General features: G+C 32.7%; 9 protein-coding genes, 2 long non-coding RNA genes and 2 pseudogenes across 24 annotated transcripts; 4 read left to right on the plus strand and 9 right to left on the minus strand.

Annotated features, from left to right (window-relative positions):
• Nucleotides 1–2,613: 2,613 nt before the first annotated feature.
• On the minus strand, nucleotides 2,614–3,654 carry LOC125585238. The gene is made up of 2 exons (XR_007322187.1): nucleotides 3,449–3,654; nucleotides 2,614–2,942 (listed from the first exon to the last, which is right to left on the minus strand). It is a non-coding gene; the product is annotated as an uncharacterized LOC125585238 (long non-coding RNA).
• Nucleotides 3,655–3,753: 99 nt separating this feature from the next.
• Nucleotides 3,754–5,934, plus strand: LOC106446977 (cell division control protein 6 homolog). The gene is made up of 7 exons (XM_048756016.1): nucleotides 3,754–3,812; nucleotides 4,033–4,080; nucleotides 4,587–4,644; nucleotides 4,788–4,868; nucleotides 4,989–5,081; nucleotides 5,363–5,622; nucleotides 5,760–5,934. Exons 1-6 carry the CDS (start codon nucleotides 3,754–3,756, stop codon nucleotides 5,450–5,452), a joined length of 429 nt encoding a protein of 142 aa, XP_048611973.1. The 3' UTR covers nucleotides 5,453–5,622; nucleotides 5,760–5,934.
• Nucleotides 5,935–6,355: 421 nt separating this feature from the next.
• On the minus strand, nucleotides 6,356–7,952 carry LOC106448764 (major pollen allergen Ole e 10). The gene has a single exon (XM_048753948.1). The coding sequence runs from the start codon at nucleotides 7,748–7,750 to the stop codon at nucleotides 7,397–7,399; it is 354 nt and encodes a 117-aa protein (XP_048609905.1). The 5' UTR covers nucleotides 7,751–7,952; the 3' UTR covers nucleotides 6,356–7,396.
• A 236-nt stretch (nucleotides 7,953–8,188) lies between these two features.
• LOC106450057 (probable ATP-dependent RNA helicase ddx17) lies at nucleotides 8,189–11,230 on the plus strand. Of its 6 annotated transcripts, none has more exons than XM_013891714.3 (5): nucleotides 8,189–8,988; nucleotides 9,114–9,141; nucleotides 9,239–9,352; nucleotides 9,659–9,703; nucleotides 9,770–10,059. In XM_013891714.3, exons 1-5 carry the CDS (start codon nucleotides 8,888–8,890, stop codon nucleotides 9,782–9,784), a joined length of 303 nt encoding a protein of 100 aa, XP_013747168.1. In that variant the 5' UTR covers nucleotides 8,189–8,887; the 3' UTR covers nucleotides 9,785–10,059. The 6 variants fall into 6 exon arrangements, with proteins under 6 accessions (XP_013747168.1, XP_048609904.1, XP_013747167.1 ...); XM_048753947.1 differs by lacking the exon at nucleotides 9,114–9,141 and adding an exon at nucleotides 10,849–11,230 and having other exon boundaries at nucleotides 8,466–8,988; nucleotides 9,770–9,924; XM_013891713.3 differs by having other exon boundaries at nucleotides 8,812–8,988; nucleotides 9,659–10,059.
• Nucleotides 11,231–15,694: 4,464 nt separating this feature from the next.
• LOC106448765 lies at nucleotides 15,695–16,669 on the minus strand (annotated as a pseudogene).
• Nucleotides 16,670–20,009: 3,340 nt separating this feature from the next.
• On the minus strand, nucleotides 20,010–22,015 carry LOC106450060 (annotated as a pseudogene).
• A 5,036-nt stretch (nucleotides 22,016–27,051) lies between these two features.
• LOC125585239 (ABC transporter G family member 31) lies at nucleotides 27,052–33,969 on the plus strand. Its single transcript, XM_048753949.1, has 20 exons — nucleotides 27,052–28,204; nucleotides 28,288–28,408; nucleotides 28,491–28,579; nucleotides 28,653–28,737; nucleotides 28,882–29,044; nucleotides 29,119–29,195; nucleotides 29,282–29,426; nucleotides 29,498–29,799; nucleotides 29,916–30,197; nucleotides 30,291–30,607; nucleotides 30,690–30,850; nucleotides 30,920–31,023; nucleotides 31,110–31,266; nucleotides 31,364–31,533; nucleotides 31,608–31,940; nucleotides 32,029–32,319; nucleotides 32,408–32,491; nucleotides 32,569–32,702; nucleotides 32,775–33,429; nucleotides 33,515–33,969. Exons 1-20 carry the CDS (start codon nucleotides 27,852–27,854, stop codon nucleotides 33,779–33,781), a joined length of 4,290 nt encoding a protein of 1,429 aa, XP_048609906.1. The 5' UTR covers nucleotides 27,052–27,851; the 3' UTR covers nucleotides 33,782–33,969.
• A 1,465-nt stretch (nucleotides 33,970–35,434) lies between these two features.
• LOC125585240 (acyl-lipid omega-3 desaturase (cytochrome b5), endoplasmic reticulum-like) lies at nucleotides 35,435–39,345 on the minus strand. The gene is made up of 8 exons (XM_048753950.1): nucleotides 38,856–39,345; nucleotides 38,172–38,261; nucleotides 37,041–37,107; nucleotides 36,546–36,638; nucleotides 36,252–36,437; nucleotides 36,093–36,173; nucleotides 35,870–36,007; nucleotides 35,435–35,776 (listed from the first exon to the last, which is right to left on the minus strand). Exons 1-8 carry the CDS (start codon nucleotides 39,143–39,145, stop codon nucleotides 35,579–35,581), a joined length of 1,143 nt encoding a protein of 380 aa, XP_048609907.1. The 5' UTR covers nucleotides 39,146–39,345; the 3' UTR covers nucleotides 35,435–35,578.
• A 6,538-nt stretch (nucleotides 39,346–45,883) lies between these two features.
• On the minus strand, nucleotides 45,884–47,941 carry LOC106446982 (protein PSY3). The gene is made up of 2 exons (XM_013888820.3): nucleotides 47,690–47,941; nucleotides 45,884–46,220 (listed from the first exon to the last, which is right to left on the minus strand). Exons 1-2 carry the CDS (start codon nucleotides 47,787–47,789, stop codon nucleotides 46,102–46,104), a joined length of 219 nt encoding a protein of 72 aa, XP_013744274.1. The 5' UTR covers nucleotides 47,790–47,941; the 3' UTR covers nucleotides 45,884–46,101.
• Nucleotides 47,942–48,517: 576 nt separating this feature from the next.
• Nucleotides 48,518–49,668, minus strand: LOC106446981 (PHD finger-like domain-containing protein 5A). 2 transcript variants are annotated; one of them, XM_013888818.2, is made up of 2 exons: nucleotides 49,513–49,668; nucleotides 48,518–49,079 (listed from the first exon to the last, which is right to left on the minus strand). In XM_013888818.2, exon 2 carries the CDS (start codon nucleotides 49,059–49,061, stop codon nucleotides 48,729–48,731), a length of 333 nt encoding a protein of 110 aa, XP_013744272.1. In that variant the 5' UTR covers nucleotides 49,062–49,079; nucleotides 49,513–49,668; the 3' UTR covers nucleotides 48,518–48,728. The 2 variants fall into 2 exon arrangements, with proteins under 2 accessions (XP_013744272.1, XP_013744273.1); XM_013888819.3 differs by lacking the exon at nucleotides 49,513–49,668 and adding an exon at nucleotides 49,282–49,413.
• Nucleotides 49,669–50,061: 393 nt separating this feature from the next.
• LOC125585242 lies at nucleotides 50,062–50,961 on the plus strand. The gene has a single exon (XM_048753953.1). The coding sequence runs from the start codon at nucleotides 50,455–50,457 to the stop codon at nucleotides 50,938–50,940; it is 486 nt and encodes a 161-aa protein (XP_048609910.1). The 5' UTR covers nucleotides 50,062–50,454; the 3' UTR covers nucleotides 50,941–50,961.
• Nucleotides 50,962–51,167: 206 nt separating this feature from the next.
• On the minus strand, nucleotides 51,168–54,362 carry LOC125585241. Its single transcript, XM_048753951.1, has 2 exons — nucleotides 51,661–54,362; nucleotides 51,168–51,593 (listed from the first exon to the last, which is right to left on the minus strand). Exons 1-2 carry the CDS (start codon nucleotides 53,143–53,145, stop codon nucleotides 51,285–51,287), a joined length of 1,794 nt encoding a protein of 597 aa, XP_048609908.1. The 5' UTR covers nucleotides 53,146–54,362; the 3' UTR covers nucleotides 51,168–51,284.
• A 2,866-nt stretch (nucleotides 54,363–57,228) lies between these two features.
• LOC106446983 lies at nucleotides 57,229–60,278 on the minus strand. 8 transcript variants are annotated; one of them, XR_001288900.3, is made up of 8 exons: nucleotides 59,266–60,241; nucleotides 58,993–59,128; nucleotides 58,680–58,888; nucleotides 58,467–58,595; nucleotides 58,098–58,243; nucleotides 57,929–58,011; nucleotides 57,718–57,836; nucleotides 57,229–57,463 (listed from the first exon to the last, which is right to left on the minus strand). It is a non-coding gene; the product is annotated as an uncharacterized LOC106446983 (long non-coding RNA). The 8 variants fall into 8 exon arrangements; XR_007322191.1 differs by having other exon boundaries at nucleotides 57,229–57,836; nucleotides 58,467–58,613; nucleotides 59,266–60,269; XR_001288901.3 differs by lacking the exon at nucleotides 58,098–58,243 and having other exon boundaries at nucleotides 59,266–60,244.
• Nucleotides 60,279–68,209: the final 7,931 nt, after the last annotated feature.

Here is a 68,209-nt window from a genome sequence, read left to right on the forward strand (position 1 = left end):
ACCTTAAGCTTAGACACAATCTTAAACAACCTCTATGTCTAGATGAATGTTCATTTACTAACATATCTCAAACATCAAATGTCTTTGGTTGAATAATATGAAAACAATAATTACTAACAAGTCTATTGGCTATCTTTACACCTTTAACAACAAATGTCTTTGGTAAAGTATGTTAAAAGCTTATGAGAATTGTCTCAGGCATTTCATCGAACACCTTTCGGGTGGGAAATGCCTATCGATCAACTTTTGAGTGGCCAACTCAGAAGATGCATTATGAATACTCTACTAGCAAGGAACAAGAATGATCTACACTAAAACATCCTAGAACTAACCTAATCACCCCTGATCTCCCTAACCCATGAATTCAAAAGGTGATTACTCACTAATCTCCATGATTCCTCTTAAACCCATATTGGATTTCAGATTAATCATGTAGAGAAATAGATAAGAAATCAACAAGAACACAAGATGAAAGCAATGAAATCTGAATCAAAAGAAGTTTTACTAGTTGTTCTCCAGAAAAGAGATTGTCCTTTTTTGGTGGCTACCAAAAGGTACTTAAAAACATAGGTTTTGAAAAGTAAAAACGTGCATATGAAATAACCAAAAAGCCCTTGAGAAAACATGAATTCGGCCAAACAAATAGACGCGGAGCGACCTCGGCTCGTCGCTGCGAGAGGTCGCTCCCGGGTCGTTTCTTCGCGAGCGACTTGGCTGTGTCGCTCCGAAGACGTCGCTCCCGGGTCGTTTCTTCGCGAGCGACCTGGCTGTGTCGCTCTGAAGACGTCGCTCCGGGCTTGCTCAGAAACCATAGACGCGAGCGACCTTAGGGTGTCGCTCTAGGAGGTCTCTCCCGGCTTGTTCGTCGCTCTCAAATCGACACAACCCGAGCGACCTCTGAGTGTCGCTGTGGTGAGGTCGCTCTAGGAGCTGGAGCAACTTCACTTTTGCGCTCTAGGAGGTCGCTCCGAAGCGTAAATAGCGAGCGAGTTCATGGCGTCGCTCCGGTAGGTCGCTCCCATGCATTGCTCGTCCAATGATCACCTTAATCACCTCTTTTGAGCTCCAAACGCACCCAAATGTCTCCAAGAACTCCATGTGGTACTCCAATATCTGATAAAGACTCATGTATGCAAAATGCAACCTAAACATTGCTAAATCCTAATCTATATGATCAAAATGCGCATGGGTGAATGGATAAAACAATGTAAATATGCAAGATATCAACCATCTATGGAGATAATCAAAGTGCCATCAAGCTAGCCAATAATTCAGTATTCCATGGAAGGACGAAACACATTGAATTGGAACATCATTTCATAAGAGAGAAGGTGCTTGATGGAACAATTGAAGCATTGGAGGTTCGAAACGAGGACAACATTGCTGATATCTTCACCAAGTCATTACCAAAAGGTCATTTCGAGATACTCCGCTCAAAGCTCGGAATGATGGACAAAATCAAGTTTAAGGGGGAGTATTGAAGTTAAACTTTATTTTGGGCTATCCTTAATTATGGGTTCTAGAATCTCTCTAGAAAAATCATAAAAGATCATCACCTCCTCAAGTGTTCTAGAGATCTCATTTGGATAAGCATTAGTAGAAAAAATCTAGATATTATGGTAGAGAGTTCTAGAGATTAAGATAAGGTTTGTAAGATATTTTGTACTTTTGGAGCCTATAAATAGTTCACTCCTCTCTCATTTGTAAATAATAAGAGAAGTTGAACAAGAAAGTTTTCTTAAAGAAAAAAAAGTGTTCTATTCAAAGTTCTCTAAATCTCTTTGAGAGTTCTTCCATATTATTCTTCATACTTTGAAGTTTTCTTGTTTCTTTCGGGTTCTCGGGTATTACGGTCTTGGGCTAGTGCTAAGCACTATCAAAAATGGTTTCTCTACAGTTCTTATAGCATCCCCAGTGTAAAATTCCATTTTTTCCTCTGAAATGGAGTAAAATATAATATGGAATTAAAATGTTCTAATCATATTTCATTGCTCATTCCATAATAGAATAATGAGCAAACAGAAAAATGGATTACTTTAATAGAGTAAATTCCATTATGCAGTGAGAAATTGAGTAGAATTGGAATATTTTTTACTTTATATTTTATTTTAGAGCGAGAAATAGAATGAGTTTAGAAATGAACTTATGTTTCAGTTTGTTATTTGTTACATGTCTTCGATGATGCAATTCTTCAACGTACTCCTAACGTGTCTTAAATATCTGATTCTTTTTTTTGGTAAGTAAGTATCTGATTCATCAGAAGAAATCTTTTGACAATTGGTTTCCTTTCAATGGAACCAAGGTTGTGAGCAGAAACCATTAAAAACCATACTTATGAAAATGAAACAGTCGACACAGAAAGTATCGAATTCAATCAAAGCTACTTAGTTCACATTTAAAACGTATGTTGTTGGGAATAAATAAATTACAAATTTCAAGATTATCACTGGCATACTCTACAAAAAATAAGTCGGACACATGTGGGATCCACTTAGTTCTATGAAAAATATCTCGTATTATCAGCATGGCTCGTCAGTTAAAGTAATTTGTATTCCGTTATCTAGCTAAATATAAGAAGTAGGTTATTTGTGTTGTCTTTTTGGAAATATACAATTATAAAAAGGTGAAAGTAAGTTGGTTATGAATTATGGAAGTGATGAAAGTAATTGCTAACGGGCAGCGACAAGAATGACCAAAAAATCAAGAAAAATCGGAAAATCAAACACTAAACGTCCGAAAAATGTATGGACGGTAAATAAAACAAATAGAAAATGATATAATGGACGATGGGACAAATAATAAATAATATGTTGGGGCCGGGCCTGAGGTCCATTGCATACTCGTCGTCCGAGAGGTCTGGTCCCTTGGCGGCTTCCTCAGGGACGATGTTGTTTGGTGTCTTGTTTACGTATCGTGATCTTGTTGACGATAAAAGAAACCCACTCCAAACAAAACACACTCTTAATAATAGTTCAAAATCTTGAATATGAATTGCAAAGCAGGAGTGTTACAAAAAAAAGGATTGCAAAGCAGGAAAGGCGATATCACTCATAAAAAAAATACTGAACTACTTAGCTTTTTATTTTGATAAGATGAATCACTTTGTTATTCAATAGGAAAAGGAGAAATATTCCAAAGCCCAACAGTTTGAATTACAAAAATAACTTATTAATTTTACTAGAGTTAGTTTCAATGATACTATATTTTACAATGAAAAATAGAGTGATGAACAAAAAGCTAAACAAATTACTCTATATATAGTACGCTATATTCTACTCTATATTTAGAGTAAATTATATTTTATTCTATTATAGAATAGAAAATAGAATACTATTAAATCATTTTTTACTCTAAAGTTTAAATTCTATTTTAGAGTAAAAAATAAAATAATGTCGAAGATGCCCATATACAAATCTTTTTTTGGGTCAAAATGCAAGTCTTTATTTACCTGAACACAACAATATAGAGCCGAGCTGAAGGGCAAGACTTTTGTACGTGATCGTAGTATGTGACGTCGTCTCGTCCACGCTGCATTGAAGAGTACCTACGCACTAAGATCGTTTTTAGAAAAGAAAGAACGTTTTGATTCGAGGCGGATCCCTTTTCGAAGATGCCCATATACAAATCTTTTTTTGGGTCAAAATGCAAGTCTTTATTTACCTGAACACAACAATATAGAGCCAACAAAATGCATATACAAATTTGAGTGGATGGTGGCTCTTGATAAGATGTTATAGCCAATTTGAGAATCAAATGGAGAGAGACATAACAAAGGCCACCACGCTTATCGCCTCTTATCTTCTTTCTACCTAGTATTTATCAAAATCTGCCTTTCATATTTCATTCTTATGCATATATACAACTGATATTTTGTTGGCTACGTAACATAAGATATATCATCGGTTTATGTGGGTATCCTTTTTCTATAATTTTTTTAATGAACAGGATAGCTGAAAGAAATACCTCCACGCCGTATTTATGTTGATATCTCATACTTGAGCGATTATATATGTGGAAATAAATAAATATAAGTGCATTGACACATCGATCACCTAGGTTTCTATCTTCTAGTGTTCTTCTGTAAGTTATGATTCTTAAATCAACATTTTTGAAATTTCTGATAAGGATCATAAAGGGTGAAATCTTAAGTTCATTCAGTTTTTGTGCATGTAAAATGTGAATAAACTATAAGGTTAAGGTAAGTTTGCAAGAGATTTTATTTTCTTGGTGGAAATTGGCTTTGCATGGAAATTAAAATGATCGTTTTTCTGTCTTTTGTTTTGCCGAGAGAATGAAAAGAATAGATGGTGTCAGATCTATTGCCAATGTCACAAAGAACATTTTTGTTTCAAAGCAGTTGGTGTTCAAGAAATTCTCAGGATTAAACGAGTAGAACCATGTAAATAACAAATTTTAGAACCTAAGCACTAGGTTGATATATGTGATCTAAACTCATACTGAATTTACCTTGATCATAAATTCTTATATATCAACTCTGTTCTTACCGGGATTTCCATATGTTACATTTCAATTAAAAGCCTTGATGCTCAATTTTTTTTTCTTTTTTTCTTTTTGCGTTGTGCCAGAAAGGTAGAAAGTATCAGCTGCATCAGAAGACATGAGAAAGGCTCGATCTGTCTGCCGGTGAATACTATTGAATTGTTATCTCTGAAGTTTCGTAAGAAGAATGATATAGTACACTATCTATAATAATTGTCTATTCTTGAAATCATCACACTGAAGTCGCCAATCCTTTTTTTTTTCTTTTCTTATTGTTCGATATTCAGGAGTGCCTTAGAAATCTTAGAAACAGAATTAAAGGTTCAACAGATCAAGAACCACAAAGTCCAGTTGCAGAGGATCAAGTGGTTAGTATTTTCACTCTCTACTTTACTCGGTCGGTTCATTACTGACTCACGATGTAAATATGTAGGATCCATATAATATGTGGTCTTATATCTTAATTGCTATTATTGATATCTCTACAGGTCAAGAAGATGAATCATATGGTAACTTCATTGGCAAACACCTTTAAATCTCCACTAGTTGACACCATTCAATCTATTCTTCAACACCAGCAAGTAAGTTACATCAACATAAACTTATTGATATCTGGTACTTTTCGTTCTCAAGTCTTAGTATATTTTACAACATGCATATGCAAATCTTTTTTCTTGTTTGCCATTGTGTTCTAAAGTATAGTTCATATATTTTAAAAATATATACTAAGTTTTGGATGACAAATATGAAGTCACAAAGAAACTTAAGACCCATGCTGGTTTATTTCGCGTATGGTTAAGTATACTGAATCTGAAAGTTAGTAGTGGACAGTAATCACATTGCTTCTATTGAAAACTTGCAGATCGTAGTCTGCTCTGCTGCAAAGGCCTTTAGAGAAAGCAAAAAGGACATAAGCATTGCACTATTGCCGAGAATAATATTTATTGAATGAACAATGGACACAAACACATATAACTAAAGACATTGTACATAATATTTTCGTCTCTGTTTTGACAGTTTGATGCAATTAAATAAGTTATACTTGGAAATATGTAAATCTTCGATGATCACTCCAGCTGGAATTGTAGAGTTCAGTAACATTGTACGGTGCTAAACGACCAGGTATTAACTCCTACAAAGAATACTCGATCATCTTCTTCGAAGTGATAACAGTTTTAGAACAACTCTCATGTTTGTGTTTGGTTTATATAATCAAAGATCAAATAGAATCTTGAAAGTGTGCCACTTTAAATTGGCAGAGGGGATTCTAAAGCTCGGGAGGATAAGCTAAAGAGAGTGAGCCTAAGAGTAGGCGATTGAGTTACATCAATTTTTTTTTAATTGTTTTGGTGGTGATGGACAGAGATAAAAGAGTGAGAGCAAGAGAAATAAGTTCCCATTGCAAGTAAATTATATTTGACATCACATCCGTCATTCTCCTGTAAGTCAAAAGTAATGACCAAGCAAGCCAAAATTTTGTAGATATTTAAGAGTGAGATAGCACACATATCTCCATGCCTACCATTGCTATCACAAGGCTGAGGGAGGTTATTACTCTTGGTTATTCACATTGTCACTCTGTGAATAGCACACTTTAAGAACTACGTCGACCCAGAGTAGCTAGTAGCTCTACTGATAAAGTTTTTTTTCTAAGGTAGAGGTGTTAGGTTTGAGTTTCACTAGTTGAGCGAAGAGGACTTAGCAACAGGCTTTTGTCCCTGGCCCAAGAAGTCATGTGCTATTTTAGGATTCAAACCATAACTTCTTGAATTAAAAAAGTATTTTAGTACAGTGTCTCATTCTAGGATGTTAGAAAGGTCTTGGGTTTACAGAAAACTGCAGAAACTGAGGAAGCTAGAACAAAAAAGTTTATCCTTTCATCCAGTTTGAAGTGTATGGGATGGTAAGAGTACTTTACTTTGGTTGATAATTGGCTGGATGTAGGTAAGCTTCTATTTTGGCTTAGCTTTGATGATTTAACAAGTTCTCGAACTCTGTGATTGACAATGGCGGAGCCAAGAAAATATTTTAGAGGAGTCAATTTCATCATATATATATACATATATTACATGGGTCAATTGGTAACATTTCTCAGTTTTCTTTCCAAAATTCAAGTAAACTTTTATGTTTATAAAAATTGACATGGGTCATGTGACCCCCCTACCAAAGAGCTGCTTCATCCACTGGTGATTGATGTATTTTGTTTTCGTTTGAAACAAAAAGTTGAAGGCTTTGTATGTCGATTTTTTTTTTTTTGAAGGCATTTTGTATGTAGATCTTCTGAAGAAGGATTTGGTCTCTGCGATGGTTCTACAGAAGTTGAAACTCTTCCATCAGTAACATACATGTTCAAAAAAGTAGCCTTCTTTTGGTTGTGAGATACTGAGATACTAAGATGTAGGCTATTATCAAGCCCACTCACATTTTAAAAATGTTGGTAAATTTTGGTTTCTTTGAACAATCAAGTTACAGATTCTGATGATGAATATATTGATTCCGGTCTTTTGTATCCAATCGCGTTTGGTTTGACATTTTTTTTTTATTGAAAGGGTTTGGTTTGTCAAGAAAGGTTATGATGCTTACACCAAGTTGGCCCAGCGAAATTTTTAAAAGAAAAAGTTGGTCCAGCGAATTGCAGTGGATAAAGTATCTTGAGTTAGGCATCGTCTATTAATTTGAAAGATACCGAACGATCTATATGGTTGAAAGATACCGAACGATGCCATGCCTTCGATATTTTCGTTATACTTAATTACTTAAACGAAACATTATGAGGACTTATTTTTATAACTATAAAATTGGTAAAAGAAAAACGACATTGGATCTGCCATAACCATACATCCTATCAGGCTATGAGGTATGCCGTGGATCACATATCGAAAACCAACGAAAATACTTAAGCATAGACACAACTACCATAACTAGGGTTTGTAGTAGTCAACATGGCACTGTTTGGGAAAAAGAACTTGCACGCGTAGTCGGTGCGGTCATGGGTTGCGTAATATGCGTTCATCACGTAAGACGCATGGCCTAATGGAGTATTGGGGTTGTAACAGGCTCCGCCTTCTAGGATTGGTCTGCAGTCAACTCCATTAGCGCATGCAAACCCGAGATTTTCTTCTAGCTGTTTCTCTTTCGACGTCGGAGAGGCCACGCACCATTGTGTGGAGCTCGCCAATGGAAGGTGGTGAATCATGATGGAAGATACGAGGATAACAATGAGCGTCGAAAACGGTGACATCTTTGCCATCTCTTCAATATGATATTCAAAGAGATGTTGTAGATATTGATCTATGAGAGTAGTCTGGGCTATGTCTTTATATATATACTGAACCGAATCTATAAATATAAAAGAAAATAATGTTTAATGTTAAGATATCAACCCCATTCAATTTAGATGATTTGAATACAGAAAATCTCTGAACATTCTCTTCGTCGCGTCTGTTATTATTTCTTGGAAATTGAAACTTTTCTACAAAAAAATGGAGAATATATAGAAGAAAATCGAAGAGAGTTTGAATAAACATTTGAAATTTATGTGTATGATAGTCAAAATATTTTAAATTTCAAATGTTTATTCAAACTCTCTTCGATTTTCTTCTATATATTCTCCATTTTTTGTAGAAAAGTTCCAATTTCCAAAAAATAATAACAGACGCGGTGAAGAGAATGTTCGAAGATTTTCTGTATTCGAATCATCTAAATTGAATGGGGTTGAAACATTAAATCGCTAGATAGTCAAAATATTTTAAATACGGTAGAAAAAGATCTCTATAAGTAGAAAATATCACAGAAACTTTGAAGGTTGGTGAAAACACCTCTTCGTAATAAGACTCATCCAAGATAGTTTAATTAGTGCATTTTGATGGATGAAATTATCCAAAATAATAAATGACAAATTTACTTTTATTATAGTAAATATTTAAGTTTAAGTTTAGACAAATAAATAATTATGATATTTGTTCAAAAAGTTGCAAAATCACTCTTTTTGCTAAAATCGTAAAAACTACAATTTTCATCAAAATAACAAAACTACAATTGTCTTTCGTGACAAAAAAAAGAAGCAAAACTACAACTCTACAATTGTCATATGTCGTTTAACTAAGAGAGAATTAGTGAAATATACACGATAATGAGTGAAATTATGGAAATTCACATGATATGGCTTCGAAAATCCAATTTTAACCTTACCACTTGGACACATGCATAGATAGAAGATTGAGAAAGATATTGAAAGTTACTATGGAGTAAGCTTGCTGTTCATTGTAGCTAGGCACTTAGAGCAGGATTAGGATTTAAAAAAAAATAATTAACATAAGGAACGTCTCCTAAGTAGGAGTTAAAAGAACGTGTCTTAGAGGACACGTGTTGTAATTGTGTCGCTCCCATGACAAAAAAAACCGGTGAAGAGTCTTCTGTTTCTCTATCTCTCCCTCTCTGTGTTGCTCCCGATGAAGAAAATAGCTTGCAGCCGACTGGAATTGAAATGTAAAGCTTTGTTGTTTTGTTTTTCTGTTTGAATCTTTCAATTATGTGTTTGCATCCTTCACCCAGATTCTTATAATAAGCTAGGAGAGATGATGATTTCAAAATTTTTTTAATGGTTGTTGCAGGATGTGGAATATTCTCAATTTTGAATTTGTTCGATTGAAAGCTCAAAACTTTGACTTATTGTGTCTGTGGATGACATGATCCGTTAGACTGGATTTTAAAGTTTGTGTCTTTTGTGAATGGGCAGGTGAAGAGAGAGTTAAGAGGCATCGAGGAACAGAGAAAGATGATGAGAAGAGAAGCAGGAGAAGTGAGAAGAAGAAGGAAAAGAAATCTCACAAGCACCACCGATCAAGTACATGTAATAATACTCCTTTAATCCTTTCCTATTATCTGACTTGATTGATGTGTAGTAGCAATAGCATGTGATAGCTAGAACCTTGATGATCTATTGAGTCCAGTTAAATTTTATGCGTCATCAGTGAGCAAGAAAGTATTTTGTTTTGGTTACAGATTAAATGAATCTTTTCATCACATTTCTTTTAGTTAATGTTTTAAGCATGAGCTGTATTCGTTGTCTTTGTTTTTCAGTATGATTTGTGTTTCTTGCGGTTGTTATTGACAAAGAGTTCTTTCATGCTGACATATTGTTTTTTTATCCGATCAGCGAAGAAGTCGAAGGATGATAAGCACAAAAAGAAAGACGCAGAAGGTGACCACATATATGGTGGCTCTTTGATGGAACAGAGAACTTTAAGAATCACATTTGTCTTGGCAGGTGTTGAGATTGTAATTGCTACACCTGGTCGTTTGATTGATATGTTGGAGTGCCAACACACTAAATTGAAGAGGGTGACTTACCTTGCGTTGGATGAGGCTGACAGAATGTTAGACATGGGATTTGAACCACAAATCATAAAGATTGTATCTCAGGTTTGCTTTTACTTCCTCCAAAGCTATCACATATAGCTTTTATACCTGAGCATTTGTATTCTGCTACTAAAAACCTTATGATCTCATTAGACATTGTCATTTATAATTTTTTTTTAAAAAACCCTTAATCGAGTTCTTATATTGGAACACTCAAACTAACGGTCTTTTAACAAAAGTTCTTAACTTAACTTTAATACTTAAATATATTCATTAAGAGACCCTAACGGGGATCCATGGTTAATCATGCTCTTATATCAACTTTATTTATCTCGTTATTTCTCTCGTTCATGTACTTTCTCAGGGTAAGAACTTTATAGGAATGATCCTAGATCATTTATCGAGTATCCCATTTCTAAAGCGTTAAATATGTTGTTATCGATACTTTTAGACGATACAATATAAACATACTTTACTGAGTTACATAACATCAAAAAATAGTTGATATCCTGAATTATTTTGAGTCACAGTTTGATATAATTGTTAGGAAGAATTAGTTTAGTTTTGATGGGATCATATACAATTTGGTATACTAATTGGTGGAGGCTAATATTGAAAGATAATAATCTTATATAACCGAACTATGTATATATTAGTAGACTTAAGTGTGTAAAATTGTTGTTAATGAATAATGAATATTTTTGAGGATGCATATAAAGTTTCTAGTTAACTAATAATGAACAAATATGTTATAAGATACATGTAATGTTTTTTTTTTTTGAATTGATTTTAAATTCATTTAAGAAGAAAACTTTTTTACAGAGGATGCAACATTATTAGAGAGTTTTTGATAACTGAAACAGAGGACAAACATAGTTTATCTTACTGAGAACCATGTTTCCATGGCTTTAGTGTACTTGCAAGCTCCCACGAGACGTAAACTGGAGATACGGTTTCTTACTGCTTTGTCTATGCTTTTGATTAAAGTTGCAGGGCTGTTAGAACTTTCTCCATGCCTTCTGCTGTTCCTTTCCTTCCAAATAGCAGACAGAGTCGACTGAAATACATATCTGATCAAGAACAAACGGGTCGAGTTACTAGTCTGGTCTGATAGAAGCCGAATCACCCCTTCCCATTCATTCGTAAATTGCAGGGCCAATAGCTTAAGAGTGAGACTTTTCCAAACTTCTTCTGAGAATCTGCACTTATAAAATAGGTGGTTGCGAGTTTCAAGTGGCTCAGGGCAGAGACAGCAAGTTGTAGTCGCCGCCGTATTCCAGTTTAAACATCTATCACCCGTGGGAAGTCTGTTCAGAACCGCAATCCAAGCCATAAAGGAGAATCAAGGCGTATTATAAGGGAACCAAATACTTTTGCACCAGTCTACCTTTGCTTGCTCAACACGGAGGAGCTTCCATGTCGCTTTGGAGCTAAATTGTGTTCTGTAGTTGTTTTCCCCTGTTTTCCACATGTATACATCCTCATTCTGATTCAGGCTACGTAGTCGCAGAGTAGTGATCACCTCTTCTATGGCGTTAAACATTCCTTCTCGATGTCTTCTTCGGCAGTGATGACGTAGAGCCTTCTCGACGGTATCGTTGAGTTTAATGCCCAAATCAATCATCCCTCCGCCATTAGTTATGTCAATAAGTCTGCCCAGAGAGGACCATTGGTCAAACCAGAATGATGTCGAAGCTCCATTATTGACGTCCACCTTCTAGAAACGCATCGCAATAGCTCTGTATTTCAATATTTTCTTCCACATCCATGATCCCAAGGAGCTGCTATCTTTGACCGACCAGAAAGAGTTCTTCCGAATCAAGTATCTTTTAATCCATCTCACCCACAGGGATGATTTAGATGACATAATCCTCCAGACCAGCTTTAAACATGATACATCATTCACTTCTTTGATTGATCGTAGGCCCAATCCTCCCTCATCCTTTGGCTTACAACAATCTCTCCATGATACCTTTGCTTTCTTTGTGCTTAACACCGGACCAGACCATAAGAAGGCAGCACATAGACTGTCTATCTCTTGAATGCATTTCTTAGGTAATCTAAATGCAGATATCCAGAAGTTAGTTAGGCTGTGTATCACTGAAGCTATCAACTGTAGTCTCCCGGCAAAGGAGAGAAATCTAGCAGTCCAGGAGCTTATTCGGGACCTGATTTTCTCTATGAGTGGAGCGTAGTCTTGAGCAGTCATTTGTTTCGTCAACAGCGGCAGCCCAAGATAACGGACCGGAAGCTCACCATTAGAGAAAGTGTAATGGCTGAGCATGTCTTGCTTTTCTGTTTCATCTAAACCTGCCAGATAGAGGGTGGACTTTTCCATACTGATATGCAGGCCTGAAGCTTCTGCAAAGCTTTTGAATATATCGAGAATGTCATCCACGGAGCTTCTCCTACCGTCTGATAATATAAGCAGATCATCTGCAAAGCTTAGGTGTGTAAGCTTTAGGTCCTGACAGTATGGATGATTTCCAAATTTCCTCTGAACCGCCGCTCTGTCTAACATTTTAGAGAGAACCTCCATGCATATGACAAATAAATAGGGAGACAGAGCACAACCTTGGCGGAGGCCTCTTTTACTGTTAAAATACTCCGCGAGTTCACCATTTATTTGGACTGAAAAGGAAGCAAGAGAGATGCATTTCTCAATCCAGGTAATGTAGATACATGTAATGTTAGCAGGTAACAAATTTCTTATAATGTATACATTAACGAAGTAATACCAAACCATATAAATTTTGATGGTGTAATAAATTTTGAAATGGTAGTTAACGAATACTCAGTGACTTAGAGAATACACATAATGTTCTCAGCTAACTAATAATGTATAATTGATATCTTAGAAGATACATATAATGTTAGTGAGTAACAAAATTCTTATAATGTACACATTTAATGAAGTAATACGAAATACATATTAAAATTTTTGTTACAGTTACTTAAACAGATCCGATTACGACTCCCATAACCAAACTGGGAACTCCGTATAGTGGATGCATGTTCCTATGTCACACAAGAAGGGCGTGATGATGATCTTTTCAAGCGTGTAGATGACAGTGAATGATTTGCTGTTAGGAATATTAGGCTCATATTTCTCAATGTGAATGGAACTCCAGGTATTGGATAGTTTGGAGGTTTGATGTGCCGATTAATTGTTACATTAGATTATTTATGCTGAGGAGCAGCTCAGTATATTTCTGCTGGTTCTAAAGCTCGCAGTAGAGATATGGATGGACTTTGGGGGACAAGAGAATGAGTTTGTAATGAATGGCAAACGAGATAAAGACTACCTTTAGATGTTCGATATAGAAAAATATCTCTATAAAATTATCTAAGAAGTCAGTTTCCTATGTCAGGCTTACGTTAATTCTCACGATGGTTTATTACATTGTAAACCTTAATGAATTAATATTATTTTGCAATTGTTTTTATCAAAATTTATATTTTAGTTTTTAGTAATAATTTTGTTTCTTAAATAAAAAAGGAAAATATCTATAATTTTTTCAAAATATCTATAAACTATTTTTATTTTCGTTTTTAATATATATATATATATATATATAATCATATCAATATCATAAAGAAATTTAATATCAAAAAGGAAATATCTCAAAAATAAAAATACATAGCAGTTTGTTATATTTAAAACATGTAATTTGACAATAAGAAATTTCCTTTTATATAAATCTCAATTTCATAAACTATTTTGCTGATTTCAGTTACTAATATATCTATTTATCTTTACATTTTTCTTAATATTTTTTATAAAATCATATCAATATCATAAAGGAATTTAGTATCAGAAATAATATCTTTTTTTAAAAAATTGTGATTTTTGATATTTAAAACATTTGATTTTTAACAAAGTAATCATTTTATATAAATCTCACTTTCATAAAAATTTCTTGATATTTTTTTGTTTAATAACATTTTTCTACTATTGTTAATAATGTTAGTTATATATTTTTCATTTAAAATATAATAATTGTTTTCATAATAAAAAGTCATTTTAGTTACCAAATCAGTATTTACTTTTAATACACTAAAGGAATTATTTTTCTTAATTATAAAATAAAATTTATTTTTGGATAATTATTCAATCTCTTATTTTATACAAATTCTCTCACAATTTTATACAATTTTTCTTTCATAATTACAGATTCTCAAGCATAATACTACGTGAATGATTCAATATCACGATGATTTATTACATTGTTAACCTTAATGAATTAATATTATTTTGTAATTGTTTTTATCAAAGTTTATATTTTAGTTTTTAGTAATAATTTTGTTTCTTAAATAAAAAAGGAAAATATCTATAATTTTTTTCAAAATATCTATAAACTACTTTTATTTTCGTTTTTAATATATATATATATATATATATATATGTATGTATATATATGATCATATCAATATCATAAAAAAAATTTAATATCAAAAAGGAAATATCTCAAAAATAAAATACATAGCAGTTTGTTATATTTAAAAAATGTAATTTGACAATAAGAAATTTCCTTTTATATAAATCTCAATTTCATAAACTATTTTTTTCTAATTTCAGTTACTAATATATGTATTTATATTTACATTTTTTATAAAATCATATCAATATCATAAAGGAATTTAGTATCAGAAATAATATCTTTTTTAAAAAAATTGTGATTTTTGATATTTAAAGCATTTGATATTTAACAAAGTAATCATTTTATATAAATCTCACTTTCATAAAAATTTATTGATTATTTTTTGTTTAATAATGTTTTTCTATGATTGTTAATAATGTTAGTTATATATTTTTCATTTTAAATATAATAACTGTTTTTCATAATAAAAATTCATTTTAGTTACCAAATCACTATTTACGTTAATACACTAAAGAAATTATTTTTCTTAATTATAAAATAAAATTTATTTTTGGATAATTATTCAATCTCTTATTTTATACAAATTCTCTCACAATTTTATACAATTTTTCTTTTCATAATTACAGATTCTCAAGCCTAATACTATGTGAATTTTTCAATTTCTATAAAAAATAAACAAGCAATTATCTCAAATGAAATTCCATTAGAAAATTGGTTTCCTATGAATGTGGTATATTTGATAAAAGTAATTAATTTACTATTAAGTTCTAATTAAAACTCTAATGATTTTGAAAGATTTCAAAATTGATTCACTTATACAACTTCCGATCAACACTTAAAACTTTTTCTCATAAATTTAAGCCAAAACAAAAGTTATACATTTATAAATACATATTTAAAAATCTTAGAAAGTAATTTAAATTATATATAATCTGATTTAGTATGATTAAAATTCAATTGGAAAAAGATACAAGTCAACATACCAAACATAACTTAATTGATCCAAACTATTATACCTAAAATCATATATTTAATTAAGATAATGAAATAATGTAATTTAAAACAGTATTATATTTTTCTTTCTAATATATAAAGTAGAAAATAATTTAAACTTATCAATAATTAGAAATAAAAAGCTAATCAATTATAATGATTTTATTATTTTGTAAATGTTTTCCGTGCATTCCGTGCATGAGCACGGGAAATCACCTAGATAATTATTTTTATATTATCTAGTATATGATGTTTTTTACTAGTATAATATTATATTTTTAAACTAGTGATTTTAATCAACATTATATACCTAGTAAAATATGCTAGGTAACAACTATATCCGATCTGAGTATAAGACAGAACCAAACTGAACAGCATGTACACAGTTTTAGAGAAACGAGATGATGGAAGACGCCAATAGGATATGAAAACTGCAAATGGCATCATCACAAGTTAATGTAACTATTAGTTAAAAAAAGAGAGTATATATATATATATATATGATCACAAAAATGCATAGATTGTTACCGTTGATGGTATTGCACATAAGGAAAGGTGTTTAGCTGAGGTAAGACATTCTAGAAGCTTCTTAGAATCACCAGGTGGAGGAAGCTTGATGTTAGCCTTCACGAGGTTTGGCATATTAACTAATGAACAAACCCAACTTACTTGGCTAACAACCGTCAACTACTTTAAAGAAGCTTTGATCACAAACCCAACATCATTTCCTGGAACTTGAGAACCAAATTTGAAGTCCAAAACTGTTAATCTCAGCAATGAAGGAACCATGATTGTGATATTTTTCACGCTTCCATTGTGTTCTCTAACCACAGTTAGGTCTTCAAGGACAGGGCAACCAGATAGAATCCTAGGAACGATTTCATCGTTTGAAAATTCCACACGTCTAAGCCTCAAAGTCTTGAGTGACGGGAAACAAATTGTCAAAGGAACATCCACAATGAAAGTATAGAGTAGGCGTAACGTCACAAGGGTTTGACATGTATACAGACTCCCAGGCAACCGTATGGCCTCCTTTGGACCGAATGGATAATTGTGAAAACGAAGTTTGCGCACATCACGAGAAATTGCAACTCTATGGGTTATTGGTTGTTGTATTTTAGTGGATTTAAAAATTCGAACTAAATCAAGTGTTATTGGTTCTATGATTTTCAAATCTGTATTAAAATCATGTGTTATTGATTTAATGATTCATAAATTCTATATCAAATCAAGAGTTATTCAATCGTACGGATTTACTAATATATTTGATTTTATAATGGATTTGAATGGATTTGTTTGGATTTTTTTAGTTAAAGGTACAAAGAATCAAATCCAAGGGAAAAACTACGGATTTGCATATTTTACTTGGATTTATAAATACTATATAGATTTCTAAATCAATCAAAATATATAAACCAATAACACCTCACCATATTTCAATATCTGTAGGACGATGATTTTGGGCAAATCTGACATGCATGGTTTTTAGGACATGAGCCTTGTGTAATAGCAAAAAGTTTTGAACAAAAGTGGAACATGGGGGCAGGGCCGTGCCTGAGAATTTTAGGCCCTAAAGCCCAATTATTAATTTGGCCCCCCCAAAACTATGAGAATTTAAAATGTTTAGGTGAAGAATCGAACTGGGCACCTTAGAGCATCATTATCCCTGAAACCCCAAATGGGGTTTCTTAAATTTTTTTTTTTTACTTTTTCGAATTAAAAAAAAAAATAACGAACCAATCGTGAGCCGCCACGTGTTAGTGGGGCCCGCGAACAGTGTAAGAAACCCTTAAGAACCGACTACTATTTAGTAGTTTTTGTAACCGGTTTCTTTAAAAAAAGTGGGTCCTACGCGGGACCCACAGGCTAAGAAACCCTCTAGTATACCCGGATAAAGATGCTCTTATATACTTCTAATAAGTACATTACCAACCTAGCCACTTAGTTATTTCTGTTAGGATTTGGCTCCTAATATTTATATAATTTTTCAAGACCCCAAGCATATGCTTGATTGGCTTTTACTCAGGCACGGCCCTGCATGGGAGTGCCAAAACCTACACAACAACCATTTAAGCTATCGATTATGTACTGTTTTACCTACAAAACAAATATTTATGATTATTTTACCTGTGTTAGCTGACCCACCTAATCCCCTCTGATAATACTCAAGCTTTGGCACATGTTTCCAAACATCACGCCAACCTTTTGACAAAAGGCCTGTGGTTATAGCAACTTCTGTTCGAGGGAATGACAATATCTTCAAGATCAGATCATCAGGCAATGAACTGATCATATCCATTATTGTAAAAGAAACCCTTCAATAAAACCCAAAAATTTAGTCTCAGTTTGATCTGGTTGTCTTGCTTTTGTCAAGCCCGTCGGCCGTCGCAACCTCGCAGTCAGAGAAACAAAAGTATATAAACCCTAGCAAAGGCTAAAACCGATAAATGGATAACCGATAAATCTAATAGTATATTTATTTTATTACTTTAGAATTTAGAAAATATTTTAGTCATTTTAAATATTGATATGTGTTCATGGCCATCCAAAAATGTAGGAAAATTGCCACAAATACCATTTTCATAGTATCATTTTTATGTCTACACTAATCATTTTTACCTTCACTTTTAATGAAAGATAAAAGACACTTATACCCCTAGAGTTAACTAATCTAGACTTAAAGTTTAAAGTTGAGAGGTAGGGTAGGGTTTTTGGAATATTAAATTTAGGATTCTAAAAAATACATAAATAAATATTTTTAAAATAAAATAAATAAAAAAAAATTCAAAAAAAAATTATTGAAAGATCGAATTTGAAAAGTATAATTCGAAAACATAAAAAAAATTATGTTTTTTATTTTTTTATTTAAATAGAGTTATTATATATATATAGAACAATGATATAAGAGTCTTTTGCCACTTAATGAAGAAGATATTTTTTAAAATGTTCCTTTAGTGAAGGTAAAGATGAAAAGTGGTAACATGAAAGTGGTAAACATAAAATTTTCCCAAAAATGTATCAGCTACATATGCATGTAATTTTCTATTGATCATCGCTTTATTTTCTAATATGTTTTCTAAACACATCATCATATAATCTGATAAATATTATGAAAATACATGCACGTTTAAACGATAAATAAAATTGATCTGATTTGACTTAGTTGTAATAAAAATAATTATACTTCATTTTGAATTTGAAAGAATATATGTAACTAAATATACTCACAATATGAGTGACTCGACTAATCCAACTTATATCTAAAATTATAGATTTAACTACACTAAGAATATATAATTTTATGAAAATAATAATTTTTTTTATCAATATAAATGATATGACAACTCAAAACATATTAAAAATAAAATAAAAAATATTAACCAGCTGTTACAATTTAGTTCTTTTGTAAAATTTATATATATATGCATGATACTTTAGAATATTATCGTTATATTAATTTATGTAATTTGGAATCAGACACTTTAGTTTATTTTATATTTCATTCTAAACACAATATATCTTAAGTTATACATAATCTTCATAAAATATATTTACATATCTAAGACAATAACCACCTAAATGCAAATAAGAAATTAATCAAAATTTTAATATATGGAATAAAAAATATTACCGTTGAATTCAGAAATGTAATCCAATTTACCCAAATGATAACTAAATCGATTGTAATAACAACAAAACCGATTAAATATAACATATATAAAATCATATGTATAATTAAAGTAATATAATATTATTAATATAAATGATGCATACAAATTATAAATTAATTTAAAATTAAAAGTAAATAGCAATCAATTATTATAGTATTTACTTTAGAAATATATAGACATGGTGAGGAAGAAGGATGAATGAGATGTGGATCTTCGTTTGTCTATACTTAAAGTTTCTTGTAGTGCTGGACTCGAAATATAATTAAAGTGCCTTTACAACAAAAAATAATAATTCAAGTGAATCATACGACTCTTAGCATTGTACTGAATCTGTGTTTTTGTTTCATCCTTCTAGTCATACATAGAAACGATTTACAAAGTATCCATTTTTTTCTACATTGCTCTTACATTTCTGATAGGACTTGAAAACCAAATCCACAAAACTAGCAGCTCGATCTTGTAAGGCTTTGATTTATTCTTCTGAGATATTTGCATGCCCACGTCCTTAACGGCTTCACCCAATGTTTGTGTTTAATTAAACCCTCTGTCCAAGTCCAGTCGAGTGGCTGAGAAAGTCACATGTACCGCAGGCTAGCCACATGCATCACAAACTAGAGACATCCTCATAGATAACAGTTTTAGTAATTATATGTCTAGACATTCTCATTGTAAATGGAAGTTGGAAACGCTAATTAAACATGGTTTCATGCAACGAAAAAAAAAAGCAAGAGGAAAAGCAGCAGAAATCACGATTCGTTCACACATTCCCAACTCACATTACACTAACACCTTTTAGTAAAGTGAGCCATTTTATCATACTCATGCCTAACCAATATTTGTAAAACTAATGGGGGCATAAACCAAAAAATTAAATATACGAAATACATAACGGATCTTAGGCTATCAACGTGCAATGTAGCTTATCATCAATCTACTTTCGAAAATAAACATAGTTTCTGCTTTCTCTGTAACTTTGCCACCAGAATAAAATGATAAAACAGATTGTCTTCGAATCCAGTTTTTTTAATCTGTGAAGACGTACCCGAACCGACCCTTAAAATCTGACGACGCATACACTCAAACCTAACGCTCTCCTCAAATAAATAGCAAGCATAATATTTTGATTATATCGTAGTGGGAAAACTAGAGTTTTATCTTCTAAATAATCATTAAGCATGCTAATGACTTAGTTACAAAGAGGGTAGATCAAAAGAAATGGATTTGATGAAGCTATGGGAAGCTTAGTAAGAGCATTGGTGATTCTCTGGTAGTTCTTGTTAACATTTTTGTCTTCTCGGTGGTTCTCAACTTCAACACCAACCTTGACAGTTTCAAGACATTTCAAATTTCCCAAGAAATGCTTCATCTGATTCAGCTCTCTACGTGTTCCTCTATACCCTGAAACCTTTAGCACCTTCACTTGACATGTCGATAAACAACATACTTCCTCCTCCTTAGCGACGCAAACACAGGCGTCCCCGCATCTATCTGTAACTCGGTGCACAAGGCCCTGAAAAGCAAAATTCATGTAACAACAACAATCAAACGAATTGTGTGTGTGTCTATGTATCAAACGACACTGGTACTTCCTACCTTGATGACTAGAGTTTCTAGGTTGGGAGAGTTGTTGAGAAGAAGTGGCACCACTTGCCAGCCTCTTTCTTTGTCACTCTCAAAAGACAAAGTAAGGAGCTTATGAAAGACAGGCATTGATTTACAGTATAGGTGAAACACCTGGAGATTTATCATTATTTTATCACAAACAAAAAAAAAAAATGCAATAACTAACAACACTAAGAGCATCCCATTGAGGGATCATTCAATGGGTTCACACACATCACTATATAAAAAAAAATATTATTATAATTGTGACTTATGAACCTGCCTCTTCCAGTTTCACCGTAGTGAATCGGTTCAAGCACGCTAGCGCGGGCCCCATGACACATGGTCGTCCGCAATTGGTCCAGATATTAATTTTTTTTTTTTTTAAGTAAAACAGAAAAATAAAAATATTAAAATAATAAAAAATGAGAAGTTCACTGATGTGCTTGCTCTAAGACTTTGCACTTCAGATTGACACAAGTAGCAGAAGGACATATAACAAAACTGACCTCAAGAGACTTAGGAGACAAGTGAAGAGTTTTAACATTGATTATTCCTGCAACCAAATTCGTAACATCAGGCAAAATATCATCATTATCGTCGTCATCATACTCATGCTCATCTTCAATTATAGCATCTTCCTCACCAGAAACACTATCATCATCATCATCTTTTTCTTCCTCATCTTGACGAGCGTGTCGCTCGCGAAGGACTTTGTTTCTATAACGTGGATATACTCGCTCTCTAAGTGAAGTTCCGAGAAGCTTCTTCGCTCCAGGACAGTGCGGATCCAATTGTCCACTCGAGAAGCGTCGTGAGTGTGCTCACAGCGCAAAGAGAATCTTTTGATGATTGAGGAATTGCGCAACAGAGCTAGTGTTTTGTCGACGAAGTCAGGGAAGCCACGTGGATCACCAGTTGCAGTTGCGTCGTCGCTCAGATCGAGGCTGTCTACGAGAGAAAGCAGATTCCTCCACCTTTTGGACAGAACCGATGTGGAAGCTGCTTGCTTTGTCGGAAGCAAGGACAGGACTTTGCCAAGAACCTCATCTGGGAGACTGCTTATTGAATCCGTGGAGACTCGTTGGACAGACATATATTAAGGTTTTAGATCGAACCAGAAACTTGTCGATTAAGGTCACAAGTTCAGAACAATCGAAGAAAGGAGCAAACGAACCAAGGTAGGTGAACTTACAGTTAGAAAGGAACCGACGAGGGAGCGAAACGCAGCGTTTGACGTGGTATTTTTAATTGTGTAATATTTATTTTTAAAAAATGTGATTTCTAAAAAAAAGTTTTACAAGAAGTTGATAGGTTTTCAGGGCGTAATTGGGTTAAATGCAGGGAGGATGGGAGTAAAACTGAGTTTGCAAAAGTGAGACGGTAACTTTGTATGGTTGTGCATAGTTGAAAAGAAATAAGTTTATCATGTATTTATAATTGCTTAGTTATAAAGTAGCGACTAAATAATAAAATTTGATCATTTATATTATATAATAATAAAATAGCAAAATTAGAATATTATACATAGAATATAACATTATTAATTTGATATAATTAGTAATAAATTATTTATATAACGTTTGTTTATTTTGAAAATTTTAGTTTATAATTAGTAATAAATTATTTGTATAACATGAAATTGACTATTTGGAATACATAGTATTTGGAATATAAATATCTAAAACATAAATATGTATTCCAAATACTCAATTGCATGTTTATTTTAATATAATAACTAAAAATAAATATCTAAAACTTAAATAAGTATGTTTGTTTACATCAACTTAAATATGCATGTTAAATGGCCAGTTATATATAAATACATATTTTTCCCTATGTTTTTTTTTTTTAACTTATGATATATCCGCATTGGCGGAATAGTTCGAATTCGAGCGATATATAATTACTTTATAAGTTTTAGAATGTATTACAAATTATGACTGAAACTGAAGTGTTCTTATCCAATCTTGATATGTACTTAAAATTGTTAGAATAAAATCTATGAGAGTGAACCTAAAAATACAAAAAGATACTCTGTCCGAACCGAACTGATACTCGAACTCACATACCTAATCTCTCCTCAGTGGTTTGGTTATGTGTTATTTAGAAATCTACGGACAAATTTATAAGATAAAACAGAGATACAAAACAAAAACAGAGATACCATATCATCTCTCGATAAACAAGATATGTACTTTAGGAAGAACTCTAGAAAAAAAAAACAGAGATACCATATCATCTCTAGATAAACCAGATACGTACTTTAGGAAGAACGCCGGAATACAATCAGTCATCGACAGTCTATCTCGTAGTTGTAGGATGATACTTTTCATTGTTTTATTTCCTAAAAAACTTTTAAAAAGAATGTTGGAATAATTATATTAGCTTATTTCTCAAACATGACATTGATAAACATGTCATAACATTAATAAACTATTATACATTACAAACACTGCCAGTCTGCCAATGAAGACGTATACAAACAATATTGGGAAGATAATGTTTTACAAAAATTAGTTAATAGAGTAAATACATAATGAACACATTAAATAAAGTGTGACTCAAATGAAAAATGTGTCTAATATAGGGTTGATCAGTCGAGATGTAACAACTTTAACAAAAGAAAATAAATAATTTTTTTTTAAACTAGGAGTATTCTTGGGCCATGCAGAAAAATATAAATTTTAAGTATAATACTATTTTATTTTATAATAAAATTTAATGTATATCTGGACAACATTATTTCTATATTTAACTTTAATGGTTTGGAAAAAAAAATCATAAACATATTTTTGTAGTCTTATTTCTTTTGATTTTGTTTAACTATTTCAATTTGATTTTATTTAAATTTTAATAAAGTTAAAATTATATTTTATAAAAATGATTTTTAATTATGTTATATTAACGATTATTTATTTTAAATATATCTCTTATACATAGTCTATGTATATGTATATATAATTTCAAATAAATTTTTGATTTTTATTTAGTTAAAATATTTTAAACTAAGAAAAAATGAATTTGTTAATTAACCTAATGAATCGATAAATTTAAATAAAATTTATATCATTTAGCTACTAAAAAATATATATTATTAGTGTTCTTTTAGTTTTGTATTTGTTGATGGACACTTATAATTAACTAGGTGATTTTTCTGTGCTCATACACGGGTATAAACTTTAATTTGCACATATATTTTGTAAATTTGTATATTTGATATATGTTGTTTCAGAAAAAAATAGGAAAAATATATTAAATCAAGATTCCATAAATAAACATAACTTGTAATATTTTAAAAATTCAGGCACATTTATGGATATATAAAATAATTAAATCATAACAATTGGTTTATTTGATTCTTCATATTTTGATTAGTTTGGTTATTTATGTTTTGGTATATTGGGTTCTATTTTTTTTCAAATGAATCAAAAGATTTTATTACAATTAGACTAAAATAAGAATAACCTTGTTAGTATTGATTATTGATTCATAAGATAGTTACACCAAAAACTCATATGTTTTCACCCCGTCAGTTTGCTTATATTTAGTTCAGATCAAGCAATATTAATAAGTTTAATTTTCATTCTAACATTGTTTGAATTGTTTATTCAGTTTTAAGTTATTAATTATAAAATAAAAATAAAAATGATATTATATGATTATTTTTGATATTAAATTATAATCATTTAGTCAAACTAATATTCATCGTAAAAATATTGTTTTTCTTGTTTATTAGCCTTACATTTTAATATATGTATTTAGTTTTAAAATACATTAAAATAGTCACAAAATCTAATTGTTTGTTTTTGAAAAAAAAATTATATAATAACTATATGTTGTCAAAATTATTATTAATCATTTTATATAAAATATATTTATAATAAAATTATTATTTTTGAATAAAGATACCTATATTATTTTATTTTCACTTTATTTTGTAAAGTATATCTTAAAGCTTATATATATTTCTTTTTTTTATGTTTTTAACTAATACAAAGAATAAAAAAATTTATATATAGAATCTATATAATTTCTATTATGTATATATATACCTTTTCATTATTTATGTGTTTTTGTAAAAATAAAATTTATGTTAAAAAGCTTATTAAAGTTTTAATAAAAGAATGAAATAACAATGAATATATCAAAGTTATTATATTCAAATTAAAAATATTATCAGATTTATGTTGATAGTAGCAAAGTAACAATACAGTTTATAATGCTACGGCAAGATGGATAGTAAAAAAAATTTTACAAAATGAAAAGGGGGATAATTTTATAGAAGAAGATTTCGAAAAGAAATTATATTTTCATTTTTTTTGTGAAGCTACGTTATATATACATATATAGTAAAATTTTATATTTTCTTTATTTTTATTTATGATTTTTTAGAAAAATAAATAAATTTCTTTGTATAGAAAAATTTCATTGTTTATATTTTATTAATATTTATTTTCTATTTTTGTGTTTCTTCAAAAGGGAAAATTAAATTAAAAAGTTAACTAAAATGTTATTATTGAAAAGGAATAACAATAAAATATATTAAAGTTAATACTCCAAGTAAAAAATATTATTATATATTAGAAGAATATTTTTTAAATAATTTATATTTATAATTTTTGACAATTTACGTTATATATATATATATATATATATATATATTAAAAGTTTATATATTTTCCTTTTTATTTAGGTTGTTTTAGGAAAACTTAAAAAAATAATTAAAGTTCGTTATATTTAAAATTTTATATGTTTATATTTTATTAATATTTCGTTTTTTATTTATTTGTTTTTAAAAAAGAAAATTAAATTAAAAATTTAACTAAAATCTTTTTATGAAAAAAGGAAATACATTATTAATATCAATCATATATAAAAAATTTAGTTCATTAATGGTATCTATGTAATCAACCATCGTGAGAATTAACGTGAGCGCAACACATAATAAACTAACTTCTCAAATAATGTTATAGAGATTTGTGCAAAATTTATATCTTTATAAGGAATATTATATAAGTTGATGTAAAAAAAAACTATATTCATAATTATTTAGTTTATTTTTTTATTAATATGATATATATTAATTCAGTAGTGATATATGAGTTATTTGTTATTAATATATTTTAATGATTTTGACTAAATTAAATATTTATATAGAAGTTTTATATTATTGAGGTAGTAGTCATTGCTGTATTGAAACAACATTACCAAAAATATTAATTTTTATAAAAAAAATTGTACATGTCACAATTAAGTTATTGTCATGTCATATTTTTCAAAACGCTGTCATCTTTTTTGTTGAAATTGAATGTGGTGATTACATGTATGCAGATCACTTCACAAAGAATATCTAGTTTAATTATAAATTCTAGTAGTTTTTCTGCACATTGCACAAAATAATAATTTTAATTTTTAATTTATTTTTAAAAAGCTTAATTTATATTTTGAAGTTATTATTTTTATATTTTAACTTCATTGGTTTTAAAAAACTATAAATATATTTTTTGTAGTCTTGTTTCATATTTAGTTTAACTATTTCTTTTTAATTTAATTTAAATTTTAGTAAATCTAGGATTACACTTTTATAAAAATAATTCTATTTACATTAAACTGTATTTAATGGTTATTTATTTATCTCTTATTTTTTTAGTTTTAAAGATATCTTTATTAAAATAGATAAATTCTAATAAATTTTGAATTTTTTTGTTGGTTTTAGTTTAAATATGTTAGACTAGCAAAAATCAATATTAACCTAATGTACCGATAAATTTAAATAAAATGAATCATTTAACTATCAACAAAATATTTATTTGTTTAGTATTGCTTTATTTTGTATTTGTTAATGTACACTTACGATTAATTTTGATTATATATATAAGTATGATATATAAGTTGATGTAAGAAATACTTGTACTTATGTTTAGTTTTTTTTTTATTAATTTGATATATATATATGTATATTATTTTAATGGTGATATATAAGTTATTAATATTTTTCAAAAGTTTTGGTAATTAGTAAAACTTTTGAAATATAAATAAATTTTAAGATAAGAATTTAAATTAAAGTAATATACATATATATATATATATATATATCAAAATTTGAATTATTATTTTAAAGTTTTTGGTTTAAATTTCCACCGTTTAATTTTAAGTCTTAATAACAGTTAAAACCCATTAATGGAAAGTATTTTCACCGCCTTTGAGATCTTTTCCTCAGTATTAATCTATGTTACATGGAAACGGAAGCGGGTACGTGGAACCGGAAGCGTATGGAAACGCAGAAGCGAGATTTTTTAAAAAATTAGGAAGCGGGTATGTATTGGAAGCGTATATCCATATATATATATATATTAAAATATAAGAAAATTTTATAAAATTTAGGACTAAAATTATATGATTTAAACTTATAATTAAGTATTTATTAATTTATAATAATTTTGAAATGATTTCTTATTAAAACTGTGAAAATACACATAAATTAAGTTTAAAAAAATCATTATATTAATTATTTTTAATACTTCATAAATAATTGACACAATATATTTGAATCTATGATATATCTTTAATAAAAACCTCTATGCATAAAGATACTTCATAGTATTAGTTTAAATATTTATATATTTTAATTCTCTCTATTTCATTACTATTAAAATTTAGATTTTATATAAATTAAAACTATGAATTTTAATTTTTTTTGTTTTGATTTATGACATCGTGTTCTTAAAAAAATGTGGAGGCATGATTCCAAAACGGAATTGTAAGCTTCCAACGTGTTTTTAAAGAGAATATTTTAGAAGCCTTTTGGAAGCGAGATTCTGTAAGCTTCACAAGGTTCTGATTCCGATTCCGGTTCCGAAGTGGGAAGCGGACGTCCGATGAAGCTTCCGTGCAACCTAGGTATTAATTTCCCTAAACGAAGCAATTCCAAAACTAAAAACATAATACAAATTCATTGCATGCTTTAATTATCAGAAAACAAATAAAAATCACAATTTACGTTCCAAAAAAAAAAGTACACACAAAAAAGAACTTCTAGAAGGAAAAACGTATAAACACGTGTCTATACAGAGTGAGAACAGGACAAACAAAGCTGGACAGGGTTTTAAGTACCGTATAACTCCTTTTATACCCTCGACTACGAACACAAAACAGTTTTAAAAGTAAGGGTAATATTGTCATTTAGTTAGCCTTCAAATATTGTTTCCCCGGGGATCATGGACTCTTTATATTCAGCTTACACATATTTATCTAACTGAATCACTCAAGAAAATAAATCATACAAACGTTTTTTACGGAGAGAAACAAACCTCTCTCTCTCAGATCGGAGAAAAGAGCCATGGCGGCTGCGTGGAACGGGAGTGAGTATTTCGACATCGACGTTGAGACAGGTAGACAATCGTTCGCGCGGCCGTCGAACGCCGAGACAGTTGAACAGGACGAAGAAGATCTGAGATGGGCCGCCGTAGGAAGGTTACCGTCGCAGAGACAAGGGAGCCATCTCGCGGTTCTGCGTCGGTCGCAAACGTCGCAGGCGCAGACTTCTGGTTACGCAGACGGGAACGTCGTGCAGACCATTGACGTTAGGAAGCTTGATCGTTCTGATCGTGAGATGGTTGTTCGTCAAGCTCTTGCCACTAGCGATCAGGATAATTACAAGCTCCTCTCTGCCATTAAAGAACGTCTCGATAGGTTTGTTTCTATTTTTAGGTTTTATTTTAATTTTTGATATTCGATGGATCTTTGATATAATCTTGGTGTTGTTTTATTTGTAGAGTTGGAATGGAAGTTCCCAAGATTGAAGTCCGGTTTGAGCATTTGAATGTTGAAGCTGAGGTTCAAGCTGGTACAAGAGCTTTACCTACTTTGGTTAACGTATCTCGTGATTTCATTGAGGTTTGTCTTTCTTTTTTTTGACTATCTTGTTCCACACGTAACCTTTTGTTTCTAATATTGTATCTCTTTGTTTTTTCTGTAGCGTCTCTTAAGCAGCTTGAGGATAATGAAGACTAGAAAACACAAGCTAACTATCTTGAAAGATATCAGTGGGATTATCAAACCAGGAAGGTGAATGAAATACAATGTTTAGATTACTATTACTATGTCACAATAAACACTAACAGTGTTGCTATTCTTGAAGGATGACTTTGCTATTAGGACCACCCGGTTCGGGGAAGTCGACTTTACTTCTTGCTCTTGCAGGGAAGCTTGATAAAAGTTTGAAGGTCAGTTAATTAACCCGTGAAATTATCTACTATGCTCGTATATATCACATGTTTGATATCTCCTTTGTTTGTTTGTTTGTTATTCACATGAGCCTTGAGATTTATCTTTTTATTTGTTATAAAGTTATTTTTTTGTTTTTACAGAATTCAGGTAACATCACTTACAATGGAGAGAATCTTGATGAGTTCCATGTAAAAAGGACTTCAGCATATATTAGTCAAACAGATAATCACATTGCTGAACTCACTGTTCGTGAAACACTTGATTTTGCTGCGAGATGTCAGGGTGCAAGCGAAGGATTTGCAGGTTAGTATTTACCACTTTACTATATTTACTTATTAAAGTGAAGTGTCCTCAAGTGTTTCTTGTTTACATTATAGGTTACATGAAAGATCTAACCCGATTAGAGAAAGAGAGGGGTATACATCCCTCTTCTGAAATTGATGCTTTCATGAAGGTCAGCATCATATAACTCTTTAACTTTCTTTGATTAGTTTATGATTTATAAGCCACAACCACCAACTCTTTTTTTATTTGTTACAGGCTGCTTCTGTCAGTGGTAGTAAGCATAGTGTTTCCACGGATTATGTGCTTAGAGTGCTTGGTCTTGATGTATGTTCAGATACAATGGTTGGTAATGATATGATGAGAGGTGTTTCAGGAGGTCAAAGGAAAAGAGTGACAACAGGTCTCTTTCACTCTCTTTGAACTTATCTATTCTCACTTATCCATTAGTCTAACTTACAAACCTTGATGCAGGGGAGATGACTGTTGGTCCAAGAAAGACTTTGTTTATGGATGAAATATCTACTGGTCTTGATAGCTCAACAACTTTCCAGATTGTGAAATGTGTCAGAAACTTTGTCCATCTAATGGATGGAACGGTTCTCATGGCACTTCTTCAGCCTGCACCGGAAACATTTGATCTCTTTGACGATTTGATCCTCCTATCAGAAGGTTACATGGTTTATCAAGGTCCTCGTCAAGATGTGGTTGGATTTTTCGAGTCTCTAGGATTCCGTCTCCCACCACGTAAAGGTGTTGCAGATTTTCTCCAAGAGGTATAATACATCCTAACTCTTTCTAAATATATTCTTGTGTTTTATAATTTTTTTTTTTTGTCACATGGTAGCCAAAAAATATATTCTTATGTTTTATAATGTTGTTATGCATGCAGGTGACGTCCAAAAAGGATCAAGCTCAGTACTGGGCAGATCCTTCTAAGCCTTATCAATTCATTCCTGTCTCGGACATAGCAGCTGCGTTCCGCAACTCGAATTACGGGTATGCAGCAGATTCAAAGCTTGCAACACCATTTGATAAGTCATCTGCGGATCCTTCAGCTTTGTGCCGAACACAGTTTGCCATATCAGGATGGGAGAACCTTAAAGTTTGCTTCGAACGAGAGATACTATTGATCAACCGGCACAGGTTTCTTTACACTTTCAGGACATGTCAGGTAATAATAATAATAATAATAATAAGTCTACCAATTATCATTACATCGTTGTATAGCTTCTATGTTTCTGACATGGAAACATATTCCATGAAGGTTGCATTTGTGGGATTTGTGACAGCCACGGTGTTTTTGAGAACTAGATTACACCCAACAAACGAAGCATATGGAAACGAGTATCTGTCTTGTCTTTTCTTTGGCCTAGTACACATGATGTTCAATGGTTTCTCTGAACTGCCTCTCATGATATCGCGTCTCCCAGTTTTCTACAAGCAAAGGGATAACTCGTTTCATCCAGCTTGGTCCTGGTCTATTGCTAGCTGGATCTTGCGTGTGCCTTACTCTATCCTTGAAGCTGTTGTCTGGACTTGTGTGGTATACTATAGTGTGGGACTTGCTCCCTCAGCAGGCAGGTTGGTCATTTTTCTAGACATCCTTCTTTTTATTTTATGGTTTCAATGTCAGAAAATAAAAAAAATCTTTTTGTTCTTTTAGGTTTTTCCGATACATGTTACTCCTCTTCTCGGTGCATCAAATGGCTCTAGGTTTGTTTCGTATGCTGGCTTCTGTAGCAAGGGACATGGTCATTGCTAATACATTCGGATCTGCATCAATCTTGGCAGTGTTCTTGCTTGGAGGATTCGTTATTCCAAAAGGTTGGTTATTACTACTTTACTTCATACATAATAAAATTGTTATACTAAAACCCTAGCATCCTTTGACAGATGATATTAAACCCTGGTGGACTTGGGGTTTTTGGATATCACCTTTATCATATGGGCAACGTGCCATTGCGGTCAATGAATTCACAGCCACGAGGTGGATGGAGGTGTGTTCAATAATCTCATATCTAAGTTAATAATATTTGAGTATATACAATGCTAAACTATAGACTTTTTCTTGCACATCAAGCAGCCATCAGCTATATCGAATACTACAATTGGATTCAACTTTCTCAAGCTACGAAGTTTCCCCACAAATGACAACTGGTATTGGATTGGAGTTGGTGTACTCATTTGTTATGCACTTCTCTTCAACAACATTGTTACTCTCGCCTTGGCTTACCTTAACCGTGAGAGTCTTTCTATTATTATCTAATGATCCTTTCTTGTATATATATCACTGTAGCAATATTGTGAAGCTTTTTGTCTTTTTTCTTACTCTTGCAGCTCTAAAAAAGGCTCGAGCAGTTGTTTTAGAAGATCTCAATGAAGAAACCCAGACTGCTTCTGTATCAAATGCAAGACAAGGAAGAAATGAGAAGAAAGGAATGATTCTTCCGTTCAAACCATTAACAATGACTTTCCACAATGTTAACTATTATGTTGACATGCCAAAAGTAAGATTCACTTTCATTGTATGTATTAGTCCTATATGGTTACAAAATTTAAGATTATATTTTTGAAATGTCAGGAAATGCGTTCTCAAGGTGTACCAGAGACAAGACTACAACTGTTATCAAACGTGAGTGGAGTCTTCTCCCCTGGCGTTCTTACAGCTTTAGTTGGATCAAGTGGTGCCGGAAAAACTACATTGATGGATGTTCTTGCGGGTCGAAAGACCGGTGGATATACCGAGGGAGATATCAGAATCTCTGGTTACCAAAAAGAACAACAAACATTCGCTAGAATCTCTGGATATGTTGAGCAAAATGATATACATTCTCCCCAAGTCACTGTTGAAGAGTCCCTTTGGTTCTCTGCTAGGCTTCGTCTTCCTAAAGAGATCAGCAAAGAAAAGAAAAAGGTAAGCATGAATGAGACTTTACATAGTTGCTTGTATCCCAAGTAAACTGTTATTTAAATACTAATGATATGTTTTTGAGTTTTGTTAGGAATTTGTGGAAGAAGTTATGAGACTAGTGGAGCTTGATAGTCTGAGATATGCGTTAGTAGGTTTACCTGGTACAACAGGACTGTCAACAGAACAGAGGAAACGTTTAACAATTGCTGTTGAGTTAGTGGCGAATCCATCGATTATTTTCATGGATGAACCAACATCTGGTCTTGATGCAAGAGCAGCTGCAATTGTTATGAGAACGGTTAGGAACACTGTTGACACTGGTAGAACAGTGGTTTGCACCATTCATCAACCCAGCATTGATATTTTTGAGGCTTTTGACGAGGTTTGCCCTAAGTTTTCTTGGGATACAAGTATTATTATCAATTGGTGATCTTAACTTGTGTTCTTTTTGCTTAATCTTGAAAATACAGCTGCTTCTGATGAAACGAGGAGGACAGGTTATATATGGTGGGAAGTTAGGTGAACACTCCCAGGTTATGGTAGACTACTTTCAGGTACTTGTTTTGCCCTTCTCTACTTAGTTGCTTGTCACCCAAGAAACTGTTATTTCAAAACCCTAAATCTTCTACAGGGTATTAATGGAGTCCCTGGAATCTCAAGTGGCTACAACCCAGCAACATGGATGCTTGAAGTAACTACACCTTCTTTGGAGGAGAAATATAGCATGGACTTCGCTGATTTATACAAAAAATCTGAACAGTTTAGGTAACTATCACAACTCATTTTTCAATCTCTTTTATTAATCAATATAAGAAATTGATCTCTAACCCTAAACAGAGAAGTGGAGGCAAACATCAAGCAACTCAGTGTTCCACCAGAAGGCTCAGAGCCAATAAAATTCGATTCAATATACTCACAAAACCAACTCTCTCAGTTTCTACTCTGCCTCTGGAAACAGAACCTCGTCTACTGGAGAAGTCCAGAATACAATCTTGTGAGATTGATATTCACAACGGTCGCCGCCATTATACTCGGCACGGTCTTCTGGGACATTGGTTCCAAGAGAACTTCCACACAAGATTTGGTCACTATAATGGGAGCACTTTACTCGGCTTGCTTGTTTCTTGGAGTTAGTAATGCTTCATCAGTACAACCGATCGTTTCGATCGAAAGAACGGTTTTCTATAGAGAGAAAGCGGCGGGAATGTATGGTCCAATCCCATATGCAGCAGCTCAAGGGCTTGTGGAGATACCTTACATTCTCACCCAAACCATTCTCTATGGTGTCATCACATACTTCACCATTGGTTTTGAAAGAACGTTGAGTAAGTTTGTTCTCTACTTGGTGTTCATGTTCCTCACTTTCACCTACTTCACCTTCTACGGCATGATGGCGGTTGGTCTCACCCCGAATCAGCACTTAGCCGCTGTTATCTCCTCAGCGTTTTACTCTCTCTGGAATCTCCTATCTGGTTTCCTCGTCCAAAAACCTGTTAGTATTCAACTATATCAAGTGAAAATGTAGTTAAGATAGAGATATGACTAATCAGTTGTGTATAATGTTGTTGTTGTTTCAGTTGATTCCAGTGTGGTGGATATGGTTCTATTACATATGTCCAGTGGCGTGGACACTTCAAGGAGTGATCCTTTCACAGCTTGGTGACGTGGAGAGCATCATCAAGGAGCCAATGTTCCATGGCACGGTCAAGCAGTTTATTGAACAGTACTTTGGGTTCAAGCCAGACATGATAGGTGTATCTGCTGCTGTTCTTGTCGGATTTTGCGCTCTCTTCTTCTCTGGATTCGCACTTTCAGTCAAATTCCTCAATTTCCAGAGAAGATAGAAGACAAGAACAAAGGATATTGACGCTTTCTTATGTTAGCATCACTCACTTGACAGACTTTTCATATTTTTGGCTCTTTCTCTCATTCTAGTTAGGTTTCTTTTCTATTTTACCACAGATTTAGAGTTGGTTTGTTGACATTGACGAAAAATAAACCTAAAAATATATATAAAGAATCTGCTTTTCTCTGTTTAGGATATACTATTATGAGAAACGGCTAAAGAGAATCTTCTGTCATCTTACTTACACAACACGAAATTGTTTATATACAAGTTTAACCGATATTCTAAACCTAGATACGCAATTTTATAATAAAGGAATGTAGATATGTTACTATACTCTATGATTCTTACATGAGTCTCCCTAATAACACTACGTTTATGCCTTGCTTTCTTTGTTTATCTCTGCTCTTAGAACAATTAGAACAAACAACTCTGATTTGTTGGGTCTCCTTTAGAGAGGGACGTCGTTGTTTTTTTTGGCTCAAGGAGACTTTTTTTTTTTGAACTACCGGCTCAAGGAGACTTAACACAGCTAACAGAGTGTCTATGAATAGCAATGAGTGTAAAATGATGTCTTTGCAAATGGTAGCCTCAAGAGTCCTAAAACCATGATTAACCCGGGGTTCTTAGAATGTGGCTCTTATCGGAAGTTAAGAAATAGTTTCTTAATTTCCACTAAGAACTCCATCCTACGAATCTCAGGTTAATCATGGTCTAAGAGCATCTTTAACCCTAAGAGCCCATTAGAGGTTTTTTTTTTTTTTTTTTGTCTAATTTTAAAAAAAAAAAATTAAAAACTAACCAACTGCGAACCGCCACGTGTCAGTATGGTCCGCGAACAGTACAAGAACTACACCAAATTCGCCTCTTGAGAAAAGAAGAAAATAGTGGGTTTTAGTTTTTTGTGGGCCCACACTTCTTAAGAACCCCTTAAAAATCAGGGATAAAGATAGCTCTAAGTGGTAGCCTCATTTGAGAATAGAATATGCTTTATTGGTGTTTCCACTTTGTTAATTTCTCTTGTTCTCTTGCATCAAATAAAACTAGGAATACAAATTTGAAAATACTGTTTTGAAAGAACCAAAATCTCTATTAAAATCCAACATAGGACGAATGAAAATTTTCTAAAATTATGTAGGAACAGTTTTACGAGCTACACTAATAGCAATATCTTTATTATTAACTGGTCAAATGATATACATACTAAAAGTTTGATTTGTAAATCAACACGCCTTGGGCTAGTGGTATTTGAGAGATAATTTCAATACAGTGAACCCGCAGTTCGATCTCTGTTGGCCATAAAATAATTTAACATTGTACTTTTGAGATCTACAGAATAATCGGTTGATCATATTGTGGTTAATTCAAAAAAAAGTTCAATTTGTATTTAAAAAAAAAAACTTAAAAGGAAAATCAAAATCTTTTAAGATATATCGCAGACATGCGCATCAGAAAGGCTTTTATCTATTTGGGCCGTAAAGTATTGTCCATTACTTAAAAAGTGACAACTCCGTGACATTATTGTTGTGCTGGGACCCAAAAACGGCGTGCATTTTGTCGACTCTCAGTCGAACTTTTTCTTTTGTCCGTCCCACCATCAAAAAGTTTTTAAGACCTTTTTGATTGTAAGTTTGTAACTAAAAACATAGAGAAAACGAACAAAAACTTTTACGATTTGTAATGTAAATACATTTAATAAAAAAAAGTTTCACGAGTACATTTTTAACTTAAAAACAACCAGAAATAAGTAAAACCAAAGGAGTGTTTTATTCCTAAATAGAGCTAGGAAGAAAGATTAATTGATTTTGGATTTGTCAGAAGCATAAACGTAGAGATCTGGATCTGTCTCGTAGAAGACAATATCACCAGTGTCACTGACGTAATGATCTTTCTTAATACTTGCCACCAAACTTTCCACTAAGTGGATCGGTATTGCTCCTGACGTCTTTGGTTCTCTGTAGTATCTTCCCAACACATGTTTAGCTGCTTTCGTCTGTCGCATGTCATTAATTAAGATCACTAATTTAGTAATTAATCACCCTTTAATATAATCAAATGAAACTAGAGAGAGAGCGAGATCACTCACGGCATCGACCAAGTGATAGTGAGGGATTTGTGGGAAAAGATGATGGATCACGTGAGTTCCAATATCGTGATGAATGTTGTTGAAGATCCCGTAATCTCTATCAACAGTTGTTAATCCTCCACGTAAATAACTCCATTCCTATTATTGTACAAAAACATCAAAAATTCAGATTATTCAACTACTAATCATTATTGCTTCTTATAAATAATGTTGATCTACTTACCTTGCCTCTGTACCAAGGCAGCTTATCATCGTGACCATGATGATGCAAGTACGTGACAGCGTCCAACCACATTACAAAGATCTGAAATTTTTCCAAAACTTTTATGTCAAAAACAAATTATATTAGCAATGATATAATAAAGAAATATATGAAACTTACAATGTAAGGAACACCATAGACTTTTAGAACTGTGACTGGACCAACGAGGAATGATAGATAAACAAGAGTGGCCAACACGATCGACCAGCAAGTAGTTGAAGTTGCAATAAGCTTTCTCTCGCTTGGGGCAAATAAACTACTGTATGGGTTATAATGTGACCCTTCTTTACCAGGACTTCTGTACCACTGTAGTCATCCCCAAACAAATTTAATTTATATTTAGTTAATACTCAAAATCTAAAAATTCAAAATTGTAATTATAATCAGGAAGAAAAATTAGGAATTAGGATTTACCAGATAGAGAGGGTAAGCGAGCATGGGGAGAGGGACAGTGTATCTGAGCATCCGTGTACTGTGGGACAAATTCTTGTATAATTTTTCTGGCAACTGGAATGCAAAATTAAGATTAAAATGTAAATTAATATTTAACAGTATGGTTATATATTCGAATTTATTCATTGCATGTGGTGTGTTTATAAGTTTTTCTTTTTATTAGTTCTACGTAAACTCCAAAATTGAAAAATACTAAGAAAAGTAAACGAATTTCGAGAAGAATCATTTTATGCCAATGGCTCGAATATAAGTGGTCCGTTGTTAAAGTTAACTACAGTACTATAAACAATTTAAATCAGTTGTTTACTACAGCTAAACGACAAATCTGACAAGTGGTCGTCCTAGCCTCAAACTGGAAAAAGGATTGATTAAAATAAATACATAGAATCCTAAGAAAATTAAAATGAAAGAATTTCAAAAAAAAAGAAAAAAAAATATGAGAGAGGGAAAGATTACCGGAACCCAAGACTCGTCGTTTTCAACATGGCCATGGTTCTGGTGGTGTGTCCGATGGCTTATTCTCCTGCAACCACCCTCAGTTATAAAATAAACTATTATTTTATTTTCATAAAAATGAAATTGGAATTGTCAATAACATATCATTTTCGAAGCAGATGGTAAGAGCATGTTTAACGGGGTTTTTAAGATGGGATTCTTATCAGAATATAAAACTCAACCCCAACATGAGGCCATGATTAAAACTGTTTTTTGGTTTCTTAATTTTTTTTCTCCGATTAAAAAAAATAAATTAAATTAAAAAAGAAACCAATCGCGGACCACCACCAGTGGGATCCACAAACAGTACAAGTAAAAGACCAAAATCGATCCTTCTTTCGCGACTTTTGTAACCGGTTTTTTGTTTTTTTTTGGGCCCACACTATATCTTATTATTAATATTTTGTTAAGGACCCTTCTTAGAGCACTAAGAGCATGATTATTGAGAAGTTCTCAGGGTGGAGTTCTTAGCGGAATATAAGAACTCGTCTCTTGATTTTTAACTAAAAAAACTAAAAAACGGTTCTTAAATACGAGTTTTAAAAGCCGGTTCTTAATTTTTTTAGTTAAAAGTTAAGAGATAGATTCTTATATTCCGGTAAGAACCTCACTCTAGGAACTTCTCAATAATCATGCTCTAAGAAACCCCATAGAACATGCTCACTCGTTTAACTAAGTTATTCATTTTTGAGCAACAAACAAGTGTATCTAGGAAAATGATGCATGTTCGTAGACATTTCAAGCTGATGTATCCATTTAACAATAAAATAAGCCATTAAAACAAAAATATATAAATATTATTAAACTCACATATGAAGCTACATTAATTTATTCAAGGACATGTCATATGATAATAGCTAATTGGACCATAAATAGGCCCATAGCATTAAATAAAAGTTTGGTTCTTTTTTCTTCGATGCTAAAGATTTTGATGCTTTTAGTCACATGCATTATTTTACTATGGAAAATTAATATATTTTCAGTTATCAGATTACAGTTTGCTAACATGCACCAAGAATGACAAGGAAAATGTAAGAAATACGAAAACAAGAATAAATTTGCATGAAAAAGATGTTTAAATAAATGACTTACCAACCATGGTATGGAACGAGAATGAAGGAATGAAGAATATGACCAACCGCAGTATTCAGAAGAGGAATGTCTGAGAAGCTCCCATGTCCACTGTATTATTCAAATTGAATTTTACATCATAAACATGTTTATCATTTATTGCACAATGTTAATTAAACTTTACTCAATTCAAACGTTCCAACAAGGTAACAAAAATAGAATATGACGTGTCACATGACTATATTTCGAAAGTAGATTGGAACAACACACAATAATTAAAAGAATCAATATACAGTAATTATATTGTTACTTTCAAACAATAAAATGTGTTTTATTGAAACTTTCAAACGTAGATCCATAAAATGCGGAACCAACAATAATTATAGGAAAGAAAAAGATGTTTAGTTAGGACTTATGAGTGTTACGATTTGATCAAAAAAAAAAAGTTAGCAGTGTTACGACTGAAAAAGAGAAGAATTAAAAATCTTAGATCCCCTTTTGCTTTTAAAATAGGCCAATTTGGGTGAACATAATAATTTTTTTTTTTTTAAAAGTAAACCTGAAGAGAATCAAATCTTGAAGTCAGTGAAAATCTCATATCGAACGTGCGTTCAAGAAATCAAAGACGATGCAAAAAACGAAAAAAACATATAAACATATCAAAATTAAGAAGTTGAAGAAAAAATAAATTGAAAATTAAATTACCAGTCGTGGCCGAGTACGAAGATGGCCCAGAAAAGGGTTCCTTGGGCGGCCCAATAAAGAGGCCAGAAGAACCAGCTATCAAAATACACGGCGGCGACGGCCAGAGCCACGACGGAGAAAATGTCTCTCGCGACGTAGCTCATGGATCTCAAAGGACTCTTGACCCAACAATGCTTAGGAATCGCAGCCCTTATATCTCCGATCTTAAACGGTGGTTGTGCGCTCGGATCAAACCTTTCGTCCTTGGAATCTCCGTTCACATTGCTACGCTGGTCCATAGCGACAACCATCGCCGGAGAAAGAGAGAGCTTTGAGGGATGTTTCTCTCTCTCTAAAACTGTGTGGGCTCTGAGTGAAATGTGGTGGAGAGAGTTTGATGGACTTTGGGGTATGTGTGGTTTGTTTATATAAAGGGAGAAGATGTGTAGAGACACCAAACTGTTTTCTTTTTTTCTTAATTTAGGAAACTTTTTTATTCTTTGAAGAATAAAAATTGTATTTTTGCGGTAACCTGTGCGCAATGTATCTTTGTTACGTCGTTCATTTCGATGAAAACTAAGTTAGAGAAATGTGTTACAAAAAAAACAATGCTATAAAATTTACAGAAGATTTTAAAATTGCATTATCGAGTATAAGTAACCATGGTAATGGTATCAAAATTTACCAAGATTTTCTTCTTTTGTTTCTCTTTAGTTTTTCCTTAGAAGTAAGGATTGTGCACCGAAATGGTAGTCAACTTGTATGGTTTTTCATTTTCACTGATTGATATTTACAATTTCGCAAAAAAAATACATGTAGTCGAAAATATTATGTTAGTCTTCGTACTCTATTTTGTTTCTGCTAAAATTTCCTGACTATGTATAAATCATAAAAAACGATCCATATGGATATCATGTAGATTGTAGACATGCCAACATTTATATAGATTTTTTTTTAAAACGTATTAATTTGAGGGAAAATAGTTGCCACATCACTGTGATGTATTTGACTTAAGAAACAGACTTCCATCAGTTTTTATTTATTTTAGACGACTTAAATTGGCGGTTTATACAATGTAATTGTTATTTTCCCCAGTTTGTCATTAATTAGTTAATGGGAAAATCAGTTGGATTGATTGAACCGATTCACTTGATCCCGAAATAACAACACCAAAATAGAACCAATGTGTGGGGTAGGGTTTGAAAGAATTTCTTAAAAAAATGGTACAATTTTTTTTGGACTAAAAACATGGTATAATTCCAACTATATTTTATCGGTTTAACTTTTGACATATAATTAACTTTGAATGGTGAATAAAGTCATAAACTAAGATCAAAACATTTATGGTGTTTTGATAATAAAAGACATTTATGGGTTAGTCAATGAGACATCATATTTTAGAAATGCAGGCAAGATGGCGTTTCCTGGCCAGCCTCGAGATTTCGGGGGCTTATGCGATATTGGTAAAGATTTCATTAAAAAAAATTTAAAAAAAATTTGGAGGTCTTTTTAAAAAATTTGGGGGCCTATATTTATGTAGTTTTTTTCAAAAAAATTAGGGGTCCTAAACGAATGTTTCATCCGGCTTTGCCCAGGAACAGCTCTGCTCTACCTCTTCTTCTCTCTTAAATTAATTTTCCAACACGTCTTTACGAGATAAGCATCAACTAATTGCTACAATTGTATACAGAATTTACTTAGCTGCTGCCTCCATTAACTACATTTCAGGTTATATGGTAGTGTATGTGCATTGATTATAAATACGCAGCTTCATTGCATATATTCAAACTTTTTGTTGGAATGATTTCCCCATCTTTAAGAATCGGGTAATGGACGTGAACCGTGGGTTTACTGTTTAATTTATTAACTATACTTATATCAGTTTTTTAATATTTAATTTTATATGAGAAATCGATTAATATTACTAAAACACAAAAAATTGTTTTCTTGCGTTATTTTATGGTTTTTGTCACTGAATTTGAACATGATATTTTCTCTTTCATTAAAGGCAAATTACCCTGTTATGGTTTGAGCCAGAGACCAAATACTATATATTACGTCTATATATACTTAATCAAAATAAGAGAAGATTATATGCACTCTACCTTTAAACGTGAGATCTCCAAAACTGTCATAAAAACGTGATCTCATTTCTTCTTCCAATAACATATATCAATATTGTACATCCAATTCCTTCCTCCATAAAAACGTGAACACCTTTCTTCTTCCAATCGTAATATCAATGTTGTTCATCCAGTTCCTTCCTCCACAAGCTTTTTATCGGAAGAATCTGCAAGCGTGTTAAACAAACCACCATGGAAGATGTACCCCAGCTTCTGTGAGAGTTTTGGAGAAAGGAGATCTACATGCAATTTCTTCTAGCAATCTTTTTTAACGTAAAACATTTAATTTTCTCATATGTGATTCTATGATGCTTGATAATTAAAATATGATGGCCTTAATGAATAATCTTGATGATGTTTTTAGTAAGTCAACAGTTTAGCATATGAGATTAACTTTTTAAATATTCATTTATAAAATTTACTGCAGTTTGTATAATAACTAATTACATAACACCATATTCTTGGATCTAAAAGCATCTCCAATATAAAATTCTATTTTTTCTTCTAAAATAGAATAATTCGATTGTATAGTTAGTTTACTCCAATCCTACTCATTTTTGGAGTGAAAGCAATGATGAACAAAAAAAATAAAAAAAAAATCTATTTATTCTATTATAAGTGGAAAATATAATGTGGTTGAAGCATTTATTTACTCTAAACTCCTTTTTGAAATAAATTATGAGGTGGGATTGGAACTATTCTAATTGCTCAAATTCTTATGACTATATATCTAGGTAAGCCATGGAAAAGGAAAGGTACAAATGATGAGTGTGGGCGTATACATGAAGCCTGCACGTGAGAGTTGTAGCTACTCGACAAACGTATACTAATTTGTTGCGTACCATCTCCACTTCATATATATATTTATATATCTATGTGTGTTGAGCTGAGATATGAGAATAAAATTTGAGAATATACCTCAAAAATGCAAAGAGAAGTATGTGTTTGTTATTTAGCAGATGCACATGGTGGAGGACATCCTTCGATTTCCTCGTGAATTCCGAAGAGCTAAGTTATTTTCTTTTAATTATACAGCTTTAACCGAGCTAATTAATTAATCGTTACATAATTTGAGCACTGTTTGAAGAAGGCAGCGTATATATACACATTAGTATAGTAATACAGTTATATAGGATCCAGTTTTCTTTGTTTGAAAACACTCATATGAATAATATATACTTTTAAAACACGACCTGTAACATTTTTTGACCCGGTTTATATGTATGTGATTCATATATTTCTCTAACCACGATCGAGTACGACTAAATGTGCTTATCAATTATCATACACGTCTCTACGTGTTCATCTATCTTTTATTATTTTTATCAACCATTCGTATTCGTGTACGTTGAAAGGAATCATTACGTAGATGCCCACGATGTTACCGAAGTTGGAGAATTATGTTATTTAGAAAACCCATTTTTAATTACGCTAATTACCAAAACTAATATGGGGTCGTAAGAATATGCTTTCGGTAGGCTTCGCGTTCTAAATTTACAAACTATAGCAGTCAACATATAAGAGGTTAAATGTATTAGACTGAATTTTTTTTAATGTGTGGTGTGGGGTTACAAAGAAATAAAAACGGGATTAGTGAAGCTTATTGGTTACTAATTTCGAAATAATCATGCATGGTAAAAAATCATGTTATACATTGTTGTATCAGACCAAAAAAATGCTATCTCGGATTTTGAATATTTTACAGTCAAAATAAGTAGATTTAAAAGAATCTTGTATTACTGAAGTTGGAATTTAGAGATTATTTTGAAAATTAGATAGTTGAAAATTGATTAGATCGTTGTAGTGATGAGTTGACAAAAAATAAGGTGGTCTAAATATATGGAAATTTCGTCCTGAAGATAACAAAGGCCTTTGATCTTGCATCTAGTGCATTATTAATAGAAGAATATTCACAAGAATCTTGTGCTGTGTGACCATTTTTGTAGAACAATGGCCACAGGAAATGTTATGTTTCTTGTATCTAGAACAATAGTATCGGGAGGACTAATTGTCACCAAAACTGAAAAAATAACAAGTTAACTAAGTGTATCGATACATATTCACAGTCGAAATAATTAATAGAGGACAACTTGTCCATCAGTTGTTAATCTTGGTGGAAAAGGTTGCTTGTTAATTGTGTTAAATGCGAGTAGAGTATAAGCGGATTTACATGTAGGAAAATATAGGAAGAACATAAATATTGGTTGAAAAATTGCATCACATTTTTACCAAAAAAAAAATTGCATCACATGCATATTATTCGCATGAGATGTTTAAAGAAAGGCCCACCGCACGCGAGTTTAATCTCCAATGGAAAGACTTACAGAAAGGTCAAAGTTCTTTATCAACAGACAACAGGATATGTGTGCGTAGATTGTAAAACACGTAGTTATCTATACATAAACTAATTCTTAAATTCGTTATGTATAGTTTTTTTGGCAGGAAAAAAGCATAGAACCATAAAGAAGAAGAACGGTTGAAGATCACGATCTATTCATGAATACGTGTCCTCAGCTTTAAACCACTCACATGGACGGTTTAATATCTAACAAAGCATTGTTTTTCCAAAGATACTTTATTACTGTACTAGGCGGCAATCCAGCTGATAATTAGATGAAAACTAACACCATTTAAATAATTTAAAGTTAGGTTTGTACCAATAATAATGTCTAATTGGACGGCTTAGAGAAGAAAAAGATGGGACGTACGTGCACGTGCGGACCGACGAAACACGTTGTCCTCTGTTCACATAAGCAATGGCTCTCGGCTTTCTAAAAATATCTCTAACTATGCAGTGAATTACTTGACCTAAACCATGTCATTTCGTGCAACCCCAACAAATTCCTGGCTTCCTTTTTTTGTGGTTCATCAATCTTTTCTTAGGACAAAACGTTTTTTTTTGTTTATGTCAGTTAATAAATGATCAAGTCGAGTCTCGTTGACAACTAGATATCAACGCATATCTGGTAGATCACTATAAAACTCAGATTATGGGTGCATGTTTTGGATATTAAAGCAAATATGTTTAGGTTTGGAATATCAGGGTATATAAAAAGATATAGTTTTTGTTCTTACGGAAAAGAAACTCAAATTAATGAACATTAGGCTTGAAGTCATATAATCAAACGTGTAAATGACATTCTTTAGTAATGATTTTGTTTCCCGCAGTTTAAAAAGAAATCTCACTCATGACTAATGTCTACAAAAGTAGACAAAGGATTCTTAGTTGATTCTTTAGTAATGGTTGAATAGAGCTGAAAGCTAAAGTCATAGCATACATTTGGTCACTTTCATGAATTTACATATATAGATAAAAATATCAACTAGTTCAATAAGATATGATTGTTTTATCAAACAGAACATCATGAGTTGGAGTCTTGAAATCATTTTAACCTGTTTTGCTGAGAGCAAAAATATTGATTTAAATAACAATTGTGAGATAGGCAAATAATCTCACGTCTTACTTTTCACATATATAATACACATATAGTTCATATAGTGGGTTTGCGTTAAAATAGAAATACCATTTTCATCCACAACTAATTGATAAAAGAAACATTTGGTATCGGGATCTAAACGAAATATTCACCAATCAAATTTAATTTTATATATAGTTTTATAATGAGGAGACGAGAAGATATTTATGAAGACAATTATTAATTATGTATGTGAATATGATTCGTTTTCTTTTGGATTTATAGAGCTATAGTAGCAATCCGTAGAGAAGAAATCTGAATCGGATATAACGCCAAAAGAGAGATCATATGAGTTCTAAAAACTTAACCACGACAATGTTATCTGTCCATATTATCCATCTTCGCACTTCATTTTGTTCCATCTCTTGTCCATTCTCTATCTCTACATGACATTACGTTTCCTTAACATACATGCTTCCATTATGTTTCTGTGTAAAATTAATTACGGTTACATTATTTATTGATTTGCATTACATGTATGATTTGGAGATGCATACACTTGGAAGGAGTATACGAGCATGCGTGACAACTGACATGAACATGTGAATATTTAAGATCCAAACTTCCAAGTATCTTATAATTCAATCAGAATAGAAACTTTAAATTATAACTCTTTGTTGCCAAAAAAATTATAACTCCTTCAGGGATCTATCCACAAAATCCAAATATAGCACAAACTAATAATTAGTTTATCAGAATGCTTAATGCTTGACTATTAAATATTTCTTCTGATTCTTTTCCCTTCAAACAAAACCACAGCAACCAAAATTATCATTAAAAAACGACAATTTTAAAACCTTCTCTTTCTCCGGGAAGGTTATGTTATTATATTATTGTAAATCAAACCGAGACTTTGGTCTCTGGCACAAGTCAGTTATACGGCTAATGTCACGGCCAAAGAAGAAAGTGGTAATTTAGCTGATGAAGATAGTAGGAGTTTTCTCCAGCTTATGACTCGATCTCCATATGTACCAGCTCACGAAGCCGGTCACTGGTATTCCTTTGGCGTCCTGACCAAATAATCTATCTCAACCACATTGCTTACGAGTGAAGTTCATTCAAAAAGAAATCTCGAGTCAAAGTGATGGATTTCGTTTTAAGAATTTTCCTTGAGCTCAATGAGCATTTAAAATGTCCCAGGCCAAAAGTTCTTTTCTTAATAAAATTTGTGAACCGAAACAAAACATTCTTCTCTTAACAGGTCTTTGGGCCTGCTGTTGAAAGAAACAGATATTTAGGCCCATATATAGTAAAATTTTTATGGGGCTTATAGAAATCAGATATGAGATATTCCATAATTATCAAATTAGTTCACGAGAACCTCAAGTGATAGGTAGAAGTTGAATAAGATTATCAGTCCAGATGAATGCCTTAATCTTGGGAAAGTCATCACTTCATATGTCTGAGAAGACGTTTACTAACTTCAAAGTTTTGTTTGTAAAAAAAAAAATCAATATGTGAAATCAAATAAACTGCATGAACACACACAAAGTGAAGTATACAAAAAGCTGAAATCTAGTAAGATTAAATAAAGCTGAAATCGATGTAGAAACAGAAAATACAAATAAAGGTTTTATTTTTGAGTTATTTTTATTGCTCTCTCAGTATACATACATTATTTGTAAGCTTGCAAGTAAAATTAAGAAGACAAAAAAGATTATCACCCTCTCAACGTTTGCGTCCTCGGCCGCCGCGAGGTGGATCGTGTCTGCCGTTAGCTGAAGGTTCACCGTAGTCGTTGGTGCTCACCATCAATGACCGTTCTCTCACCACCCTCATTTCATTTTCTGTCATATATGCATATACGTTACAAGTTAGAACATAGTGAGAATATAAAATGTTGTACATAAGAACCTCTTATTAACAAACGATTTATTAATTAAGTATCTATACAAACGTCAATACCCTCGTTTTCATTTTGTTTTAACTACATCGACATGCATTCATAATCTTTTAACTTTATTTGCACATAAATTTATAAACGTATATTGATATATATGTTTCGATGGTTGTGTTATAAACTTAAATTTATAAACATATATTGATATCTGCTAAAAAGAATAGATTTAAACACACCCAAATTCGACCTTTTTGTGTGTGTTGGATGTCGGTTTCACAAATCGAAATCTTTGCTTGGATTTTTCACAGATAGTCAGATACGATGGACTAAGATCCATTTCAACTTGCTATTTTATGCAATTTAATATTATCTGTAAACTTCAATTATATAGTCGTGATCTTATCTGTCATTGTCTTTTTCAAATAATGTCAACGCTTTTGAAGTGTGAACACAAATTAAATATCAAGCTTTTATATTACATGGTTGTACTTTACAAAAACTCATAATACTTCAAAAAAATATTTAAAATACTTTGTTTTCTTCATTAGATTTATAGTTTATAATTTTATATGACGTTTTCTTACTGGATTCGTCGTTATCACAGATATGTTCTTTTAAAAGAACAAGTCATCGGCGAAAGGAAAGACAATCTCGAGCATCGTGATTCATGTTTGCTTGAATTTGAATACAAACAAGCTGGAAACAGAGCGCATAAAACTAAGGATATATCCAACTTGTTTTAACAATATATATTTCAACACTTATTCAAGTAATAATTGTAATAATTTAGTTGTGGGTTTCTGTAGTGATTTAAAATGAAAGGTCAATGAAGTTCACATGAACTAATTAGTGTGTTATTCTTTTGTTATTTGTATGGGTTCATCATGTGTTATTCTTTTGTTAATCAGAGTATGTATGCATATCTAGGGATAATTGGTATCATGTAAATACGAAGGATAAATATACATACAATTATTTATTTTGCTTGTGTAATTGAGATTTTCTTGTTTTCTTTATTAAAAAGGTAAAAACTGTTAAGGCTTTCTTCTTCTCCTGGTGATATATTTGAACATACTCTTAAGATATACACAGATTTACAGATATAGATCATGTGACTACCACCACATATCACCGATCAGTGATCCAATAATTGTGGTTGTAAAATATTTGATTCTGAGATCTCATCCAATAACACATAAAATAGTAAACTAGATTAGTTTTAACGTTAAACAAAGATGATATATGTAGTTATTAGTGAAGAAATCCTTATGAGTTGTTAACAGGATATGGATTATGAAGAACTTGTTAGCTTATATATAGTGCTTGGATATTAGATAACCAATACATATTACCATACAAAAAGCTAGTAAACACTTGAAACTAATAGAGAAACGAAGGGAGGGAAGAAGAGTATACCTGGAAATGAAAGACTGAGGCGAGCAGAAGAAGAGACGAAAGCAAATGTGAAGAAGAGTAACAAACATAACACAACCGAGGAAGATGATGCATAACCCATTCTCTCTATATATATATTTCTCTCTCTCCTCCCTTCTTCTATATATATAGACCACAAAATGTCTCATACCGGCCCTTCGTTTTCAGCCTTTCTCACTATTTAATCATTTTGATTTTTATTAATATACCCGCTTCCAAACGTTTAGTTTTTACATAATTGCGTTTGAAAGGAACATATTCTCTATAATCTAATGGTTTTGTATTCAATGCGTGTATATGCATGTGTTTGTTGTTGACAAGCACAAAAACAAGGGAACATGATTGCATTTACATACGGTAGGTTTGACAAGACTGAAGTGGGATCCCTTTAAACCATCAACGAATTAAAATTCATTTTTTCATTGTATTGGTTACAACAGAACTCAAATGCCAGCTTAAAATCCAACCCATTGCTATTTTTGATTTTATAATAGCTTTAGAGGCACAATGATTCCAAATCCATTACTATTTCTTATTCTAAAATAGAAATTACTATTTTTTGCCAAAAAAAAAATAGAAATTATTATTTTGTCCTCTATTTATAGAGGAAGAAATAACAGTCTCTATTTTTACTCTATATTTTGAAGATTGCTATTATAAAGAAATACATTAGAGTAAACTTCACCTTTTTATAAAGATTTTCTATTTTAGAGGCAAAAATAGCAAAATACATTGGTTTTAGTAATGGGTTTTAGTAGAATAATTTAATACTTTCATTGTACAAATTAAAAAACTTTGTTAGTTATCACATACATTCAATTAGGATAATCATAACATAAAAACAAGTACAGACCACCCGAGTCTAGATTATCAAGAACAAGAAAGCATTATATGTCTGGTTTTGTACCCCCATCAACTTAAGATTCTCTTGAACATAGGCAACACACAAGTTTACACATACATAGCATAAGAGATCCAAGTACTTCAAGAAAGCATAGGATCGGATAAATCGGAAAATACATCATCGTTTTTTGAAACCATATTTCTTACGTTCATAGAAGAGATCGGTCTTGGCACTCCCAAGGTTGACGATCTTGGGGCAACCATCTCTGTCTTTCTCCTGCTGCGTACACTCTTTGCAGTAGTAAGCATCCGAGATCCCAACACCTCCGCAGATAACACAGCGGCCTTGGAATGACCCGTAGTTGCATTCGTCACAGATACGCACCAGAGTGCAGGGACGCACATAAGAATCACAAACCACGCATTTGCCGTCGCATTTCTCGCACAGCCTTCCGATGGCAATGCCTGGTTGTTTCCGGCACATGATCAGATCAGGGTGATGCTTTGCCATGGCTAGTGAAACACAGACCTGCACACATAAGTCACTTGTCTTGAGCTCATATGATCGTAAAGAGTACAAAACTAGAAACTGAAGAACAAGAAGCAACTTAAAGTCCTGTTTTCACTTGTGTCTGAACAATCAATTAAAAGAAAAAGAGAGTAAAAAAATTGGAAAATAAAGTTTGTGTAGCAGTGTTAACTTCTCAGAGGAATATCATCGAACACCTTACATGCACAAGTCTCAGCCGAACATTACTCTTTCAAGATTGCAGATTCTAGAGACATGATCAATCACTCTACGAAATATAATTAATAATGGGCTGAGAAAACAAATTGAACAAAAGAAGGAAATCAAGAAGCTATCACAAACCCTAAAAATTCAAAATCAAGAAACAAACGAAGACGATAACCAATCTGGAGGAGTCCTCTTTAGAGATAAAAAAAAAAAAACCAAAGCTTACAGTTAACGGGAGATCAAACTCGAGCAAATCAAGAGACTGTTGCGACGAGAAATTTCCAGAGCGCCAAAGATCAACCAACCAAGAAAGGTCTGGAACGAACGAGGCAAGGAGGAAATTTATCACGAGTAGAGCTTTTTAAATCGGTCCACTTGTTATGGGCTTTTTACTTTGGGCTTACAAACTCTTCATCAAACCAAACCAAGCCGGTAAGCAATGTAAAATCCAGGGCCTAAACCAAACCAGGTTAAACAGCAATCTGAGTTGCGACTAAAAGTGTCGGTCTCGGTCTCCGTCTCCGTCTCAGACCCAATTTTTATTTCATCAGCCGTTAGCTTTGACTTCTGACTAGCATAACGTGACTTTGTTGCTACAATGGTACACAATATACTTCTTTTTTTAATTGGGAAAATCGCATTTTTAACCTTCAAAGTGACATTTTCTAACACTTTAAACCTCCAACCTTTTTCACTAGCACTTCAATACCTCAACCCTCAAAACTTATCATATTAAACCTTGAAGTCGTTTCCCGCTCTTAAGCCTCCAGGCGATTTGACGGTAATGTTCACGCCGTCATCCTCACTAAAAACGTGTGTCGTTTTTTTAATTAAAAAACACCAGATACGTTTTTTTATCTTTTTTATCTGTTCTAAATCGAATTGGGGATCTAGGGTTTACTCAAAATCAAAATCAGAAGGAGAAAGCTCGATACTTGGCGACGAGCAAGAGATTCGAACAGAGTACGTCGTCTCAATTGATTTGTTAAGCATCTTAGTATAGCAAGTTGTTTCTGGGCTTTGTTTTTCACTTCATAAATCATGTATATGTGTAGATAGCGATAATTGTCTGAGTTAGAATTGGTTTCACTTCGTGAATCATGTATATCAAGTTGTGTAGAAGCTCTTTTACATGTTTATATCAGATAATGGTGTTGTATATGTGTAGATGGCACACAGTTCAAGTTCATCAAACGTTGTGTACAAAAACGAAAAAGGTGTGGTTTGCAATTGTAACTGCTTAGCAAACGTTGTTCAAGCTTGGACTGATGACAATCCCGGGAGGAGGTTCTATAGCTGCGAAAAACGCAAGACTGGAGATGAATATGATTGTTGTAACTTTTTTCAGTGGTATGATGTTGAGAAGCCTCATGGATGGCAGCGTGATGCATTGATTGGTGCTAGAAATGTTAATCGCCAACAAAGAGAGGAGATTAAGAGTCTGAGGAACAAGATAAGAGCACTTAGGGAAAACATGGGACCAAATTCAATAGATTTGAAGGAAAAAACTGAAGCATGTGACGCATGTGAAGGGCTCAAAAGGGAGGTGCTGATACTAAACGAGAGGAGCAGAGTGTATCGCAATGTTCTCATAACGTCATCAGTTGGATTCACTGTTGTTCTTGGTGTGTTCATTGGTGTGTTGAAGTGGTAGAAGGTTATTCAAAGTTGTTTGATGATTTTATGACTATGTTATGACTATGTAAGCTATTTGATGTTATGACTATTTATGCTTGTTTGAAGGTGTTAAGACTAAGATGATTATTATGTTTCAATGTTATATTTTTGTCATATAAAGTAAAAAAACATCAAGATCATAAAACCGAACCAAACAAACTACATTAAGTCATGTCATGAGAACAACAAAAGACAAATTTTAAGTCATGAGAACAACAAAAGACAAATTCCAAGTCATGTGAACAACAAAAGTCATTGACACAAAAAAAGACAGATTCCGAGAAGACACATAAACAACATCAAGATCATACATAGATTTAATCACTCTTGTGGAGGAGGTTGTGGGTTTAGGTCGGACCTATCATAAACTCGATCTCCAAGCACCTCAAAAGGTCGATTTGTGAATGGACTCCATAATGTCCCAACACCATGAGGAATATTAGTTATCTTCCTTACCTTCAAAGGAAGTCCTCTTGGAGCTTTCTTGGCATGAGGCTTTGGATCAGTGGATGAAACTGATGGCTGTGGAGCAGTAGAGTGAGTTGGTATCTGAGAGGATGATTCAGCAGCTTGAACAGGTTGAGAAGAGCTTGTTCTTTTTCTTCTTGTTGAAGGAGGCTTAGGCGGACCCTGAATCAAAAATAAATGTTAACATAGATGCATTGTGTATAAATTAAAGAGTATACGAGTAACTTACCACTGGATGTATACGAGGTCGTACACGTTTGTTCTTTGGACCCTCATAAACCACTTGTTCATTTTTGCAGCCACTTTTAATGTGACCCATCTGAAGGCAACGGCTACATTTGGGCACACGTCCGTGTCTTGTCGATTTTCCAGCGTTTTCAAGGTCTTCAAATGGCTCTTTTCTCCTCTCTCTTGTTCTTGGTCTACCTCTTGGCTTCCTTAACTCTGGTATTCCTATTGATGGTTTTCCTAGCCTCTTCCACAAGTTTTCACCATTGACGGGCTTGATGTTCTCGTTGTATGTTTTCTTCATCTTATGGGTGTAGTAATACTCGGATGTATACTTCACAGGGTCTTCTTGATTATCATCAAACACACAGACATCATGTTTGCAAGGTATACCAGTAAGATCCCATCGCCTGCAAGCACACTGATGTGTTGCCAAATTCACTGTGTAACCATTATCACACTCATTAACCTCATACAAACTTGAGCTGCTTCGTAGTGTTGAACAATATTTCTTGGCAATCCTTGCTTTCTCCAATAAAGCAAGTGTGATTGGTGTAACAATAGTATCCCACTTATCTGCCATAAACCACCGCCTTGAATTCCTCTTCATAGCTTGTCTTCGAATGTCCTCCAACATAGTTATCACGGGTTTCGCCCTTGCCATCTTTATGGTTCTGTTGAAGCTCTCAGATAAGTTATTATGCACGTCAGGACAGTGTGAATCAACACTGAAATATGCTCTACACCACCTCTTAGGGTCTGTCTTGAGTAACTCTTGGTGTGCTACAACATTATATGCCTCTAATAGACTCAACTTCTCTTCATACTCTCCTTTAGTGTAGCTGTAAGCAACTCCCCAAAACAAAGATTTAAACTCTGATCTCGCAAACCCAAGCTTCTTCCAATTCGCATAAATATGTCTAGCACACATGCGGTGTTCTGCATCAGGGAGTTCCAACTGTATGGCATGAACAAGACCTTTTTGTTTATCCGAAATGATGGTCAGATCCTTGCCATTTCCCAAGTCGAGATCCATCTTTAGCTTCTTCACAAACCAGCCCCAAGTGTCTTTGTTTTCCCCTCTTACAACTGCCCAAGCAATGGGAAACATTCTGTTATCAGCGTCTCTACCAACTGCTGCAAGCAAATCTCCATTTAAATCCCACTTTAAGAAGCATCCATCAAGACCTATTACAGGTCTACAACAACTCTTCCATGATTCACGTAATTCCTTGAAGCAAATATAAAAGCAGTCAAACATCTGAACACCGTTAGCCTCTCTTGTGCATAATTCAGTGCTTATACCACCATTTGATCTATGTAACTCTGCTTCATAATCCCATATCTTGAATAGTCGGATTTTCATCCTCTGATTCTTCAGGCTCATCGTCTTCCTTTGGTCTGTCAACATCTTCATCTTCATCACTACACGAACGCTCGTCTTGTTCGGTGTTTGGTATGTGTTCCACGAACACTTCAACAACATCTACTCCTAGCTTCCCCGCAGAACGAAGTATACGCATCTCCTCATCCAAGTAATCATATGCATATCTCAGGTCTTTCATCTCCTCTTTCTCGAACTTGAACCAAAGCAGTCCAATTGGTGCTCGTATCAGTGAATCTTCCTTGCAAAACAGACTGAACCTCTCCCATGTGATCTCGTCAATCTTCCACTCCACATTTTTGGTGCCCGTTTCACCAACATACGCATATCCTTCACCATCCTTCTTCATTGAACCTCCAAAATGAATCTTTAACTTCATTTATGTTGCTTCCCTGTAATCAATTGCTTAAACTTTAGACAATTTCGAGAGATAAAACGAATGTAAAACTCGAAATTTTTGAAAGAATAGATCAAATCGATGACTCGCGGACCCTTACCCCATATTTGCTTTGATTCACGAAATTTCCTATCACTTAATCGAGCTTTCTCCTTCTGATTTTGATTTTGAGTAACCTTAGATCCCCAATTCGATTTAGAACAGATAAAAAAGATAAAAAAACGTATCTGGTGTTTTTTAATTAAAAAAACGACACACGTTTTTAGTGAGGATGACGGCGTGAACATTACCGTCAAATCGCCTGGAGGCTTAAGCGCGGAAAACGACTTCAAGGTTTAATATGATAAGTTTTGAGGGTTGAGGTATTGAAGTGCTAGTGAAAAAGGTTGGAGGTTTAAAGTGCTAGAAAGTGTCACTTTGAAGGTTAAAAATGCGATTTTCCCTTTTTTAATTAGTATACTTTCTCTATATTTCACTCCAATAGCATCTCCAATGTACACCTCTATAATTTTTTCTAAAATATAGATTTCTATTATAAAGGTGAAAATGCTCCAATATATGCCTCTATAATATAGTTCATCTATTTATACGGGAAAATATATAAATATATTTTTTCTATATTTTCTTTTAAAATAGAAGAACTCTATTATAGAGGCATACATTAGAGCATTTTCACCTCTATAATAGAGTTTCTCTATTTTAGAGAAAAAATATAGAGATAGAATTAGAGGCGGGTTGGAGAAGGTCTAATAGTATAACTCTTTGGATTTGTTCCATGGTTCATTCTAACATAATTACTAGATCTCGATCCCCGCAACCGCGCAGATTTTTGTTTTCATTTATTTTTATATAAATATTTTGTTTTCAATTCTAAATTGGTATATATTATAATAGATGCGTCTATCAATTTTTAAAGCATAATAAATTTACCGTATATTTTTTTCTTTGAATAGATTGTTTCAAACATTCACATGTATTTGTATTTTCTTCTATATATATATTTCAGATTATTATTTCATTATTAAAATCGTAACTATATATTTAAAGATTAGTAAAATATTGTTTTATTGTCATATTCAAAGATATTGTAACATTTCACAAATTTAGAAAGTTTTTAAAAAATTAAAATTTTCGCTTCGTAGATTTATATTATCGAGTAAATAATTAAACATTTGGTTTTTGTTTAATTTTTAAAATAAACTATATAATTTAAAATTTGTTTTCATTGGTTTAAGGTAGTAAATATTAATAATTGTTAGATAATATGATTTTTGTTATTTTAAAAAAAATATTTATAATTTTAAAAGTTAACATCGACAAATATTTAAATATTTAACATATGGAGGTATAGTATATTACAATATTAAATTATATATATTTAAGTTATACTATCTATAAATCCAATGGATAATCTATTGTTTAAATCCAATTATTGATAGTCCAATAAAAATTTCTGGTAGGCCAAAAATTTAAATGATATAATTATACTTTAAATGTAACATGACTTCATAGGAATAAGTTCATTAGGTCAATTTTTTTAAAAATCACATATGAATCAAGTTATGACTTCTATTTTAATATATAAGATATTTTCACAAAAGATAGAGATCATCTTTTTCTGCGCTGGGAATGGAGTGCTGATCTTTGGAACATTTGTCTGCGAAGAATGGGGTATTCCAATGTGGAGTTCCATAAATGGTTAGCCTTCTACGAATGGTAAGGCTGCATGACAAAGTTGTGCCAAGGCTTCTCAGACCCTTGGTAGTCTCAACAACAATCTATTTCATTTGCTCTCAGAGAAACGAGCGCTATTATGTTAATATCTCATCGCAGCCAACAATCATTTTCAAGCTGCTTGACCGTTTCATTACAAATGCACTTCTATTCATTAGAAATCAAAAACAGAGCTGCGGACTGATGCAAGTATGCAACATTGGCTTTCCAAGTATGCAACATTGGCTTTCCAGGGAATTAAAACCATAGTCTGAACTATACCCATTTTAATGGAATTTACATATGTGGCAAAAAAAAAAATACAAGTCAAGAGGCAGACATATATACTTCTTTTTTTTTAATTAGAAGCAAGAGTTTTAAATAAACTGAAATTTTTCATAAAATTTAAAGTAATTATTTACAAAAATTAAATTTAAGCTAATTATTAAAAATTAAAAATCAAAATTAAGCATGCCACTGAATATAAAACTATGTAAATGCTAATCTAACTAGATGTTGTGGCTGATTTGTTGAACTTTGTAGAAATGATGCTGATAAAAATGTTATAAATGATCTGATGTAACTAGGGATTCTTTTTGTTTTATTTTGTAATAAATGAAGAAAAATATTTTTACCATTATAATTTTTTATATATCTTAGAAAATAAGGTGTTCGTTATATCCCAACAGTAGTTTTTAATTGGACTAGATCTTTTTGTGTTTGTATATTTTTCGTCTTTTTTATGTATTGGTTTATTTTTTTTGTTATTTTATTGATTTCAAATATTTTTTTGTCTCAAATTTCTTATTTAGATTAGTTACCATTTTTAAATTTTGTACTTCTGAATATTTAGTTATACTCTTTATTTTCTTAGTTATTTTAATATAGTATTGCATATTTAGATACAAAGGAAAATAGTACGTGTAAAAATTAAATAATGTAGACATATTTTTCCTTGTCTGGTTTTCTTCATCCCATGTAAAAATCCACCTAACTTTGATGTAGGTTTTTGTCATGTTCCAATATACGTATAAAGTTTTTTGTTGGTAAAAATTTACGTATAAAGTTGTTTCATTATTTTTTCTTGGAGCTTCGAATAACTTTTATTGACTTACCAAAATAAAATCTTGAGTGATTTTAAGGTGAAAACTAACATTTCTGTTAAACAGTTATTATTTTTTTACATCGTTAAATAATTATATTAAACATTGCATATGGTTATTTGATATACCAAAATGTATTATTTATAACTGAGACTATGAGAAACAGAATAGATGTTAAATGCATTACTTGTAACCTTTGGCATCATCTTTGCTATATACTCGAATTATATTATATTAAGTATTTTATTGGTCTTTAACATTTATTTTAATCCTGTTCTAAATTGTAATGTATTAATTATTATTTTTATATTTGTTTGTTTTTTTTTTTTCTCATTGTGTTCTTTTCTTACATATGTTTTAGATTAAATATTTTTAGCATGTATTTTAAAAAACCTGCCTTTCTAAAATTAAAGTTATGTTGAACCAAATAAAGTTATATATGTAGTAAATTAAAATATACTTAAAGTATAAATTAAATATAATATATATTATTTAATTGTTGTTTAATCTATTGTGTTTGTTATAGTTAATAATCCACATCTAACATATTTTTAATGTTGGTGGGAAAAATAACCTTACACATGATAAAACCAATTAAATATGAAGTACATGATATCAAATGTGCCAAAAACTATCCTGAAAAACTAACATTAATCAAAAACTAAAGTAGATTATCTTAAGTCTTTACTGATGAAAAAAAAAAAAAAAAAAAAAAAAAAAAGTCTTTACTATATGGTACACGAAGCTACTCTTCTAAAATGATTTTTTTCTAATTAATATCACTTTATGAACAATTTTAGTTTACTTATTATTGTATTGTTTTCTACTATATCCTCAAATCTAAGTTCAACTGGAATTTAATTTTAATGAATCTTTGTATTTTTTATTTTATTTGCGTTGGCAAATCCTCCTGTTAATTTTTTTTTTTAATGTATATTTCATATTCTAGTAAATAACTTTTAGTTCCACTCATTGGTCAATAGAAAAGAAATATTTATTTAGGAAGCTAAGACGAAATCTGAACCATGCAACAAAAACAAACATAAAGTCATTAAAATTCAGAGACAATTTATAAGTTAATCAACATGCAATAGAATCAGCAATATAACCTTGGCCCAACACCAATGGTGATGGGAGTGATCTGCTTCACTACATCCGGAGAGCCTGCTTGCGTACACGGTGTGAAAATTTTCCCATATGTTGGTTCCTTAATTATATATAACAAAAAAAAACATGCAGGTTCCTCATTCGTTAGCGTAAGCTTTGCAGCCACATATGATAGATATGTCAACCAAATGTCAAACTCTGACCAAATTCGTTTCTAAAGCACATAACAATTAAGACTGGAAACTGGAAGATATATATTCACTATCTTACAATGACTTTCATAAGGTGCTCACTTATAGAACCAAGTGTAATATAAATTACTCACATATATGTCTTCTACTCACATATTCTCACCTGATCCCTGAGCAGGTGGTTTGTATTGATCTAGCAGTGTGTGTGAAACTGGATTTGGTTGGTTGAGTTGGCTGACTTGAGACGTCTCTCACGGATAAACTTTGGCTTTGTTCCAAATCCTATTTTGTAATTCATCACACAAACCTATGAAGATTGATGGAAAAACTATCATGAAATATATCAATTGATGAAAAAGTTAGATTAATCTTACCGTAATACATTTGAATCAGATTGAAATAGATATATCCCACCATATAAACTAAACACTAAGCTGCGTCCCCTAGCTTCTGACTCCTAGTGACAATAACAAAGGGAAGACATAAGATGGACATTCATATAGTGAAATCTGTAACTATACCAATATCAATAGCTTCAGAAACCATTTGTAGGGTCTGTGGATCATATGTATTTGCAGCTGTTAAAGATAGCAAGATGATTCCATGGACCACAATCAGCTTCTGGCTCACTTGTGCTCCGATTTTCTCACAACTTTTAGCCCGTGAACCATATACGTTTGTCTTAATTACTATATAGAACAAAGAAAATCAATATCTGCTAAAAATATATTTTCTTTTTCTGTTGATTATGTTCTAATCCATGTATTTTTAGTTTATAAACGTTGAATACAAGATATCTTCATATCCTAGGGATGCTTATATAATGCATCCTCAATGTTAATTTAAATAAACAAATTAGAGAGGGAAGTAAGGCAAACGTTTCATGAAAAAAAAATTGTAGTCATCGCATACCTCTTGTCAATCTTCCAGATGCAAAGTAGATCTATACCAGCCATTGATCTCCACTGTTCTGCGCAAGAATAATTGACTCACATTCCAACACTGAGTCCTCTCAACAATACGTAGAACAAAGAACAGTTCCTATGGGAAAGCATACCACTTAGAACATTATCACGTTAGTTTGGCATTAATCACTTTGTTACCAGCACGTGGTGCTTTACTTACCTCAACTTATATCTTTTAATTCGAGAAGTCATCTGTGAAAGGTTGCAAAACTGTATGACCAGCTGGCATCTTTGTGTCGAAAAGTGTTTGTGGGAACCGTAGAAGTTCTTGCTGCTCATTCTCAAACTTGGCCAGTTTATGCAAACCAATTCCCCTGAATATCCACCATAACTAAAGAGTTATTTTGCTATTTTAGCTCTTCCACGGACCTAGAAGTGAAACCACAAACCATAACATTGTTCAGAACTACCAACCTATATAGTGCAAAGGTCCTACACATCCTTGGTATTATAGTCGAATTCAAAACACGCACCGTTTCATTCTGACTCTGAAAGGGATTCCCAGGCCTCCACTGCGAACCAGATACACTATTTGAGCCTGAGATTTGTGTCTTTGATATCAAAGTTTGCTTAACACATCCAAACAGTGCTCACCTCGGAAATCTCTTTCTATTATGATCATCGACATCAAGAAGGAAAGATCAATCAGTAAGGGTTCTAAGCAATTTCAGATATAAACAGAAACGCCAGTGGTGTTTAGATTTAATTTAGAAACTACTGAATCAGAAAAGCGATTATTAAGTTACCGGCAATGGAGGAGCAACAACGTAACCAATATTGGAGGCCATGGCGGGAATTTGTGTTCTGAAAATTGTCATCGTCTGTGAAGAAACATTGGATTTTGAGTGTAGCCGTCGTCTATATAGTGAGGATGGCGAGAAGGATGGAAAATGAAGAGGCTTCAATATAATGTCAAGAAGGCTTAAAAGGATTTGTACGGTGAAAGAAAAAGAGATGAAGAGCTAGATAGTTATGGTCTGGTTCAAGAGAAAACGAATGGAATTGATGAAACAAAGATAAAGAAAATAAGAATGTGATGATGACGTGGCAATAAACTCTGACCTAATCGGTTGATTTTTTAATCTGAGCTGGCATCCTCTCCATTCAGCATATCTGCTTTTTAGTATTGTTAGATTATAATTAAATTTAAAATTAATAAAGCATATTTAGTAAATTTAAAAGTTGTAAAAAATATTATAAAGATATCACGTACAATATCATTTTACATAACATTCCAAATATCTTATTTTTGGAAAGGATTCTGATTCAATCTGGATCCCGCATAATAAGCCTCAGCCCTGTTCCTAACAAGAAAGGTCTGGAACGAACGAGGGAAGGAGGATATTTAGCACGAGTAGCGCTTTTTAAGTCGGTCCACTTATTACGGGATTTTTACTTTTGGCTTACAAACTCTTCATCAAACCAAACCAAACCAAACCAAACCGGTAAGCAATGTAAAATCCAGTGGCCAAACCAAACCAGGTTAAACAGCAATTTGAGTTACAACCAAGTGTCGGTCTCGGTCTCAGTCTCAGGCCCATATTTTATTTCATCAGCCGTTAGCTTTGACATATTATGACTAATACGACTGGACACAGATTGGATATCCAGATTTTTTAAGATATTTTTGATTTGATTCGTATGTTACAGATATCTAATTTATTGATTTGCTTTGTTCCAAAAAAATACGGATATTCGGAAAGACGGATATCCGAAAAATAAATACATAGTTGCGGATATTTACGAATACCTACGGATATCTCATCCATTTTGATTAATACAAACAATCTTAAAAATTCGATACAAATTTGTATTTAAAAATATTTTTTGCATGATATATAAAACAAAAATTAAAAGAAATAGTGAAACTATATATTTTTAAAATTTTAAAACTTAATTAACAATTATAATAAAATAAAACTTAAGAAAAAAATTATAATTGTTATAATTATTTCTCGTATATTTTATGTAATACTTTTATATAAGTAATAATGTGAATAAAATTTGTCAAATCATATGTTAGAATAATAATTATATAAATACATTTAAAACTTTTAAGTATAATCAAGATATACATGTATTTATATATTACCGGATTGGAGCGGATATCCGCTTCCCAAAATTTTAATATTTGTGATTTACTTCGATTTTAACGGATATTAATTTTAGTATTTGTTTTCCTTCAAAAATTTACGGATATCACTACAAGAAAACATAAGTTTAACGACGGTGGTTTTCCTCGTGAGTTTGTCGTAAAAGAGAGTTTACGAGGAATTAGCGAGGAATCACGTTTCGTCGTTATATGTTCGTCGTAAATCATATTTTCTCGCTAATTCGTCGTAAACTAGCGAGAAAACCATTTCGTCGTAAAGACGAAGAAAACAAATCGTCGTAAAGACCACGTAGATAGTCCATGTAAGAATGTCGCTAGCATTCCTCGTAAATACCACGAAAGCATTTCCTCGTAAACGACACGTACATATCTCGAAAATATTTCCTCGTAAAATTCACGTAATTACCTTGAAATTCTTTCCTCGTAACATTCACGTAAATACCTTGAAAGTATTTCCTCGTAAAATACTTGTTTACCATTTCTCGTGATTTCCTCGTAAACTTTCAACGTAAATAAATCGTAGATTAGCTACGAATCTACTTCGTTTTATTGTTTTACAGAATTTAAAAATATAATTAAAAAAATTTAAAATTATTAAATTTATTAATAAAATTAAAATTTTAAAAAAATACGCAAATATTTTATATATAAATAATTTTTGAATTTATAATACAACCACGGGAAAAAAAAAAGAACTAAGAGTCGTGCATCGCCCGGAGGAATTCATCACTCCTCCTGTCTACATCCTCCTCGGCATGTGTGTCGTCGGATGGTTCCTCGCCTGAAATGAGATTTTGTTGTCGCATGTTCCTCAACATGGTCTCCCATTCCGGATTTGTGGCCGCTATAACGTCCAAGAAGCTCTCGAGTCCACCCACACGAGCTCTGAACGCAGATTGCTTCGAAGCCAACTCGTTATGCAGCTGAGTGACTTCATCATCCCGTCGCTGACCATAAGACAATGTCGCTCTCGGAACATCGTTGACGGAACCAATCCCCAACGTCCATCCCTTTTTTTAAAGACAATCTTAAAACAAAAAAATAAATATTGTTAGTAAAAATTTAAAGTTAAATTAAATGAATAATAAAAAAATTAAAATTTTAGAAAATTTACCTCCTCGTAAATCTTATCCACTTCAAGTGTGGATAAGGTGACGAGTAATCCGTCGGTGGACAGCTGGATCTGGTGGTCTTCAACCCGAGCAACCAAGTCGTTGTAGATTTGCTTGGACTTGCCATCTAGAAATACGCCTGCCTTGTTCTTGTGGGTCCTCTCGTAAAGTTCCATAAGAGACGGGAGATGTGCCGTTTCTTTGGCCTTAAAAACATTTAAGAAAGTTAGAATAAAAATATATATATATATATATATATATATATATTAAAAAAATTATTTAATAAAATATTTAATTACCATTTCCAAACGGACACCGACATGGAGTTTTTGGCTCGTAGTGTGAAGAATCGGCCCGTTCCCGTGCTCATCGACCGTGTTACGGGAGTTAGAGCAAGACTGGGCGATTCTAATGGAATCAGGAAGACGCCAATAACGGATGAGGCCATCCCACACATCCGGGGTGAGCTCAGCGGGTTTGCCACGCTCATATCCCTTCACGATCCAGTCACCCTTCCAGTTGGAGACCGTGTCCAACAAGCGAACTATCGCTGCGATAAAATTTTTCCTCACCCTCTCAGTGATCCCATGGCCCAATGATATTTTTGCTGTTAAAAAATTAAATTAATAATTAGTTTTTTAAAAGAAATATATATATAAATCATGAAAAAAATAAAATATATATAATTAATTCATAGAAACTTACAGCGTAAATTTTGAACCACATCTTTCTAACGTAGTGAGGCGTCTTACTCCAGTTCGGATGTGGCATGGAGAAGTAACCTTTGATTGTGTCGGTTACGTCTGATGCAAGACAATTGTCAACCCCAAACCTGGAAAAAAACAAATTTAAAATATAAATTATTTTTTAATGTTATAAAAGAAATTTAAACGAAGTAAAAAAAAAATTAATGTAACATACCACAAAGTTTCGTCCGGTCGGTCGGTGTCGATGACTGGTAAACCTTCTCTGCCTGGAAGACGGAGAATGTCCTCGACAGTGTACTGCGAGGAATGAGCACTCGGAGGCACCATCAAATGGGGATGAATATCGGCGGGCATAAGAGGAGCCATCAGAGGAGGCACAGGAGGAGGCATCGTCGGAGGAGCCATCAGATGATGCAGATGAGAAACCGATGGTGCACTAGAAGAAGGAGACCGAGAGACTCTCTGAGAAGACTGAGTCTCGGGGACAGTCTCCTGACCCGAAGAACCGGGAGCAGAAGAAGACGGGTCTAAACGACTACCCGGCTCACCGAACATCTCTCTGTAATGGACAGTAAGTCTGCTCTTTCGAACCTGGAAAAAAAATTTAATTTTTAAAATTAACATCAACAGTATAATTCCCTACATTATCCAACTAATCAATACTAATTAACATAAAATCCGTAAACCTATCTAAATTCCCTATACTAACCACCTAATCTATCCTAAACTAATCAAATTAGAGAGGAATTAGAGAGACTTACTATTGCTACGAAATAGAGAAGAAGTGGAGAGGAAGTGGAGAGGAAAGAAAGAGTGAGCGCTCGGAAGTATATATAAGATTACATATCGTCGTCATTTCCTCGTAAAGTTATGAGGAATTACAAAGGCCCGCGTTTTATTATATGAGGAAATAGCGAGGAATTACAAAGGCCTGCATTTAGGTTTACGAGTTTTTTACGACGATTTAGCTTACGTAGAATTTACGAGTCAACCTTTTACGACGAATTAGGGAACCCCGCTTTTCTATAAATACCCGCAATTTTCCTTCTCAAACCACACACAAACTCACAAATCACACCCTATCTCAAATCACACACCTTAGCAAAATGTTTTTCAAATTAGAAATATTTGAAAAAAAAAAAAGGAGAGGAAGATATTGGAACACATGTGGGCTAGACTTACGTAAGTCTCGCCACATGTGATTCCAGTATCTTTCTTCTCTTCTTTTTTCTACTTTTTATTCTAGGAGGAATTAGCAAGGCCCGCGTTTTCTGGTTACGAGGTATTTACAACGATTTGCGCTTACGTGGAATTAACGAGCCCCGCTTTCTTTATTTTTTATTTCGTCGTTATTTCCTCGTTGGCTTACGAGTGTTTTACGACGATTTCTGCTTACGTGGAATTAACGAGACCCGCATTCTTTATTTTTATATTTCGTAGTAAGTTCCACGTTGCTTTACGAGGAATTAACGAGTACTATGTTTAAATTCCTAAAATCCGAAACCCCAAACCCCATCTTCCTTATCTTCTACTTCATATATTCCAAACCCCAAACCCATCTACCCTTTAACCTCAATCTATTCTTTCACCTCAATCTATTCTTTCCATTCTAAACCACAATTCCTTAACTTATAATCTCAATATCTTATTTATAAAACAAACTCCCACATTACCTTACACAAAATCAAATACATCAACCGGATACATCGACATTCTCGTCATCACTAGAAACATCATCATTTTCATTAAACTCGTCTTCAACAGCTTTGTCTGCGGCATCGTCGGTAAGATCTTCGTACTCGTGATTATGCGGAACCATGGAATAAAAACCATAGTCTGAACCAACCAATTGTAATATTTACAAACTGACTATACCCATTTTAATGGAATTTACATATTTGGCAAAAAAAAAATACAAGTCATGAGGCATACATATATACTTCTTCTTTTTTTAATTAGAAGCAAGAGTTTTAAATAAACTGAAATTTTTCATAAAATTTAAAGTAATTACTAGAGAGTGACCCGTTCTCGGAGGGCGGGTATATTATTGATGCCCAAATATATTGATGCAGTTAGGTGAGAACTGATGTGGTGGTTATTAGGTTAACTGATGCGGTGGTTATCGTATAAAGTTTGTATTTTTTTTTTATACAGTTATCATATCAAAAGGTAGGTATCATGAAAAATATTTGTTGGACTCAACTAACATCAATAGGTCACACTTGTGTTTTAATAGAATAGATTTATAAAAATTAAATTAAGTTAATTATCAAAAATTAAAAATCAAAATTAAGCATGCCACTGAATATAAACTATGTAAATGCTAATCTAGCTAGATGTTGTGGGTGATTTGTTAAACTTTGTAGAAATGATGTTGATAAAAATGCTATAAATGATCTGACGTAAATTAATTAGGGATTCTTTTTGTTTTATTTTTTTATAAATGAGAAAAATATTTCTACGGTTATAACTGTTTTATACATCTTAGAAAATAAGATTTTAGTAAATTAGATCCTAACAGTAATTTTTAATTGGATTATAAATTTAAAATTAATAAAGCATAGTTATTAAATTAAAAGTTGTAAAAAAGTTATAAAGATCTTGCGTACAACATTATTTTCCGTAACATTTCAAATATCATATTTTTGGAAGGATCTGGATCGAATCTTGGATTTGATCAGGATCCCGATAATAAGTCTCAACTCTATTCCTAACAAATGGTAAATAATTCTGATAAGAGTTTGGGAGAGTAATCTTAATTTTTAATCAAGAAGGGCAACAACTAATAAATGTGTGTTATAAAAATAACTGAAATTTTATTGTATCTCGGGAATTTAAACAAAACAAAATTTTATACCCGTGCGAAGAAGATAACACTGGAATAGAGAGAGATTTTATTATAATGGAGAAGAGATTGTGTTTTTGAGATGGATGTTACAATCAATCGAAATGATCGATTTATATAGAAGTGAAAAAGTTGAAGTTACTGTGCGAGCATAGTGACAGTGGGCTCCACACTTATTATATTTACTGGTTATTCGGTGCTGTCTTTTTTGACTTTTGATTACGTTCATAACACTTCCCCTTGGAGACTAGTGTCACTATCATTTCCTGCTTAACGTCTATGTTGCCTCGTTAAAAATCTTTCTAGGAAAACCCAATGGGAAAAACCATAGTAAGGTAAAAAGAGTACAACTACGTAAGTTCCCCCTCGAATGTGCAGTCATAGATCCTTCTGATGACGCATTCCAATGTTACGGACATGTTTTCTGAATACCGAAGTCGGAAGTGATTTTGTAAAGAGGTCAGCTGCATTGTCGCATGATTGGACATATCTTACTTCAATCTCTTTCTTCTTCACGAGCTCTTGAGTGTATGAGAAGAACTTCGGATGAATATGCTTCGTTCTATCGCTTTTAATATATCCGTCCTTTGTTTGAGCAACACAAGTTGCATTATCTTCATATAGAATAGTTGGCTCCGTATTTTTGCCAATCCCACTGCTTGAACAGATGTGTCGGCTTATTGATCTTAGCCATACACATTATCTACTTTCTTCATGGAGTGCAATGATCTCAGCATGATTTGAAGAAGTAGCCACGAGCGTTTGTTTCTGAGAACGCCAAGATATAGCAGTGCCTCCGATCGTAAAAACGTATCATGTTTGCGATCGGGCTTTGTGTGGATCTGAAAGATATCCTGCATCTGCAAAACCAACCATTTGACCTTTTGAACTTTTAGGATAAAACAAGCCTAAATCAATGGTCTCTTGGAGGTAACGAAAAACATGTTTAATCTCATTCCAATGTCTTCGAGTTGGAGATGAGCTGAATCTTGCCAAAAGATTCACACCAAATGATATATCAGGCCGTGTACAATTTGCAAGGTACATCAACGCTCCAATTGCACTTAGATATGGTACTTCCGGACCAAGTATCTCTTCTTTTTCCTCAGGTGGTCGAAATGGATCACTTTCAATATTAAGTGACCTAACGACCATCGGGGTGCTAAGAGGAGTTGATTTATCCATGTTAAATCGTTTCAACACTCATTTAGTGTATGTGGATTGATGCACAAATATACCATTTTGTGAATGTTCTATTTGTAGGCCAAGACAATATTGTGTCTGTCCTAGATCTTTCATCTCAAATTCTCCTTTGAGATAGTCTGATGCCTTTTGTATTTCCTTTTGAGTTCCGATAATGTTAAGATCATCAACATATACCGCGATTATTACAAATCCGGATATTGTTTTCTTGATGAAAACACATGGGCATATAGGATCATTCACATGTCCTTCTTTTATTAAATGATTAATGAGACGATTATACCACATACGTTCAGATTGCTTTAACCCATATAGTGATCTTTGCAATTTTATTGCACATAACTCTTTAGGTTTGGAACTTAATGCTTCTGGCATTTTAATTCCATCAGGGATTTTCATGTAGATATCAGTATCTAATGATCCGTATAGATAAGCTGTAACAACATCCATGAGATGCATCTCAAGATTTTTATCAGCGGCTAGACTCATCAGGAATCTAAATGTGATCGCATCCATTACAGGAGAATATGTTTCCTCATAATCAATACCAGGTCTTTGAGAAAATCCTTGGGCTACAAGGCGAGCTTTATACCTTGTAATCTCATTTTTCTCATTTCGTTTTCGAACGAAAATCCATCTGTACCCAACTGGTCTCACATCTTCAGGTGTGAGTACAATAGATCCAAACACTTTTCGTTTGTTAAGCGAATCAAGTTCGATTTGTATTGCTTCTTTCCATTTATTCCAATCATGTCTCTTTTGACATTCATATATGGATTTCGGTTCTGGATCATCGGTATCTTCATTTACCTCATTTGACATAAGATATGAGAAAACATCACCAATGTCATCATTTTCATTCTTTTTCCATATCTTTTTATTATGGATGTAATTAATAGAAATCTCATGATTATCTTTCGATTCATGGTGCTCTGATTCATCAGAGTCCTTATCATTTATTTCTTCCAAAATATTTTCTGCTATTTTGGGTGCATCACATATTTCAGCTTTCTTCTGTTTCCTAGGATTCTTATCCTTAGAACCAACAGGTCTACCACGCTTCAGACGTGTTTTTGGCTCTCGTGTGTCATCCTCCTTTTCTTGCTCATTTGGCATTTTGATACGAGCAGGAGCATTTGCAGCTGGTATATGAGATTTAGTTACCGTCTTGGTATCTGCAAATGCATCAGGTAGCTGGTTAGCTATACTCTGTAAGTGCATAATTCGTCGAACTTCTAGTTCTGACTCTTTAGTAGGAGGATCAAGATATAACAATGATGGTACACTCCATTTTATATCACTTCCAACATTTTTGTTTTCTCCCCCTAGAACTGGGAATACATTTTCGTCAAAATGACAATCAGCAAAACTTGCTGTAAAGACGTCACCAGTCTGTGGTTCTAGGTATCTTATAATTGATGGAGAGTCACAACCAACATATATTCCCAACCTTCTTTGTGGTTCCATCTTTGTTCGTTGTGGTGGTGCTACAGGCACATATACTGCACAACTAAAGATTCTTAAATGGGAAATATTTGGTTCTCGACCGAACGCTAATTGTAGTGGGGAATAGTTGTGGTATGCACTCGGTCTGATTCGAATGAGTGTTTCTGCGTGCAAAATAGCATGTCCCCATACAGAGGTTGGAAGTTTTGATCTCATGATCAATGGTCTTGCAATCAGTTGCAGACGCTTAATTAAAGATTCAGC

The sequence above is a fragment of the Brassica napus genome, chromosome C4, assembly GCF_020379485.1.
Source record: "Brassica napus cultivar Da-Ae chromosome C4, Da-Ae, whole genome shotgun sequence".
Classification (NCBI taxonomy): Eukaryota; Viridiplantae; Streptophyta; class Magnoliopsida; order Brassicales; family Brassicaceae; genus Brassica; species Brassica napus.

Coding starts and splice junctions, on each gene's coding strand:
- LOC106446977 (XM_048756016.1), top strand. CDS start 3,754: ATGGAGAGAGACATAACAAAGGCCACCACGCTTATCGCCTCTTATCTT. Junction 4,645..4,787: donor AAGGCTCGATCTGTCTGCCG/GTGAATACTATT, acceptor TTCGATATTCAG/GAGTGCCTTAGAAATCTTAG. Junction 4,869..4,988: donor CAGTTGCAGAGGATCAAGTG/GTTAGTATTTTC, acceptor ATATCTCTACAG/GTCAAGAAGATGAATCATAT.
- LOC106448764 (XM_048753948.1), bottom strand. CDS start 7,750: ATGGCAAAGATGTCACCGTTTTCGACGCTCATTGTTATCCTCGTATCT.
- LOC106450057 (XM_013891711.3), top strand. CDS start 8,952: ATGAAGAAAATAGCTTGCAGCCGACTGGAATTGAAAT. Junction 8,989..9,238: donor CAGCCGACTGGAATTGAAAT/GTAAAGCTTTGT, acceptor GTGAATGGGCAG/GTGAAGAGAGAGTTAAGAGG. Junction 9,353..9,658: donor GCACCACCGATCAAGTACAT/GTAATAATACTC, acceptor TTATCCGATCAG/CGAAGAAGTCGAAGGATGAT.
- LOC125585239 (XM_048753949.1), top strand. CDS start 27,852: ATGGCGGCTGCGTGGAACGGGAGTGAGTATTTCGACATCGACGTTGAG. Junction 29,045..29,118: donor TGCAAGCGAAGGATTTGCAG/GTTAGTATTTAC, acceptor TTTACATTATAG/GTTACATGAAAGATCTAACC. Junction 29,800..29,915: donor TTGCAGATTTTCTCCAAGAG/GTATAATACATC, acceptor TTATGCATGCAG/GTGACGTCCAAAAAGGATCA.
- LOC125585240 (XM_048753950.1), bottom strand. CDS start 39,145: ATGGTTGTCGCTATGGACCAGCGTAGCAATGTGAACGGAGATTCCAAG. Junction 38,262..38,855: donor TTCGTACTCGGCCACGACTG/GTAATTTAATTT, acceptor TGAATAATACAG/TGGACATGGGAGCTTCTCAG. Junction 36,639..37,040: donor ACGACGAGTCTTGGGTTCCG/GTAATCTTTCCC, acceptor TTTGCATTCCAG/TTGCCAGAAAAATTATACAA.
- LOC106446982 (XM_013888820.3), bottom strand. CDS start 47,789: ATGGGTTATGCATCATCTTCCTCGGTTGTGTTATGTTTGTTACTCTTC. Junction 46,221..47,689: donor CCTCAGTCTTTCATTTCCAG/GTATACTCTTCT, acceptor CATATATGACAG/AAAATGAAATGAGGGTGGTG.
- LOC106446981 (XM_013888818.2), bottom strand. CDS start 49,061: ATGGCAAAGCATCACCCTGATCTGATCATGTGCCGGAAACAACCAGGC.
- LOC125585242 (XM_048753953.1), top strand. CDS start 50,455: ATGGCACACAGTTCAAGTTCATCAAACGTTGTGTACAAAAACGAAAAA.
- LOC125585241 (XM_048753951.1), bottom strand. CDS start 53,145: ATGTTGTTGAAGTGTTCGTGGAACACATACCAAACACCGAACAAGACG. Junction 51,594..51,660: donor GACCTCGTATACATCCAGTG/GTAAGTTACTCG, acceptor TTTTTGATTCAG/GGTCCGCCTAAGCCTCCTTC.